This window comes from Motacilla alba, chromosome 4A (assembly GCF_015832195.1).
Source record: "Motacilla alba alba isolate MOTALB_02 chromosome 4A, Motacilla_alba_V1.0_pri, whole genome shotgun sequence".
In the NCBI taxonomy this organism is placed as follows: Eukaryota; Metazoa; Chordata; class Aves; order Passeriformes; family Motacillidae; genus Motacilla; species Motacilla alba.
In genome coordinates, this window is record NC_052045.1 from 1,472,652 (window position 1) to 1,544,740 (window position 72,089).

The window sequence follows — 72,089 nt, forward strand, 5'->3', positions numbered from 1 at the left end:
CCCTGGATTTTTTCTGCTTTTACATGTTTGTGGTCTTGGGCATTCCTTTAATCTATCATCACAAGAGAATCTGTCAATAGACAGAGTTGTGAAAATAAGATAGGATTGAAGAAAAAAAATATAGATTTTTTACTTTGGGTGATTAAATTCTCGCTGACATTAACATATGACAACCTGTTAGAATGATTTGTAAGTCTTCACAGTTTTATAAATAACTTTATCTCTCCATTCCACACGAGGAAAAAGAGAAATATTATTTATTGTACCTTTCTACCTCCACAGCACGGAATATTTCAAAGGCTCATTTTAAGTTTTGTGCAAGTCTCTTGATATTAAAGGGCTGCAGATAGAAGATGATGAAACCTTCTTTCTGTCTGCTGGCCCCCCGCTGGTCCTCAGTGTTCTGGGAGAGCTGCCTCTAATCCTCACAAAGGAACATTTCCCTTTCACTGGGGAGCAGTTGGAAAGCCAAAGCAAGCCATCCCCATCCCATGAAATCCTGCTGAACTCCTCAGAAATGCTGAGGACGACTGGAAATATGCAATATTTGCTTTACAGATGGACTGAATATTTATAATATTTAGTTTACATGGGGGTTTTTTTTCCTCTTAGAAAATGAAATATTTGGTTTTGTTCTCTTAGTGGAGCACAAGGCAAATTATATTAATTAGTCTATTTACATGATTTCCTAACTTGGAGCAGTGAAAGTTGCCTTTAGCTAGCAAATAATTGAAATTACAATTGCTGAAGATATCACAAGTTTTTTTTTTTAATTATATCAAGCCCTATCAAGCTCTGATAGGACATTAATAGCTACTTCCCTTCCCTGCTGTTGTTTTTTCTCCCCACTAAGCCATTCCAGTGTACTCAGCACCATAAAACAGAAATACATGACAGGAAACAGCAATCTTCCAATTTTATTCCCCAGACTTCAGGTTTACTGGCACATCCCTTTGGGAACATAATGACAGAGCTTTGCTTTCATAAAGACACTGGAAATTGATTGCAGTCTGAAAGTTATCATGAGATTTTGGGGAAGCAACCAGTTCTGTTAGGAACAAAAGAGAAGCACAAAAAACAATACAGAAAAGCCAACACAGCACAAATGTATTTTAGTACTGTAGCAAATTCTTGCCAACATGAATATTGTTCTTTGCTTTGCTTTTGGAAATCAGAGGGGAGGAAGAAGCTCATTAATTCCACATTTGATTTCTGAAAAAGAGGGAAAACTCAGTCAAACCAAAGAGTTTCCATGATAAGGGAATTGTAGACCATCTCTTATCAGGCAGATGCAATCTCGGCTTCTATCAGGCTGCATTTTAATTAAGTAATAGGCATTACAGATGTTTAATCAAGCTGTGAATATCATTTCTTCCCCCCAGTCCAGCAGTGTTACTCCAAGAACCTCAGGCAAAGGACTCAGGAGCACCTTGCAGGGCTTTGGAGGCAGAACATGAGCCTGGTCCAAAGGGAGCTTCATCTTCTCCCTTCAGGCTTAGCACACGAGGCCCTGCCTCGACCCTGTGGTTTGCACTGACTGTCTGATGGCACGTTTGGGGTCACCATTTGATGCCGTGGGTCTTCAGGGCAGTCAGGACTTGGTGAAGGGAAGGAGAGATCTTGACTCCATTTCAGAAGGCTGGTTTATTATATTATGATATCTATTATATTAAAAAGGACCACACTATAATTATACTACAAAGAACAGAGGGAAAGAATCATCAGAAGGCGAGACAGGAATAGAAAGGAATGGATAACAAAGTGCTGTGACTCCCAGAGAGTTTGAGAGCTGCTGCCTCCTGGATGGGTCAGTAAATAGAAACATCCCACACTGACCAATCGAGGAAGCACCTGCTGCATCCCACAGCAGCAGATCACAAATTATTTATACTCGAAGCTGAGGCCCTTCAGCTTCTCAGGAGAAGAAAATCCTAGCAAAGGGATTTTCATAAAATATCACAACTACATCTGTAGATGAGGAGAGAGCACAGAAAAATAGCTGGGATGTCCTGATGTAAAAAACAAGCAGAGTTCATAATTTTTTTCAGAGTGGATTGTTTTTTTTCAACAAAATATTGTCTAGAAACTTCCAAAAACAACATTCAGCGGGTGTCTGTGAACAATCCTTGAAACTCACTAGATCCTGATGAATGCAGGGTTCCTGCTGGATGCTCAGACGTTTCCTATCTCTCAGATGCCTGGCAGCTGTTTAGAACTTGACATCGGGCTGAACTATTGCAGAAAATCCATGAAACATGAGAAAATCTGAGCAAAACTCCAGTAAACACTTTAAGGACTTCTGTTTGGTGAACTGAAAATTCAGCTAACCTCTCAGGAGTTAGCGTGCCAAATTTGGAGACTGAAGTCAGTTATTGAGCGGAATGGGTGTTTTTATTTCTGCTCCCAGTGCAAGCTGCAGCACACCGGTGAAAATGAAGCTGTTTCCAAAGCCCCCATTCCAGTTTCAAGGGGAGAAATGATGGCTGAGCTTTTGTGTGCTTGCTGCCCATGAATAATGCCAGTGGCTCAGAAGGAGGTGACAGAACAGCGACCTGGGCAAGGCGCAGGTCACCAAGGAAGAGCAGACACAGAGCCAGACGTGCGAATGCACAGCAGCAAAACTCATTTTAGCCTCTCAAGCCCGCAGTAAATCCATACCTGTCCATTTAGAGACAATAAATCCCTTCTAAAGAGCAGGGCTGCATTTTCAACAACAGGCTGTACAAACGGGAGTGTTCCAAACAGACGCTGGGAGTGACTTTTTTTTCTGCTGCAGGAACACCCATGCTCTTTTTTCTCCCTGTGCTTTGACTTGTCCGCTCTGTGTCTCTGTCACTGGGCTCAGGAAAAGCTCTGCAATAGAGACACTAAAAGGGAGTCTTGGAAGGCAGCTGACAACATCATCCTGAGCTGCAGAAAGGCTGCTGAGTGTGAGGGTAAATGCACCACTGAAGTTCCAGAAGGTCATTCCGTGGAGAGAACAGGCTCTTAACTGCAGGCACTTTGCTGTAGACACCAGACATTTCTTATCATTTTGAGCTCATCAGCAATTTCTTTGTTTTTAGGGATTGCAGACACTGATTAACACAAACCTCTGGGTTTTCTCCAGCAGTCTGCCTCCAGAGCCACGAGAGCATTAGCACAGAAATATTTCGGAGACAGCACTGTCCCACAAGTGCAGCCTCACCAAGATGTGTGCCCAGTTTTCCACAAGTGTGGAAGCATAAAATGCAGGATATTCCAAAGGCTGAGCAGAGGAAAATGAGGCCTGAGCTCCCTGTTTCCAGCTCAAAAAAGGATTATACACTGCTGCTTACCTCTTAATCAGAAATTCTTTTTAAAGATATTTTACATTATTGTGTTATTTTATATTCTTTCGACTGGGAAATCAAAACTGAAAATGATACTTCCTCACTCATCTGCATGTTTCACCCTCATTAAGTGAACTCTGCTGTATTTTATGCATTAATCTTGCATAAATTAGAATGTGAGGAGCTATGACCTTTGTTTCCCTTATCCTTGGGAAGAAAATCAATGTGCTTTCTGCCTTCATGCACACATGCATACATGCAAAGAAGTTCAGCACTGGGCATTCTGATGCAGTCATTCCACTAGGAGCTGAAAGGCTCGAATCAAGAGACCATTAATTTTGATAAATAAAATTGAGTGAAGAAATTTTTATAGAAAAACCACATTCAGTAAACAATTCAACACCCATTGTAGGATCCCAGTGATCTAAACTCGCAGAAGTCAGCAAAACACTCAAGCATTTTTGTGAGGGTGACATTCCAGTTTGAAATTTTTACCCTGAACAAGCTGACTTAACAGCATGAAAAATTTAGAGAAATGTAGCAGTAAACCTTTTGGACTCATTTCAGTAAAAACACCATCAACAAAGAACTGAGCCTCAGGTAAGGGAATAACCAAGAACTGTGTTTGAATCACACTGGCAGAAAATAGAAAGTGTTTCAGTGGGGGCAGCTGGAAAAAAACAGAGTTTAGTAACCAGGATATGAGCCAGGCTCCAGGAGGGAGAAATACCTGAAACCTTCCCAATTTTACTGGAGAGTCTGCAGAAACTTGCAGGCACCACGTTTCCCTGTGCCCCAAACACATCTGGAAAACAAACACAGCCACAAGAGGCTGTTGGGAACAGGTGAGGAGTAAATGGTTGCAGCTTTAGGGAGACAGAAGAATAAGGAATGGACATGCCAAGAGAGGAAAAAAAAACCCTAAAATTCTGACTAGAAGTCTTAAGTATAACAATTTATAGCATGAGTAGGCAATAAAACAGAGGAAAGGAATATATTAAATGAGGAGAGAAAGTTTATTTTGACTGGCACGTTCCTCTGCTGTAAGAAATAAATCTGGTTTTGTGAGGACTAATCCTGCTATACTGTATTTTTTACCTCTACTGCCAGCCTGATGTTCTTTCCCTGATATAATTAAAGAGGTGTCACAGGACCTGCTTGCTTTCATACTGGGAATAAGGAATAAGTGCTGATACAAGCTAACAGCTGGAAGCATGTAAAATAAACATAAGCTAAGCTGCTGAAATCACGGATCCTTTTCAAGAAAAATATCTGTCTGCCAATCACAATTTAAACTCACATGCCACACGGCCCTAAAATAGCACTTAGGAGGAATAATCAGGGCTCTCTGTTATTTTGGGAAGGTAATGGATTAGAAAGATGCATTGTTTTAAATCAGTCATCAGCTGAAGGAGTGGCAAATCTTTAATAACGCCAAGATTGGTTTTGTAAGTGAATAAACCAGCAAAAAGCTGGCTGGGTGCTAGTAATCTTCAAAGCTTGATTGCTTTTTCTGATAGCTTTAGAAAATTAGTGGATGAAAGCATGTGTAATATATCTGGTCTGAGTAAAACACTTGATGTAGTGTCTTACAAAATCTCTACTCGCAAAATTAATTCAAATTGGCTTGGACATGGAGGACTGTCACTTGGATTTAAAAATGGCTGGCTGAGTGCAAATAAAGGGTAATGAAAAATGGCAATGCATCAAGCTGGTGGGAGGTGTCTGCTGGAGCTCTGCAGGGATCACTGTTTGGTCCTGTTTATTTAACATCTTCATTAACAGTCTGGAAGAGGGAGTGAAACAGCATGTTAATTAAACTGACACATAATAATAAATCAGGAATTGCTCCTAATGCCAGCGCTGATACTTCTCAAAAATGCAGAGCACTGCCGGGGTTTCTGCAGAGGTGAAACGTGGCACTACAAAGGCTCGGCTAGGATGCTCTAATTGCATTCTACCTTTTAAAGGGAGTCGTCCAAAACACACACTAAGTGGAGTCACAAGCCTGCTGGCAACCCAGTAATTTAGAGCATGATTGCCCAGTGAATACAAACTGAAGTAACTGGAAACTTCCATGGAGAGACACGGCTCCCTCTTCCCCCGACACCTGCAGCACAGTCAGCGTGGGAGATTTAACCAGTTCTGTTCACTCAGCTGATGGAAAACCAGCACTGGGGGAGGTTTAAAATCAGTTTCCAGTCATTTCTATTTCATATTTTGCATGAGTGCTAAATATAATGTAACGGAGGAAAGAGAGGGACAGGAGGGATGCGTGGCAGCACTGCACATTTTTGTGTCTGTTAGATTGGACCACTGAGAACATAAACCACTCCTTTATGCACAAATTTACAGTTCCATAAGACAAAATTCAGAATTTTAAAGCAGTTTTTTCCACAATGGCAGGACACTAGTCTATTGCTACAACATACTAGATTTACTTTAATTATAAATACTTTTAAAAAACCTCAGATAAGTAAATATGAACACTGGTAAAAATTGTTCAACACTGGTTAAAATTGTTCAAAAATTGTTCAAAAATTGTTCAAAAATTGTTCATTGTTCCCTGAACACTGGTAAAAATTGATCAAAGACTACATAAGTCACAGAAAAGACTTCCCAAAACGGGCTGGGATGTTGGTACTCAGTCAGAGACACCTCTTTGTGTTTATAAACATACATCATATAAACCTGGCTCTTAAATAGGAGCGTTATTATCTCCCTGCTTTGAGTGATTCATAGCAGCAAATCTGGGCTGGCCCTCGGGCTGCTGCACAGCCCAGAATCACCGACGCAGACTCATTTTGAAAGGACACTTTGATGCTGCTTCCTAAAAGGTAAGAAGGAAAAGGAAGAGAACTTTTAAGGCCTCGAGTTTAAATTGCTCTGGGAACTTGTGAAGTCCCCAGGAAACACAGCAGCAGTTTACAGCTGTGGGACTCTCCCAGCCACAGAGAGACGTCCTGCATGAGCAGGAAGGGCTGTGAGGCAGTGAAGGGAAGGGAGGGAAGCTCTGCAGTCCCCACAGTAAGTGCCTTGTCCCTCAGCCTGTTGGGGCAGTGTGGGTTTTGTAGGGGCTTTAGGATGAGGGAAGAGACAAGAAATTTGATTTTATGTATCAGAAGGTTGATTTATTGTATTATCATATACATTACATTAAAATACTTTATTAAAACTATACTAAAAGAACAGAGAGAAAGGATTCATCAGAAGGCTGGGCAGGAATAGAATGGAATTAATAACAAAGTTTTGTGACTTTCCAGAGAGTCTGAGCCAGCTGCCTCCTTGATTGGTCATTAATCAGAAACACCTCCCATGGACCAACCAAGGCAGCACCTGTGGCACTCCACAGCAGCAGAGAGTTCTTGGTTACATTTCTTTCCTGAGGCTCCTCAGCTTCTCAGGAGAAGGAAATCCTGGCAAAGGCTTTTTCAGACAACACCATGGTGACCGTGCAGCAGAGGAGCCCTGCAGCCAGGCAGGGATGGATGGAACCCAGCCTCCCCTGTGCCACGGAGCCCTGCTGCAGAGGGAAGCTCCTGGAATTCACTGACTCGGATCAGGCTTTTCCCTTAGAACCAGCACAAACAAAGCTTTGGGGGGAACCGGAGCTGCTGCAGTTTTGGTGCCATATTCTTTGGGTGACCCCAGTTCATGAACTGAGCCCTGCCCCTGGTCCGTGCAGAGGGCAAGGCCTGAGCTGGCTGCAGCCACCTCTGGAGCACAAATCCATTGCTCAGGAGAGAACCAAAATAATGCACAGCTAAAGGCAGTCAGGACACGGGAGCTCTCCTGGCAGCTGCTGTGTAACATCCCCAAACCCTCTGGTGAAAAACCACAGGAACATTAAGGGTTCTTTAGGTGTCAGCTATTGGATTACACTTTTCTCCACTGATTTGACCTGATGGCACTAGGCTTGTTTAGTTTTATTTTTAATCCTCTCTTTTAAAAATCTCTTTTCTCTTGTTGTTTGGTTGGATTTTTTTTTTTAATTATTCCCTTATTTTTTGAACTCCAGTGATTTGTGAAGCAGCTGCATTGGTCATGAACTGCTTGCATTTTATTACACCTACAATGACTTTTAAACAGAGAGAGTCTGCTCATGGGAACACTAATCCTTCCATTATGGAAATAATTAAGCTCTTTTATTTGCAAGATGAAAATCTTTAGGGAACATATGAAAACTAGCAAAGAGCAATTTTATTTTTTTTTTAAGAGAAAAAAATGATGATATAAACAGACCTGCCAGTGTCTGTTCAACTGTGGCATATGGAAAGGCACACAAACTCTTAGAGAAATCTTTCTCAGTAATTCTTCCACTTGGCTCAGGAATAAAGGATATTCTACAGAACTTTCTGTACCAAACCACTACAGCACATTTTCACGAGATGTTTTCCAAGGCTTTTCAATGGTAATCTGCCCCTGTTCCTTTATGGTAAATGTTAACCTAAATATTGTTATCCTTACTTTTCTATAATTATCTTTGGACTGTTCTTGTTTGCAAAACATACTCTTCCTAAGCAAACAAAGCTACTTTTATTAGATTTTTTTTTAAGGTTTTTTGCAGGGGTGCATGTGACAGGGGGCAGTTCCTGTTCCAGCCCTCCTGTATTATTTGCTATATCCTGCATTTACACATTCAGGATCTAGCACATTGCCACTCGAATATTTCTGCAAACTTTCTGACGTAGAACTGGGGTCCAGTCAGCAGATTTTGGCTCAGAGAAGGAGACAAACACTGAAGCAAGTCCAGATAAGATGATCAGAGAAGAAGATCTTGTGATTAATAACACCATGGCAAAGGGCTTTGAAAAGATCCCTAGCTAAAGGTTTCTAAATGAAGTTGTTTGGGGGTCTTGGTTAACTGTTCCTGTGGAGGTTTGTACTGGGGCCTACGCTCAGAAAAAAATTGAAATAAAACTTTACTGAGTTACCAAGTTTTCTGTTTCTCATCTAATGATATTAATAAAATGGGATTTTATTGCAAGTTTGAGAAAGTGGCAGTAAAATGTCAGCTGAAATGTGATGTTGACAGACATAAAAACAATGCACAATGAGGGGAAAAAAATCTTAATTTGCATCCACAATGTTGGGCTCTGACCAAGCTGCAGAGAAATAAGTTGCTGGAATTAGGATAGACAATTCCACAAAAACATCAGCTCAAAGGCAAACAGAAAGCAATTGAAGTTTTAGAAAATGGAAAGAGAACAAAATCGAAAACATCATTATTTTAGGACAGAAATCCATTCTGAGCTTCTGAATCCTTTGTGCATTACAGGTTATTCATCTAGGAAAAGTGAAATAGTAAAAGAGAACAAGTGACAGCAGCACAGAAAAGTCAAAACGTGTGGAGTTATTTCCTTCCAGCTAAACTTGAGAAGTTTTTCTTTCTGGTGGGCACGGAATGCAGCAGGTTTTTATCAAAGCCTGTAGGTCAGGAGTGGCTCCATGAATAGGGAGTGACAAAACCAGACAATTCCTCATTTGGCACCGAGCCCTAAATGAAACACAAACTTTAACCATGAAACTTGTTGCTCCCAGACTCAGGGAGTGCTAAGACAAGGGGAGTTTTAGCACAGATTAGAGGAACAAGTCAATAAAAAATCCACCAGCACAGCGACAATGAGCCCTTCCTTTGGTGAGAAAATGGAAGAGCATCACTGCACTACCAATAAATATATTTCTCCTCATACTGGCCTCAAAGCTAACAGCCCCTTGTTCTCAGGTGGGTTACAGAGCCCTAATTCCTCTTGTTTCTGTTTTTACAGAAGAAGGAGAGAAAATTGGCATCCTTTGTTTTGGGGTTTTTTTAAAGATAGAATGTGATGTAATAAATTTCTTGTAATGAAATATTAATCTGTGTGTGCTTCACTGGGGAAGTATTTTAAGCTGTTAAACACCTAAAATGCAAAAAGGAAAAAATTCTTCGGTAAACAAGAGCAACAGCACTGGGAAGTTCATTGACAGCATTTGCTGACAGCACAGCTGATGCATTTTCTGGTCGTGGTTAAAAACCAGAGAAGAGCAAAGATTAATTAAAGGAATACAAGAGTTTTAAAAAGCTCTGCTTAATTTGGGCTTACCTTTTTCCTGGAGGAGGTGAGTGGCAGAGTTGCAGATGGGAGGGTGCTGGTCGTGGCAGCTAATGCTGAATTCTGCCACTGTCCTCTCAAGGGTTTGTTTGTGCTCTCTCCCGAGCCTCCACCATCTCGTTTCACACGTGCTTATTAAACGTAATTATCTTCTGTCTGTTTAAGTCAGGCTTGCGTTCAGATGTCGATCTGGTCGCTAGAAATCAGGTTGAACTTCAGCATGCAGCTGAGTTATCAGCTGGGGGTAAATGGGGTGAGACCCACAGAGAGTGACCCAACAGCTTTCAATGCCTACCCAGAGAGTCCCTGCTTCTGCTGGCTGCGAGCTGCTGCATCCTGCCCTTGCAATTCCATCCACAGGCTGAAAAGAAAGTAAAAAAGGGAAAAAACCCCCAAGAACAAAACCAAAAAAACCCCAACAACAACAGCAACAAAAACCAACAATAACAATAACAAAACCCGCAAAAAACCCCCAAAAAACCCCAAAAACCCCACAAAAAAAACCAAAAAACAAACCAAACAAAAACCCAAAAACCCCAAACCCTAAAAAAGCCCTTTGTGAAATCCCTCTGAGAGTATCATTCAAACAGCCCATGGGTCAAACGAGTCTTTGATGGCCCATGCAGAGGTTCCAGCCAGCCTTGGGGGTGCAGGGCTTCCATCCCTCCCTCTGGGTGCCCAGGGAGGATAAATTGATGTCATAAGGACCCTACTGGAGCTGGCAGGGACCTGAGGAGCAGCAGGGGCACAGAGCAGGGCCAGGGGCTGTGCTCTCAGGTGGCTCCATCCCACCTGGGCTCCCGGGGCTCTGCAGGGCTCTTTCCTCACGCAGGTTTGGCATTTTTGGGGTTTTTTTTGTGAGCACCATCACGGGTGAGGAGCACAGGACAGGATCTGCAGCTTAGTCTGGGATGGCTCTGGGCTCACAGAGCTCAGGGTTTCTGATTGCTGGGGCTGGCAGAGCAGCTCCCAGTGAACAATCAGGGATCAGAGCAGATCAGCGAGTTTGCAGCAGGGTTTGCTGTGCCCTTGTGACTTCCAGGGCACAGAGATGATTTTATCAGACTTGAAATGCAGATGAGACTTTCAAAGGGATCTCCAGGATCTCTGTATTTCCATCAGGAGCCCAACACTGCCCTGTCAGAAAGAGCTCTGCCACATCCTGACACAACTCAAGAAGCAGAGACAAAAAATCCTGGAATTCCTTCCTCTTTCCTTCAGTATCCATTGATCACCCTGCAGCTCTTGAGAAGAATAAACGGAGGAAATTAAAAATAATGACAATAATGGAACTGTTTGGAAGGTCTGCACTTTCTATGTGGGGATCACTGCGTGATCCTCAAGTATTTCTCCCGATTCTTAAACAAAACTTGAATTCTAAAGGTTTTGTGGGTATCTGCAGTTGTTAATCACATGCTGGTGTTTTCTTAATGAGCACCTATTGTCCAACAGCCTCTCTCCTACTCCAGGGCCTTTTTATTCCATCCCTTGCTCAGAAATGCCAGATTAGCATGCATTTCCTAACATTTGGAGGAGCAGCACAATTTATCTTTTAACTTTTGTGCCCTGCAAACTCCCAAGATAATGTTTTTAAATGATTGCAAGGCTGAGCAGCTATTTCAGGAAACAGAGGAGACAGTATTTCCACACCACTTTGTGAGAGAAAGGTATTAAAGCCCTTTTAATCTTGCCATAAAAAAGGTCTAAAGTAATATCAGTGTCACAATTTTAAGGATTATACATTGCTATCATGGGCCTGTCTGGAAATTCTGGAATTGCTTCTTTTAGCTAAATAACTGTGATGGAATTACAATAGAAGTTCAGCTCAACTATTGAGTTTTTAAATGGCTGAGAGCTACTCTGAAAAAAAAAAAATGCATCTGCAACTGCCTTGGCTGCTCAACAATCTGTGAATTTATTACTTTGGGCTAGGAAATATTGCAGACCTCTTGGACAAATTAATCATTCCATAATTAAAGAAAAGACAAAAATACTCCCTAACCTTTATAAATATGATTTAAGGAGAAAAATAGCAAATGAAAGCACAGAATTTATTTTTTCCCTCTTAAAATCATCAATTGAAATATTTTTCCAGAAGAATTCTGCATTTGGACTCATAATGATGCTTTTCCAACATAACTATGGCAAATGCTCTTAAATAGCAGTTAAAAAATAACAATCAGATTGAAATTGTGATTTCGGTTGTGTTTAAGGGGAATTGATAAACTGTTCAATTCCTGAGAGGGAAGAAATCATTGGCTTGAAATTCCCATCTCCTTTGCTTTTTGCTTCTCTGAACCTTGCACTGGAATACCTTTTAAAAGTATTGAGCTGCCTTTTTAGCAAAGTCTCTGGAAAGTCACTATATTTACTCTCTGATATAATTCAAAACAGGAGGCTAAATTTTCAAAAATGATATGTTTGAGTCTTATTTTCTTTTTTCCCCCCAGCTTGTTTTAATCAGTTTTAATATATTTGATTGATAGAATTCCTTACGGTTTAAGAAGGAATTCAGCCTCTTAGTCTTTTTTTAATAAGAAAATTTATCATCTGTAGAATCAGAAAGTATTTTAATTCTTATCAAGGAAATGAAGTGGAGTGGGAAAAAAAAAAAATCCAGGTAACTAAAGGCCTGAGGTTCAATAAAATTAGTATTTTTGAAACAGCCACAAAATCAGAAAAGGCAGATTCTGTGTTTATGGATTCAATTAAAATGAGATATTTACACAAGCAGGAAGATGGAATGGGGAATGACAGCATTCCAGAGATCCAGAGGGATGCGACGAGCAGGAATAACTCTCATTTATTCTGCAAGTCTCTGGCAGTGGGAAAGGGCCACTTTTCTGCTTGAACCTGTGCACTTGGAGATTGCTTCATTTTGTGTGAAGGGATAAAGTTAAGGAGCTGAGGATGTGAAAATGTAACCTTCCAAAATTTTATTTTGATAAACACCTCAGTTTATCTTTCTATGGCAGACTGATAAGGAAAATTAGCATAGTTCAGCAGAGTGCAGGTCAGTGAATGTGTCCACGCAGTGAAAAATGAAACATTTCCCCACAAAGTCTCTGCTTTCCCCAGGCCAAGTGGCAAGAATAAAAATAATAATAAATTCTTCAGGCTGAGAGTTTCATTAGGGAAAAAGGTTACATTTATCTGAAAAGTACCTAGGACAAGAAAAAGCATAAAAACTTCTGCATTAATAGCAAATGAACAGGGGGGAATCGTGGCCAGCAGAATATGCAACAGTGGCTTGGATTTAGGATGGAGAGTTTCCAGAAGGAAGTTAATAATTGCATTAATATTGGAACAGTAAATTCAATTTCAGGCATTCTGAAGCAGCAATGAATTTATGTTACATTTAATATTAATAAAAGCAATAGGCAAGGAAAAGGACAAATACAACTACAAAAGAAAATACTGAGACTATTTTAGCTCCACAGCTGAAAGTGGCAGACATTGGGTCACAAAGGCAGAGTCTGTGCAATGACATCATAGCTAGAGAAATATGGCAATTCAGGTGATTTTCCAGACAAAAAAACTGCATTACTCCCAGCAGAGAGATAATTTCATTTGTTTAGTTGCAGCAGGAAATGTTCAATGGCAATGGAAGTCTGTTATGTTTGTAAAAAAACCAAATTCAGCCACGCAGCCAAACCCAACTGGGCTCCACGTCTCTGAGGAAATTCTGAATTCCACAGCATAGCTTCAGTTTCTCTCCTGATTTTTCTGTCCTCACACACAAAGGAGGAAGATCAAATATTGCATTTCTTTTAATCAGGACTGGAGTAGCTTTTCAGATCCATTTTCAGGAATTTAAATAGTTCTGAGGGAAGATATACTGCATTTCCCAATTAAAAATAATGGACAAATCCTGCTGGCTGGTGGAATTCCTTTGGAATTCCTTCTGCTTCTGGATCTCACCTAGATTTTCTGTCTAGAAGCTGAGATTTTGACCAAACCATGCACAGCAGTCACAAAAAAAACCCCCTTGCAAGTCTCTCTTCAACTTCTGCACCGCTGAGGAGCCCAAACAAACAAAAACCCACAAACACCCCCTCCAGAAGAGAAAAAAAACAACAAAAGAAAAGGAACCCCAAGCAAACCCAGCCCCCTGAAGTGTCTGTACCTGCAGCTGTGTTTGAGCTGGGGAATTTCTGTAAATGACACAGACAGAGGATTAAAAAATGCAATTAATGACATGAAGGAGCACTAACATCTCAGCTGACAGTTCATACATCATTTATGCTTTGCCTGCTACTCAGATGATGGATCAGTCAAACTATCTTAGCCTGAAGCAGCAAAAAGTGAGAATGCTGTATGTCCTCTGGCTTAGAGCTTCCCCCGGGGTGACTCTGAAAGTGTTCTCTGCACTTGGAAAAAAAAAGTAAAAAGTGGGGGGAAAAGTAGCTTATATAAAGACAGATAAAAAAAAAACAACAAACCAAAAAACCAAACAAAAAACCAAAAAAAAAAACCGCAAACCAAACCAAATCAAACCAACAAAAAACCCAAAAATAAAAAAAAAAAACAACCAAAACCCACAAAGCAGGAGCATTTTATTTTTTGTAAATGTTGTGTAAACTTATTGAAAATATAATGTTTGAAATAAAGGCCCTGAACTCAGTCGAGCTAGGCAGCAGTTTTGTCCCTAAACATGAACACAAGTCTGTCATGGCAGGACTGCTTCAATGCCACGGGTTTGATCTTGTCTAACTATTTTTCAGACTTTAGGGTATTGATTTGAAAACAGAAGAAAAACCAGCTTATCTTTGGTAGGGAAATGTATTGATCAAAGTCTGAGACCAGCAAACCTCAGCTTGACCTGCTGAAATTGCCAAAAAGAGAAAGGAATTGGAAAAAAAGGAAAAAAAAAAAAACAAACAGGATGCAGAGAGAAAGATGGGATAAAAAGACTTTTTTTTTTTCTGGTCCTTCTGGGAATAAAGTTTTCTAAACTTCCACAGAGCAAGGCAGCAGTGATGCCAGGGGAGGGCATTTTTTGGGGTTGGAGGAGACAAAGCTTTCATCCTCCCAAGGCACTGCCCCCAGCAGAGCCTGCAGTGAAAAGCCCTGCGAGCTCCAGGTAAAAAGAAAAACTCACTGGACTGAGGAGGCTTCTACCAAAACTCATGCAAGCCAAAACTCTGACTTATTAAACCAAGAGAGTGGGAAATATCTGCATTTATTGCTGGAAGGGATGCTGGGAGGAGCTCTTCTGCACGTCCAGCAGCTAGCAAAGCTCCAGGGAGAAGATCTGGTTGAGCCAGAAACTTCTCCCAGTTAGATCAAAGCTAAAAACAGCAGAAAAAATAGGGGGAAAGGAAAAAAAATGGTTTTGGGGTTTTTTGGTGTGTTTGGTTTAGTTTGCTGTTGTTGTTTGTTAGAGTTTTTTTTCCATTTCAGCTTAGAAAGAAAATAGAGGTGAGTAAGCACATTGCCATCAAAGGAAGCCACGTGTTAGCCTCCATTACAACCAGCACAAAGGGCTCTTGACCCTAATTCATAGAGAAATTAGGAAAGAAAAAGGGGAAAAAAATAGATTTACTCTATTTCTCTGCATTCCTACAGATATTTATGTCACCAATGAAGACAAATTCACAGCAGGCAACTGGGCAGAAAATAATGATCACTGGAATATCAACTGCTCACTTGGCTCGTGCAGATCCTGTTATTTCACATCAGCTGAGCAGTTTTGCTCATAATTTGCATTTGTGCAAACAGGCAAGGCATTTCCTCCCAAGCCATGCACCAAGTGCAAGACAATGACAAAAGGAAGGATTTAATGGAGTGTTTCAAGGAAAACCTGACTGCTCTGTTAGTTGTGTAAGCACAGCGTTGCTCTCAGGATTATCTGAGATCTGGGCAAATACGACACAAGAAGCTCTGCAATCCTTTCTCTCCAGCACTGTTTGCCCAGTCTCAGGCTCAGTTTGGCTCGTTTGGCTGAGCAGCTTCTGTGGAGCAGCCACATCCTTGGAACGACTGCACCCTCCTCTCTCCAGAAGGCACCAGCTCTCCAACAAGCTGCATTAATAAATTATACAGGTCCTGAATAGCAATTCCCAATCAAAGCCCATTGATCTGAGCCATCCCCGTGGTGACTTCAGCAAAGGAATTTCCTTTGCAGCCACGGGCAAGGTGTTCCGTGCCAGGGCTGTGGAGAATCATCCCTTGCTGATGGCTTTCCTTGGCAGCCTGCTGCAGTGAAAACAGGTTGGGAAAGCAGCACAAGGATGGGTTTGGTTTGGTTTTCTTTTTTTGTAAATATATTATTTACAAAAATATATTATATAATATATATATTATATATATTATATATTATAATATATATTATAATATTTTTTTTGTAAATATAAATGCTGGAATTATTCCAAAATACCTAGCTGGAGAAATCTCACCAAAAGGAATGCCTGGGAGATGGGCCTGCTTGTCCCATTTCCCCCTGTATATTCATATAGTGGTGAAATTTTGAACTCTGATTTGCAAATTTGGGGATTTTCCCTTCATGTGTAAAGCAGAACAGGCTCTCCTCTGGTCTGAAGACAATCTCGTGTTTTACAAAACCACTTTTAGCCCAATCCCCATATCAAGTGTTAGGATCTGTAAAAACAAGAATACCTCCTTACCTTTGGAAGAGTTTAATTAGGAGGAAATGTTACATTTAAAAAAGATAATGTATAATTAATAACTTCAGCAAAGGTGGACAAAGAAGAAAGAGATTGCAGGCTTTTTACATCCTTAAAGGCATTTAATTCTCTATTCATCTAAAATGAACAATCAAACTGTGTAGCAGAAAAGAGTTAGAAAAGCTCAAATCATATCACTGACTGTATTTTTGTTCTCTCATTCTTCAATGAAAAAATTGTTCCACTGGCTGTCTCTGGCTTCTTGCTGCCTGAATTATATTTTTAATTAAGAGCTGCACTGTCATGCCTAAGAAGTTCGTTTGTCAAGGATTCTTTTCTAAGCATGTTGACAAAGAACAAGTTATTAATACATCCAAGATTTATAAATCTGAGATTTGGGAAAGTATTCAGAGGGAAAAAAAATGTGAACAAAGAATTGTTTTCCCTCTCACAAACATCCCAAAAGTTCCGATTGCAGACCTAGAAAAGATTCTGTAGAACCACAAGGGGTCTTTTGGGCTCCCAAGAGGCGACAGAGGAGGATTCACAGCCCAGGAGGACAAAACCCAGGCATTGTGGTGATTTCTCAGCCTTCCTGTGTAGCAGACCTTGCATCTAATTGTGGCAATGTCTCAGCAACAATCCTCTTGGTTTGTGAGCTAATTTGCTGGAGGAATAAATATACAAGCAGAGTTTCCTCACTCTGTTCTGAGCAAAGAGCCTGAAGGTGTTTGTTCTCGGCACGGATTGAGTGAATCCAAGCAGCAAAAAGAAATGAAACAGAGAAATTATGGTTGAGCCCGGTGCTTAAAGTGACATCCAGGTTGTGCAGGGTTGAAAGAGCGAGTCTGCTTCTCTCACGTGTGATCCAAGGCTGGAGAGGACAGAGGGATCATCTGGAACAGAGCCTGTGTCTGAGGCACTGCCACGCAGCCAGCCCGAAATCACGTGAGCTCCTCCTGGCTCCTTATGGAGGCCAAGCTGGCAAACTTAGCCAAAAATTTATGATTTGATAAGTTTAAAAAAGATTGGATTTTTGGAGAGTTTTTAAAGCAACCTTCCTCACAGGAAATCTATGGTGATGGGTTTTCCCCTCAACGCCTGGGGCAGGTTGGTTTAAACACAAAAAAATTCAAGTTTTCTGAAATTAGCAAAAGTTTTTTGTCCTCGGTGTCTTTGGTTTTCACTTTCTTATCTGTGGAATGGAAATAGTGGCCCTCCACCTCCAAGGAGCAGCCAGAGAGGGTATAAATCAAACGAATGTTTGAGACACCCCTGCATTGTGTTGAGGAGAGCCACTCACAGACAATGCAGTGATGAACAGCTCCTTCCCCAGACCAAAGCCCTGGGGGACCCAGCAAGCCAGGCAGACAAACAGCAATTAACAGTAAGAATTAAATGAAATATTGAACCTCTGCTCACTGGGTGAATTACATTATCCTGGTGTCCAAGACAAAGCCCAGGTTCTGAGTTAAAAATGGCAGGCGTGTGTGTAATGCACGGGGGAGGAACCCACCAACACAAGGGAGCCCAAACAAGGCTGCACTGGAAACGTTCATTTTGCTGGCTAATAACTTTTGAGTGTATGCCTTTGCCACCTTTAATTATATATTTAATTTAATTATATAGTGCTCTTTTCTTTTCTTTTTTTTTTCCTGGGCATATTTAATCCAGAGTAACAATTACCTTCAGTGATCACACATAATTTTTGGACTGGAATTTAAGCAGCACCGGGTGCTGCTCAACAAGAGAGGCTTCCACACAAACCCAGCCAAAGCAAAGCTCCTGGCCCTGCTGGGCCCAGAGGGCAGCCCGGGACAGAGGCAGGAGCTGCACGGAGGAGGTGTGGAAGTGACTGCTGCATGCACAGGGCCACTGTCATCCAGGAGCAGCTGCTGGAAATACAAATGAGGAACATTTCAGCGCAGCAGCAAAGTCAGATATTGATCCTGCTTAGTCAGCACGACAATTTAAATATTCACCAATAAAACAACAGGGGTATAAATAAAACAGAGTCTAAAGCTGGAAGGGAATTTTGCATTAAGGAAAAAGATCCAAACAGTATCCTTGGGAGGGGTGAAATTTACCTGACAGGAAACAGATGTATCAGTGCAGGAGTTTGGTTTTTAATTATAAAACATATAATGGCATGTTTCAGAAACTTCAAATAATTATTGAGATTTCACACCTTTGTGAAAACCTGCTGGTTTTTTTAGTATTTGAAATTTATACACTGAAATATGTGCAAATTGCTACCCTCAGTAATTCTTATTGCAACTCACCAAGTAATCTGCTGCTGACCAAAGGCAGTTTAATCTATGCATGGATAATGTGTGGAGTTTCTGTGAAAGGGAGGAGCCACGAGAGGCCCAGGTGAGCTCCTGGACATGAGAAGGAGCAAAGGTGGCACTGACAGCGAGTGCAGCAGTGATCCTCAGCCACAACCTGGAAGGGGAAAAGAAGATTAACTTCTGCAGAGCCAAGTTGATGGATCGTAGATCTGGAAAGTGAAGACATTCCTCTGTAAAATTTGAAGATGGTTTGCTGTCACGAATTTAAGTAGTGTGGCTTGATGGTGTAAATTAGTTAAAATCCGTGTCCTGAAAATGTCAGATTATATACACTCTACACCCAGCAAATCTTGTCACTGCCTGCTTTGCCTCCATCTGATGCAAAGCCTTAAAAATATGGATATGCTGAAATGCACAGACACATCTTAAAACCTACACAGAACTTCCTACCAAACAGGGGTCACAGAGTCTGGAAGGAAAAAAACCGTGGCAGGTTTTCTTAATCAGTTTTGATGTTTCTGTATCAACCCAATTAATTCACAAAGGAAGGGCTCCCACAGCACACGTGAGCAACCTGCTCTCGAAACATCTCCCCCAGAAGGAGCTGCCTCAGAACTGCTTTGGAAGCAGCAATTTTAAGACACTTTGTTGTTTTTTGTTTTTTGTTAAATTGTATAAGAACACGGGACCATAAACAATCTCTAGTAAATACTAGTTGGAGATTTATTAAATATCATGAATAAGCTGCTTAAGAATTATGTTTTGTCTCCCAGCTGAGTTGAAATGTAGTGATTCTTTCTGACTTCTGCTTTCCTGTGAAGAGCAGCAAAGCAAAGAGGAGCAATTAATACTGTGAGGAGCAGAACTAACAAAAGCTGGCCTTTTGTCAGTTTGTGCCTCACTCCTGATTCATTCTGCTCCCTCACATCTACAACCCATCCCTTTTTAATTCCTCAATCTCCAGCTGCCTCGTTCCCCCTCTCTTCTTTTTCCTGAACTCCCATCCCGTTCCACGAGTACAAACAATTTCTTTTCAGCCTGCTGAGTGGCATCTGCTCTGTTTAGTTTGCAGCTTCACTCACAGGGAGTGTTCAGCTGCTCTGTGGCTCAGGATGGCCAGGAACACAAACAGCCTGGGGCTGTGCCTGGCCCAGGCACCCCAACCTCCACAGCACCCCCCGACCTGTATCTCACCAAATCTGGCTGAAATTGGCCAACAAACATCAAAGGTCGTGGATTAAAAGGGATGGGGAACCAATACCAGCGATGAGGAAGCTCTGGAAAAGGTTGTAGTGTATGTAGAGAAATCAAGGGAAAACCGCTGGTTCTCTTTTAGACAGCACACCTGTAGTGGCTGATGCACAGCAGCACAAACCCACTCAGGCACTCTTGGTAAAAGAGAATGAAAAGAAAAGCACTTCTTGGTGTTTGTTTTCCTGTATTCATTTTGCCCATGATTCTCCACACTTCCAAGTCACTGAATGGAAAGGAAGCTCCCCCTCCTGCTTCCATCTCAAGGCTGCTTTCAGACAAGTCTTTGAATTTAACCTTAACTCCCTTCCACTGTGATCCTCACTTGAGTCACACAAGGAGGACTCGAGTACTCACTGAAAAGTACATTTCTAAGTAAAATATGGTGTTCTCTAAGTCAGGATGACATTTTCAGTGGTTTCCTGGGTTGATGCTTTGGTCAGAGAGTAGAAACCTTGAAGCCCAATAAAATAAAATATCAGCCCTGAAATAAAAGTAATGAGGTATTTGAAACCTGCAGAACATTTTCCATTGGCTTGTAGGTAGCTCAATGTTTACAAATTCACACTGAGTTGTGTTTTCAGAGAGAATTATAGAGATAATCCATTTTTCTTCATGCTTATATTCTCGATAAGGGTTTTCAACTGAAGTTACAATCAAATCCAATAGACTACCTACCTTATAAAAGCCACTTATTTTCCACATTTTCAGAACTAGGAATTCTGTCTGAATACCAGATGCAAAATCAGTAGAAATGCCTCTTTAATGATTGCCAATTGAGATGTGTTCAAAGCGGTTTCAATCTCTCATCTGCAGCCTGGCTGCTCATCCTGTTTGATACTAGCACTGCATGACTGAAATTTACAGCAGGCTGCTATTCAGTGGAATTCTAGCAGCATTTTACTGCTCTGGAACTCCATCAGAATTAACACCCACTTGTGCTACTAAACTTCAGGGATAGAAACATTATCCTGCCTTAAAGTCAGCGAGAATTAAATAATACACAAACAAACAACCTGCCATTTGAATACTGGAATAACATTTGAAGATTTTCTTGCTGGTGAGCCGAGCTAGGACTGTGCCCGGGTTAAAAGCGTTTTGGTCCATGCAGGGGGTGACAAGGACTCATTTTTCGCAAGTCCTGTCTCTCTGACTGAGGGCAGGACAGAGAGGTGGAAATCCAGGCTGCCCCTGGGTCCCTGGCAGTGCCCCAGGCCAGGCTGGACAGGGCTTGGAGCAGCCTGGGACAGTGGAAGGTGTCCCTGCCTGGCAGGGATGGCACTGGATGGGCTTTAAGGTCCCTCCCAACCCAAACCATTCCAGGATTCTATGAAATTTGATTTTTCCTTAATACAAGACACACTCTCCCATTCCCCCCAGGGGCAGAGCAGCCAAAATCAGGAGCCAACTGTGCCAGGCAAACCCCCCAGAGCAGCAGGACCTTCCCAGCAGGGCAGGAATCTCCCAGCAGCACATTTGCAGATTTCTCCCTCCTGCTTTGGTTTCCTGTTGGAACCCAGGACATCCCTCTGGCTGCCCTGGATGGCTCCAGACCCTGGCAGGAGCTCAGAGACCTTGGCACGGGGTCAAAGACACCTGTGCCTTTGATTTTAACCCATGGAGAAAATGACCAGCCTTGCGTGAGGATTTACAAGCCACAAGAGTTTGAGTGGAGTGATAGTCAATTTGTCACAGGGTGAAAAAGTGGAATTTTGGGAGTTTTTAGAGTGAGGGTTCAAGAGGCAAGATGGAGGAACCTGGGAATCCTGTCCTTCTCCTCCTTCTTGCCCTCCATCTTCTGCTGGGATGGGGACACTTTTGGATTGGTGTAGGGCAGAGACAGACTAACATAGGTGATAGGCATGGGGAAATTATTGTAAACAAAGTGCACGTAGTTCTTAGTATAAAAACTAACATTGCCCCAAGGGCAGTCAGGGTGCCACGGCCAGAGCTCAGTGGGTCAGAGACAGAATGCATTAGGGAACAGAAAATAAACAACCTTGAGAAGCAGAACAGAAGAGTCTTGGCTTCTTTGGTCCCAGGGCTGGGAGAAAAGGACTTCCAACATTTCAGGAGTCACCACAAGCAATAAACTCCCAGGGCTGGGAGAAAAGGACTTTCCAACATTTCAGGAGTCATCACAAGCAAAAAACTCCCAGGGCTGGGAGAAAAGGACTTTCCAACATTTCAGGAGTCACCACAAGCAAAAAACTCCCAGGGCTGGGAGAAAAGGACTTTCCAACATTTCAGGAGTCACCACAAGCAAAAAACTCCCAGGGCTGGGAGAAAAGGACTTTCCAACATTTCAGGAGTCATCACAAGCAAAAAATCTCCCGACAGTTTCCCACGCCCACCTCATCTGCCCAGGGATATCACAACAGAAGCAATCACATATGTGCTCCTCCAAACTGATTTTTGAAAGAGGCTCACTGCAGATAAACCAAATGAGAACCAAGGCCTCCTGTCCCTTGCATCTGTTATCTGTAATGGGAGGAAAGGCTCCTCTAAAGATTAACAAATGCTTTCAAACAATAAGGTTCCAAAATACTTATATGAGCAGTTTTATCACATATTTTACAAATGGGAAAACTGTAAGACATCATTTCACAAGACGGTTTAAATGTAGCAATCTTTGTTGAACATTTACCCTAAAGTGCCTCTGCTGAGGGTGTACAGCAAGCAAGAACGAAGAATAAAATGAAGCAGAAAATCCGTCAGTCCAAAATAACCACATCAAAGAAAAAATTTATATTAGTCCCCACCAAATTGCAATTTCTGGAAAAACTGGAAGCATCAAGCTGCAATGATTGATGTTGGTTCAAAAAGATTACTGGGAGGAAAAGCAACAACAACAACAAAAAAGTGGTTTAGAACTGCTCAAGCATCCAAATTATCTGGGTGCTTTTCCTGTTAGGAAACCTTAAAAGTCCTGTTAATTTTCTTTAATTGGTAGTGTCCTCCAAAGTACACCATAACTGATATTCTAAAATTGTAGAACCTAAATTCCAAAACCTGTGGAGGGAAGGCATATGCAGAATATTACCATGGAGTCCACTGGGACCTGTGCTCTGTGAACAAACAGCCAGCAAATCTTTTCTAAATTATTTCCAGCTCCAGTGGAAGGCTGTTTCCTAAACCACCTTTCCTCATTTCACTGCATTCAAGTGACAATGCCAGAATTCTCCTTTTCTGAAGCAAAAACTACTCCCTTCAAAGGAATGGAGGAGGAGAAGCAGCAAAGATTTCCTTCGGCAGAAATTTTTAATGCAAGTGCTACAAAACATGACCTGTACATCAACACTTCAGCATTAATAGTGGAAACAGTTTCTTAATCTGACCTTGACAATACTCCATTTCTTCAAAGTTAATAAGAAGCAAATGATATTTTGGGAGTTTCTGTAACTCATGAAAGTTTTTATACTCAGCACTTTAAGTAAAATTAAAAAAAATAAAGACACAGTAACAGAAAAAAACACCTGAAAATATCTCTCAGAGCTTTGCTAATTACTGTTCTACAGTAAATTCACTGACTTTTTTCCTATGTATTTACCAGCTTCTAATTCAGTCTGTATCAGTTTCCCCTGTTCTCCAAAGGCAGAGTGCTGGGTGGTGTGGAAGGGAGTTAATTAGCTATAAATACCCAACAGCCCCAAATAAAAAGGATCATTGTTAACCCCAGTGATCAGCTGGGCCATTTGAGAATTGGTTTTGTTTCCAACAGGGCTCCCTCCATTCCCAGGCTGGAGAAGGCTTTTCTCTTTACTGCCCCTGTGAGATCTGAACCTGTTCCACACACGAGGGGCCAGCAAGGGCCAAGGAGGAAATGAGCTGGATTTTTGTGAGGGTGGATAAAGTTTGTGTTTGATTGCATCAATAATAATTTATTCACTAACAACATCACAAGTGCTAACAGAGATGAAAGAATTAGTGTAGGAATCACTAGGTTGTGATGGGGCTAAAAGTTGTGGTTTTTTACTCATCATTACCTTTATTTTTTGTACAGTTTTTTACTCATCAGTACCATCACAATTTTAAAAACATGAATTTGTTTACCTTAGTGACTAAATTTAGATCTATAGAAAAATAGTAGAGAAGTGTCTGCAGAGAGCAAAGCTGTCATTCTTCTGTTGAGGTGTGGTAATCTTGAAGTAGAAGAGATTGTATGAAAAAGCAATGCTTGAGAATTAAGTTTTCCAAGAACACCACACGCCAGTCTACCCTTCATTTTCACAAGTGATTGATCATGTAGAAATCTGATGCTAAGCTAAAATTATTAAAAACCAAACTGTCCTATCAATAAAAAGTGGAAGCTTAAATCAACATAAAAGAAGTTATCAGAGTTTTGATTTCCTATCTCACTGATACCCTTCGTGGATGTTTTCTGAACGAGATCCAGCACACACCACTGAAATTGCACTCCAGATCCAGATGTGGAATAAGAAATCACATTAGAAGTTATTTTAAATACACAGAAGTCATAGATCCAATTAACTGCCAGATGTTCTGAGCCATCACCTTATTAAGAACTTATTAAAGATTAATTAAATTCCTAGTTGATAAACGGTTGGAAGACTGGGTTCTCGTGGCTTGGGCATCAAACATTCTGAGGGGGGGATTTCAGATCATCTCACCAAACCAGGAGCAGGTTTTCAGTTTTCCAGCTGCAGCTCCTGGCCTGAGCTGTGAAGCTGAGCTGCAGGAACCTCTCTGCTCTGCAGCCAAATTTCCACGACACCCAGTCATAATGTTTGCTGTCTCCAGTGCCAAGTTGACTTTGTGCATTTGGCAGAGGGAGTTCTGAATAAAGGGTTGTTAACTTAATTCCAAGCTACGATTTCAGCAGAGAATATAATGATCTACCTGGATTACTCAGTGAATATGAGCAATTTGGTCACACAGTGCAATCACCTCACACAGAATCACTGATGTGCAAAGCAAAGCTTCCCAAATTCCCAGGGAAGAAGATCCTGCAAGGCTGTTGCCAGGTGGGGTTAAACCACAACAAAAATTCAAGCAAAATAAAAAGTCACCATATTCCCTTGGACTTCAGCTGTCACAACACTTCCTAAATTTGGAATTTATTCATATGGAACTTTTCTGTGTCTTTTGTAACAGACTGAGCATTTTCAAGTTACAGGAATTCTTTTCAGACACAGAAAGCCTTTGTTGCTGGATTCGTTCTCAGCAAAATTTGGCTTTAGAAAGTGTCCTCCATTCATATAAATACAAAGGTGAAAAGTAGAACCTCTTAATGCCTTGTGCCCCTCTGGTATTTGTGATACACATGGGTGTGAACATGAGGAGAGAATTTCAGTGTAATAGAGATCTCACTCATCAGGGAAACACCAAATACAAGGAATTGTCACAAGGAGACTTTGACAGAGTTTCTGTTGGCAAAGATCCCAGCATTCCATTGGTATTCCCAATTCATGCCCACAGCTCTCCCCTGTGCCACTGAAGGAATTCACCCTGGGAAAAGACAAGGTCAAGGTTAACACAGCCCTAAGTGGGGATTTGTTGTGATATCCCTAGAAAAACACCCCGTGCAGGTCACAGCAACCAACCAGGACCTGTGAGACAGCACCTTGAGTTCCCCCCCAGCTATTGCCTTTCCTGCAAAAAAATCCCATACAGGTACTGGGGGGAAGAAAAGAGGGGAAAATATCCCCAAACAATCAGTTTTAAGGAACCACATCAAATTTTCAGACCCTTACGCTGTGCCACTGTAGAGTCAAACACACTGCAGCAATCCAGAGGATATCATATTTTCAAAATGCTCTCTTCTTTTTGGTGCCCTCAAGATTTTCATAATGAAGATGCAATTTTCATCCCATAGTGTTCCCATTACTATATCTTATATGGATGAACAATTACAATTGTAGGACATGGCATTTATTTCCCTTTATCACCATAAACATTTTTCTAGACACTCCAACCTGCAGTGAATGCCCATGGAGAGGACTAAGTGTGACTGCACTCACTCCTGAAATCATTTCACATCCAGCTGGAAATGGCAGTTTTCATTCCAGAAGTGAGCTATAAAATGATCCTTTTCTTAGGCTGGTATTTGATTTTTGAAACCTAACAGAGGAAAAAAGAGCTTGCTAATAAATGACCTTTCCTTTTCAAACAATCTGCAAAACCTGAACAGACTCAGCCCACTGTGTGAGGTTCACCTTTTAATTCACATGTTTAATTACTGATTATATTATTACTCAACTTTCAGAGCTGTGGACTTGAAATATAATCCTGCAGAGGTTTAATCAAGCTGTAGGCCTTTCCTTGCAGCTCCAGTGAAAGGCGCTGGAGTTTGGATTTGGGAATGATTTCAGGATCTCAGTCCCTGGCCCAAGCTGCTCTGGGTGGGCTGACAGGGGAATCAGGACATCAGGAGTCACTGGGAAAGCCCCAAACAGCTTTGGGGTGCTTTTGGGGGAGCTTTAATTCCATGACCCCCCAACTCACTTTATTCCCTGGAGTTTTGTTAGCACCTTGTATTAACCAGAAACTAAGGAGAAGAAATTTTTGCCCGGGGCAAAAGGAATTTGAAAGCTCAGAAAGCAATAGGAAAATCAACATTTTTCTGCCTCCCTAGTCACAATTATTGAAATGCAGAGGTGGGTGACAACAGGAATAAAATGTGTCTGCTGGTGGGGCACAGCACCAAAATCCATCCTGTTTCCTCCATGTCACAGACAGCAGCAGCTTGGACTCAGTTTTCTGTCCAACCCACTCTCCTGATACATCAACAGTAACTCTGGCATTTCAGAATAAACCAATCTACTCTGAAGTCTACAGCTAAACAAATACACTTAGAGTGGTTATACTCAGTTAATTGTGAAAGAAAATCTGCACACCCCACATCTATTCCCTTCCCATATATTCCCTTTACATCTTTACATCTGTTTACATCTTTACATCTGTTTACACCATGACATCTATTTACACCTTGGCATCTCCTCCCTTTTTGAACCCCACTGACTGCTGCTCAGAATTTGTGCTGTCTGAAACGTGTTCTCTCTGAACACAGAGTGGGGCCAGAGCAAAACTCCTGCAGAAATACAAAAGTCCCCAAAGAAGAAACAAACACAAAGCACAGGAACATCTGAAAATTGGTGCTCCTTCCTCCACAGCCTTTGCAGCACCGAAGGGAACACTTTTATGGCATCTTCTTGCCAGTCTCTTTATTTTTCCCTCCCTAATTCAGTGATTAATTTGAATCCATTAGCTCATTATATGTTTTATGTTGCAGCAGCCCCTTGCAGACTCTGCACAATCGTGTTTTGTTCTGTGTCATTATAAAAATGTCTATACAATTATCAATAACTTAGCAGCAAATGGCACGTCAAGTCTTTAATAGATAAAGAGGCACTTAGATAGGAAAGCAAGCACAAAAATCTATTGCATTTATTTGCTTAAAAAATGCCACCTTGAAGTGGAAGCTCCATCTTTCTATGAAATTAAAGTTATTTATTATGTCTAAATGTGTAAATGTTCAGACATTACAGTAGTAAATGCATTAAGAAAAATAGAAGGAAAATATATTTGATGTTGCCATTATCTGTTCTTCAGTTGGTACAGAGGGAATTTGGAGAATAATTTTTAAAAGTCTACTCCATTTGCATTATGGTTCATTATTAGCAGCTAAAATTGTTACATAGCCTTTTAATTGACACAGAACAATGTTTTATTTACTATTTCTTTATCATAATAATGTCCAATTTCCCTGATTTTCCAACTCTAAATTAAGTAATATATCAAAAACTATTTCAATTAATCCCTAATTTGAAGTCTCCAGGTAGCACTATTACGAGATTAATGTGATTAATCTAAATTTCCCTCTTGCCAAAAATCATCTTTTCCACAAGAAACAAAAGATTTTGTGTTTCTCCTCGTGGACTCTGCGGTGCAGGTTTGGGCTGTTCCTGAGACCTCTGGGGATTCCTTCTCACCCAAATTCTCCTCTGGTTTCATGTTAAATGGGACAACGAGAGGTGTCTGGGAAAATGCATCTATTAAATATAGATATTTATACATATATAGATATATATTTTTATATATATACACATATATATGTATATATAAAAATATACATCTGAATTATATATATATGAATTTTATATATATATATTAAATTCATATATATATATATATATATATATATATATCTCTAAAATTTAGAGTCAGCAAATAGAAGATGCAAGGAGAAATGGGAACACGAGCAGGGCTGGAATTCAGACAGGAGGAAAGCCCAAAGAGTGAAGTGTGTGAGAATGGTAGAATTATGAGGTGACACAAACTCAAATTGCTCACATTTCTATAAAGCTCTGTGTGCATTTTGCAAATCTGACATTTACAAAGTGGTAAGGAACTGGAGGCAGCCTAAACTAAATTACAGAAAGAAATGTCAGAGCTTGGAAAAGGAAACCCCCAAAGAATCCAGCTAGCTGTGCCCTGAGGGTGAGTTGGTGAGGGAGCTGAGGAAGGGTTAAATTGGCAGCGTTGGGTGGCAAGAATGAATAATTCTCTCTTACTGGAATGACAGAAGGCTGACCATTTAATAACACTCTGTGAAACAAAAGGGATATCGAATTGATAGCAATGTGAGGGAAATTCCCCTGTTCATGGAGGCTTGTGTTCATTCCTTTTGAGTGCCACAAGAACGAGGGAAATTCAGGTGGATCTCAAAAGCCACTTCAGAGAAAACGTTCAGGTTCTGCTGGAAATATAAACCATGCTCAGAATGCAATGTCATGCAGGAGAAATGCATTAGAAAATACATTAGAAAATCTGTAATGATGAAACAAATAAGAGGAAAATACAGGTTATCACCAGAAGAGATGCTTTGATATTCCCCTTCAAAGAACCAGCATTTCTTTTTGGAACATTATTAGACTTCTTCAAACTTTTGCTCTTTCAAGGGTTTCCTTCTGGATTTTTTTAACATTAGTACTATTTTTTACTAAAATATTTCTTTTTTGCATCCTAATAAAACCTTTAAAACTGGTGCTTGAGTAGATTTTTGTTCCACGTGGAATATCCTGAAATTCTTTAAAATAACTTTACAGCTTAAGAAAGTGATGGTGTATATGTCATTTTTTTCATAAAATAATGCTTTTAGGAAAAAAAATGGAATTGCACAGACAAAAAATAAGGGCATCCTCAAGTGAAATGAAAAAACAATAAATTTAAATCTCTTTACAAGTCATTCTCTTCATATTTTATTTCTCATTCAGTAAATCAGCAACCCATGGATTTTCACCTGTAAAATACTGCTGCAGGAAATTGCTCAATATGAATTATAAAGAGAACAGTTTAGTTAATTAAAAGTTTGAGTAAGTAACAAGTTACTTAGACAACTAAATCCCAATTTGAAGATAATTTATCCACTTTGCCTGTCTCATGAAAAATAAATGGAAAAAGACTCATACAGACTTTAAATCACCTCTGCAGATATGGCTTGGGTGGGTTTAAATGTGCTTTACCAAAACCCATTTTTAAAACTGAATAATGCTGTACCCAAGTGCTTTTTTTGATGTCACCGTATTCTGAACTGCTGCATTTCTGCTGTCAGACTGGCAAGAGGCAGCAGCCTAATGACAGCAGCTAATTACTGCTGGAGTGCCCAGAACCCTGTCAAACAGCAGCACGAGCCTGCATTTCTGGTAGTACGTATTTAATTACAATTATCTGTTTCGTAACAATTACCTATTTAGTAACAATTATCTTTTCCTGACAATTCCCTATTTAATAACAGTTCCCTTTCCATGACAATTCCCTATTTAATAACAATTCTCTTTCCATGACAATTCCCTATTTAATAACAATTCCCTTTCCAGAACAATTCCCTATTTCATTTCCAGCAGCAGTTTCTCTCTGAGCTCTGGTGTAGCTGGACCCTGGCAGAGCAGGTGCCAGCCAGGACAAGATGACAGCATGGCACAGACCCTTTGAAATGCCAAAAAAAAATCCAATAATCAGATAAATAAGACCCAGGGTGCTGCTGTGGAAGGAGAACAGCTCCACCCCTTCTCTAGGAGGGGATTTTGCAGCCCAGGTTGGCTTCTCTCTGCACAGAATCTGCTGGGCAAGGTCTGAGAACTCCAGGATTTCCCCTGGCATCTCCCCAGGAGTCAATCCCAGTGGCACAGGAATGTCCTCTCATAAATAATACTATATAATTATGTAATATATAATATTATTATATATTCATTATATAATATTATTATATATAATTATATATTGTGTAATATATAATATTATTATATATAATATTATAATATATAATATATAATATTATTATATATATAATATAAATATTATATAATATTGTACAATATGTAATTTTATATATATATAATTTTTGTATATGTATATATATACATATATATATATACACACACACATATATATATGTGTGTATATAATATATATACATATATATATAATATAATATATAATATATAATATATTATATAATAATATATAATATATATATAATTCATAATTATATGATTATATAATTGGTATTATTCTCCCCTGGAGCTGTGCCAGGCTCGGGCTCAACAGGTTTGAAGTTCCCCGCTGTTTTGAAGTTGTCCCTCTTGTTTTTCTCCTGAGTGAGGTGTTTCTGCCAGCTCGTTTCTCTGCCCTGCTCGACACTCGAGGTTCCCTAAGCAGCAGCAGCAGCAGCAGCAGCATTGCTGGCTCGCTCCCCTTGGCTGAACTGCAAACTGAGAGCAGAGCTGGGAGGCAGCACTTGGCTGCTGGAAGGCACCCACGGCTCGGAGTGGAACGCCGTGCAAACCTTCTCCAGCTGTTCTGCACAGCTCCTGGAAGGCTCCTGCTCTGCTCCTCACTCCAAGTGTGTTCTATCCTCTGCTCTGGCACCGGGGAGCTTTCAGCTGGCTTGTGGAGTTATCACAAAGAAAACCTCCCCCAACGGGAAAATTCAGGCTGTCCGTGCAGCAGGAACAGGGCAAAGAGAACAAATATTATCTGAAAACTCTCAGCGCTGGTAATTTGTGAATATTTGTAAAACAGACCCAGAGCCAAGGGAATTGTCATCTGTACAGAACTGATTGGAACAAATTGGTTTTCTAAAATTAACTTTTAAAGAGCTTCCGTTATGACCTGACAAAGTGTGGGGTTTTTCTGAAGCACTCATTGGGAGGGTACTGGAAATTCCAATTGCATTATTACAGAGACAGGGCAAAAAGAGAAGCCAGAAAAATAGGACAGAAAGATGAAAAAGACATAAAATTAAGCCAGAGGAAATAACAAAATGCTATGGAATCTATAAAAATATGCAATGGATGTGTTCAATTCCTCCAGTAGGAGGGTTGTTTTTTGGGGTTTTTTTGTTTTTTTGGTGACATTCAGGGAAATTTAGCATTTTGTTATGTGAAAAAATAAAGCTTAAACTATTGAGCTGTTCCATATCTGGGCAACGGTACCATAAAAAGAAATTATCTCCATGGTGTCCCAGTTTAACTCATTTGTAGCAACCTGAGCTGCACCAGGTTTCATGAGGAGAGCACTAAAATGAGGAAAAACAGCACAAATGTTTTGGAAACAAAAACAAACCCAGATTTTACTGTGACTCCACACGACCCTGGGCTGTGGTGAGACTCAAACAGAACCAGGGCTCCCAAAGGTGGGGTACAAAGGAGCAAATGTCCAGGAATTCTCCAAGGAAATTCCGAGGCTTTTAGTATTTTTTCCTTAGAAGTCTAAAATATAAAGAAGCCATTTCTGCATAGGAAACCTCTCCAAGCAGGAAAAACTTCACAGTTAGGTCAACCCTGAAACCGTGAGGAGCTCGTGGAGGGAACAGGAGAAGCAATCCCAGCACCAAAAACCCAAATTAAAATGAAATCCCCTCACTCGTAACTCCTCACTCCACCCTTTATGAAATCCTCCATGCCAAAAATACAATTAAACTCAGATTCCATCCCTTGGTTGTCTCCTGACTATTTAAAAGCCGATTATTGTCATTGTCTGTGAGAAATCAATCATCCACTCGAGCTGGCTCTTTGCTGAAAGCCTGTTTGGTTTTCTTTGCCCTGCACTGAAATCAATGGAAGTGTGCCAAGAATCATCAAAACAAGTTTCTGTGACTGCTGGCATAAACTGAGATGAAATCCCTTTGTTTCAGGAATGTCCTGGATATAATAAAAGCATTTGTGCTACAACTGCCGTTCAGAAGGATGTAAATAATATCTCAGCCACAACTAGCTGTTCACCTTTATTTTCCACGGGTGAAAGGCACTGGCATGAACCCTGCCTTCCTGCCCCAGTTCTGTGTGTTAAAATATCCTGAAAGCAGAGAACAGTGGAAAGGCCCCTGTCATCCCCCAGTGCTACAGATGATCACGGAGAAGAACAGAAATCCAAACCCCCCTCATTTTCCACTCTGTGCACTGACAGCAACAGAAACCCAACATGCTGATCAAGACACAAGACTGCTAGCAGGGCACAATCTTCTCTGCCAAATTAGACTCCAAATATGAAAGTTAAAAACTAGAGAGTCAGAAATAACCAAATATCCAAATACACTGCTAAAAATATGATTAATATTCCTTGTACAAAGTTATTTATTTAAATGTATTTATTTAAAATATTTAACCAGGAAATTACCATCAAGATTAAAAGAATTACACTTAGCCTACAGCAACAATATGCTAACGTTGCCAGCTCTTAAAGGCTAATAATTTACATGAGGGACATATCTAAGCACAGCAGATATTAGCAAGGATGTAATTAGGGATGTTAGCAGGAGAATTCACCCACGGGTGATGGAAGTGGGCAAAGAGGACAATTCACCTGCAGGAGCAAAGGCACTGGTGGGGAACTCTCCAAAGCCACCAGGATGCACTGCCCGTGGCAGGGGCTGGCACTGGGGGAGGTTCCAGCCTGGGATTCTGGAATTCTGGGATTCCATGAATGCAAATCCTTCTGGGGAGTGCCAAATGTCTCTGGAGGGGAAGGTGCCACAGGGAGCAGCATTCTGGCTGGGCATGTGGGACTTCATCCAACTCCCTCTTGGGAAAAGGGTAATTCCCTCTTGGAAAAAGGGTAATTCCATCAGTGAAGAGCTTTTCCTCGCGGCAGCGTGTGCCCTCTGGCAGCCTCCAGGCTGGTGCCAGCGGGCAGGGGAGCTGGCAAAGCCCTGGAGAGGCAGGGCAAAGCTGGCAGGAGCTGCTGGTCCCCCTGCAAGGGCAGTGGGGCTCAGCCTGCGCTCAGTGCTCAGGGGAGAGCCGGGGCTCTGGCTGCTCTCTGCAGGAACCCTTCACTCCTGCCCTGGCTGAAGGGTGAATCCATCACCTCCCGCTCCTGACTCACCCACTCTCAGTGCTCTAAGGGTTTGCTGACTTCTCACTGAGGAGGAGATGAGGAACAATTCAGTGTAGGTGCTCTTACATCAAGAGAAAGAAAGTCAATAGCCTTTTGCTAAGGCCCTGAATTAATTCTCTCCAGACACTTCTGCACCTGTCTGTCCCTGGCCTTGCAGACACATCCTGAATCAGCCAGGAATTCCCTCCTCTTTTCCATACCCTGGGAACGGCACCCTTCCCTTCCCAGGCACTGGAGTGCGGACTGTGCTATTAGACAAAACACGTTTTAAATAAAAACATGGAGACGTTCTCATCACACGCCCTCAGTTCACCTCGGCTCTTAAACTAATCTCCTGTTGAGCTATAACATTCTGCAATTTCATGTACACTCTGTGTCCTGTGGAAGATGAAATGTGGGCTCTGTCATTGAATGCACCTGGAAAATCCTTCGGTGACAATTAATATCAAAACAGTTTCCATTCAGGGAAGCAAATATTTAAATTTAAACTTAATTTTTTTCATCCAGAAATTTAGAAAAGCTCAGCTCTGGCTCAGGAAATGCCTCAAGAACTGAAGGCTGGAGATTAGGAAAATGCTCACAGGGACCCCACTGGTTGTGGTCCTGTCATTGTCCCCGTGTTTTCACTGCTGTCCCTGCAGCAGTGTCCTCTACACCATAATATACAACACTACAGCCTCAAGAAATGGTGAAGTTTTTTATAAGAAATAGCTCAGACTCAGTTGTATCTCCATGGCATTCATATTTTGAAATGATGTTTTTTTTTCCAAGTGGGAATTGTAGTCAATGAGAAGAGGGTGAAGGTTGTGTGAGGCAGAGGAGAGACAGGAATCCATTAATTTGTGTTACCAAATGCAAGAGTGTGATTTATGGACAGCAGGAAATGAAGGACTCTGAAGTCCTGTGAGCAAGAGAGTACTGCTAACTGAAAAGTTAAAAGATACAATTCCCCTGGGATATTCCCTGTAAACACTTCCATTTTCATCGAAGCAATGAATGTTCCTGTAGCAAACACGTTTTGCTGCCAGTCTGATGTTGGCACCTGGCTTTCCAGCCACCACCCAAGGTTTTACTTCTCCGAGTGCAAATGGGATTCTCAGAATAGAGAGGTGGAACCTGGACTCTTCCTGAACTTTTTTCCTTTAAAAATCACTTCAGGAGAAGGTAATAAATGTGACTTACCTCACTGCTGAGAAGATCTGTGCTCCATTAAAGTTAAGCTGTGGAAGTGCCATTCGGCAGAGTTTTTCATAACCTCAATTGTGCCCTGAGTCATTCCATCCCTCCCACCCCGGGGCGCGATGAGCACCCAACACAGAGACAAATCCCAGCCTAAACAGAGAGAAATTATCAAATAGCATTTCTACAGGAGAGCATCCTCTGAGAGTGCTTCCAAATGATATAAATCACCCATTCTAACAGCACGTTCCCCCTGCCAGTTCTGGTTCCTCTGCATGTGTTCATATGGCCGTGGCACAACACTGCATTCAGATAGGTTCAAAAATCCCATTTTTCAGCTCCTACAACAGGTAACACTAATTATGAAAAGAATTGATTTGGCATCTACATTTAACACATCTCCAAGCATAAAACTTAATTATCTTATCTGAGGATACTTGGCATTTATTAATAAATGCAATACAATTTATAATACATCATTCTGGACATGTTTCAGTCTACCTCTAAGAAAAATTTACCTATTTCAATCTTGTAAATTCTGCTTTATCTCCCAATGTCACCCAGCAGAATTGAGAGAGTAGTCAGAAATGGAGTAGGGAGCTCATAAGAACAAATTGGATTTCTAATTTAAAACTGGAATCAAACCCATTATTCAGTGCTATATTATTTTATTCTTTTGGAGAAGGGCAAAACCTTTCAGCTCCTCAGTTATATATAGTTTTCTACTTCCCCTCCCTAGTGACAAATAGATTAGTTGAGGCAATTTCTCTCCATTAAAGGTTTTGCAGCTGACACTGTAATGCAGCCACTGCTCGAGTTACCCTTCAGGGGAGCCCTTTCTAATGCAAGGTAACAGAAGGATTTGCATTTGTCACTTCAGCTGAGCACGGCCCTCATTGCTCCCTCCCCTTGTCCCACCTGATCCTGCTCAGCCAAGGAAACAAAACATCGGGGGGGATTTTTCTTTTTGTTAGTAAAAGTTAATTTACAAATTTATGCAAAAAAAACCAAACACCAAAACAAACCAAAAAAAAAAAAAACAAAACAAAAAAACCCAAAACCCGAGAGCTTTTGAGGTAAAAATAAAAATGAAGAAAAATAAATTAAATTTATTTTGAGGACAAATTAAGAAAAATGCAAGTTATATCATAATGACAGACTAAGGGGCATGAAATATGGACAGCTGAGCAGGAAAGAGGGACAGGAGACTTCCTAAGACGAGGGGAGAAATTTGATTTTTCCTAAGAGCTGCCCAAGTTCAGATTGGAGCTGTGAGAGCCAAGCCCACAATATATTATGTAACACAGTGAGCCTGGAAAGAGTTGCCCTTAGAATGACTTATTTTAAAAAAACCCAGGTTTTAAAATAAAAACCTGAAGCAGAGAGAAAGAGTGTGATTAACATAGAGAGATTCTAAAGATGCATCTGTTCTTCATGTGAGTATTGACACCAAGGCTGGTATTTTCCCTCAGGGCATTTTGGATGCCCCAGTGTGCCAGCCCAGGCCACTGTCCCACTTGCTTGCCTCCAAAAAAAGATTCTTATTAAGACTTCACCAGGAAGGCATGACATGAATGTTCCCTGCCAAAACCTCATTTCCTCAAAATTGTTTTCACTCTGACTCAGAGTAGACATTTCTTTTCTGCTTGCTATCAGCCACAGAAGCCAAATTTTGGTTAGTGTCAGCTAGGAGCAAATAGTGGATTAATCATGATGGAAAATGGGTTTTTTTCTTTAGGATGCACTTTGCAAGGTTTCTTTAAAATCAAACAAAAAGAAAACACAATTGTTTACTGAACCTTACATCAGAAAGAAGAAACATAATGATTTTACCTGTGATTAATTCCATTACTGGTGGTTAAATAAACAGAAATGAGCATTTACCCACAGAAATCTTGTGTCAATAGAGACTTCAGCGGGGAGAACCCCCTGGGCCAGTGAAATCCCTGCAGTAAATCTGCAGGCAGAAAATGTTCCCTGCTCCCCACTGGCCACTTGAGCCATCAGGCAGCTGCTGATCCCCAAGCTGAGCGACTCTGGACACTGCTCAGCTCTCCCTTCCCTGCCCAGCAGCTGCCCCAGGCTCAGACACAGAACACACAGCGGGGAGAAATTCCCAACGGTTTCACTACAAACTGGGAATTCATGATCTTCATCATTTCATGGCTCCCACTCATTGGGCAGTAGGGATAAAACCTTTTCTTTGCCTCCTATCTATGCCATAATTATCTCTAGCACGTATGAATTAATGCAGTTATTACTCCAAACCCCCATTCATAGAAACAGAGATCACAGAAGCCCTTGGCAGTTTCCCTGGGAGTCACAGGACAATTGTGGCATTTCCTGGTTGCAATCCGTTCACTTTGCCCCAGGAGATCTGACTAAACCTTTTCTAGTTTCTCCACAAAGAGACCTTTCCAAAGGCTCTCCAGATTCTTCCAAAGGGCAGGCCACGTTAAGAGGTGAAAAATGCTTTTGTCTCCCCCTGAAATTCTCACAAATTCTCACTGCCCACAGAGCTGCCTCCTGGTTTCATCTCAGGCAAATCTCATTCCACTTGACATGGAGGTATATATTCAATAACCATGTCAACTTTGAATTCTACCTTTGCATCAAATTTGATTTGGTGTGATATTTATTAAATCACTGGATAAATTGCCCACACAGTACAATAACCAGGATTATGCCCTTCGTCTCTCAAAGAAAACAGATTACAGTATTGATTCAGATGAAGTAATAAGGGGAACAAGTTTTGCACACCCCAAAATGACTTGTGTGGGAGTGCAGTTATTGTAGGAGATGTCACACCTGTCCCACACTGCTCTGTAGCCTACCAGGGCTACTGTGAGATAAGTAAAAGCAGGTATAAAAGGCATTGTAGGAGAAAAAAAAATGCAAATCTGTTACAGTAATCTCATCTCTGTGTCAGAAAGAAAATACACATTTAAAACACTTGAAGCTTCTCTGGTATGTGCAAGGAACTGGGACGTGAACAAGAAAATTTCTTAGAAGAAAATTGCATCCTCACTTATTTCCTAATCATATTAATAGCTCTTCTTTGTACCTATTGCAGCTTGAAGTGGTTTCTTTTAAAAGATCACAATCAGGATGGTGAATAAAAGTTCAGCTGAGTTCATCACAGTGTGGATAATAAATTTACAGTGGCAGAATTATCCTGGTACCAAACACATCGTGGTATTTAATGCCGAGTTGGAAAATATCAACTTTTTTGACAATGAAGGCACAGGACGACCAAATGGCAGCTAAAGGGCACAAACACTGCAATTATTCACTGCTGCATCCCCAGCTTTCAGTGCAGTGCCTGGGAACTGGAGCCCTGGGCAGGGCTGAGGTGTGCACAGCCCTTCACAGGGCACAAGGCTCCCCTCAGAGCAGGAGCAATTAATTCATTCATTCATTCATTAATCCTCAGAGCAGGATTAAAAACGCCCAGCACTGGCTGGGACCCACAGGTGGATCAGCCCCAGGAGATGGAGCCTCAGGTCCTGCCCCTGGGCACGAGGAAGGAATGCACAATTGTGCCAGAGAGGAGCTCTGGAGAAATGAGCTGACGGGACACAGACCCAGGGAAATGCTGGCAGAAGCTGTGCAGCTGTGGGGGTCAGAGACAGTTTGAAACACCCACAGGCCTAATTTTGAGCTCTGCCTTACTGAAAAAGGTCCAAACCTTTACATCCCACCTCCCAGGAGAGGCCACTCTCTCCCTCTCACTGACACAAAGCAAATAGGAGATACGTTTAGACCCAAAAAAAAAATAAAATACAGCAGCAGGGGAATTTAAGCTCTGCACCCCATGAACTCCAGATTTAATTCTTTGCTACCAAGACTTGGATCTTTGAAATGCCAAGGTGCAGTCCAAACCCTGTATTCTCATCCTCCTGTGTTGGGAATCAGCTGCAAAGTGGGTCCAACCCAGTGGAAGTCCTGGGTCAGGGAGACTTAATTCTTACCTATTAACTGACAGCATCACAGCTGAGTAAGAAGGGATTTCCAAGTGCTTTGAGTCAATGAGTTCTCTTTAGTCAATGAAACTTTAAATGCTAAATATTAATAGTAGGAGGAATTTCCTTTTTTTAAAATAATAGAATGTAAAATGGAAGTTACAGGCACCTTGGACTTCTGAAATAAGATTTGCAGCCTCAAGAAGAAGAGCAAAACAGGAGAGTTCCAGTGAGTTATTAGTGATTAGATCTTTCTTTAAAAGGCACTTCTAGCAGGGAACAATCCATGGAAATAGCCCAGCCAAAGGGCAGCTGGACCCTCTGTGCTGAGAGACACCCATACTGTGATGGGATAACTGCAGTCTTTCATTATGGAACATTCATTCAGCCTTGCTCCCAAACCTCTCCCGGTTTAAATTATCCCAATGTGAAAAGAAAATCTTTTATATCAATAGCAAGAAGCCACAAGTCTTGATAATGATGACAGTCAGACAGACATCGAGCCATAAATACTGAAAACAGCGAAACATTTTGGGACCAGAAGAGAAAACAAACAAGCCCAAAAGCCCAGATTTTTCCAGGAACTGACCCAGAATCTCCAGGCAATCAACAGCAGTGCCAGGGCTGACCCCAGCCCTGTGACAAAACCCCTGGGACCTCATTTTAAGCAAATTGAGCAAAATTAAATATTACCACCAAACACTAATAGATAACTCTACGAGTCAATTAAAAAAGAAACACCTCCAAGGAAATTTCATCCATAAAGATTTCTGAGGAACAAATACGATCATTTCCAAGTGATAAACTTCACTGTTGTTACATTCTTTTGCTAATTGCTTTTGCTTTCTTGTAAATTGTTTTGATTTTTCAATTTCAATTAGTAGCCTCAGCAAGGTGTGAACTCAGACAACCTTGCTATTCCGTTATTCTACTCCAACAAGAACTCTTCTGCATATTTATTTTGAGAATGCTACTCAGATTAATTACTGGATTATTTATCTGGAAGGCTGATGGAAGTGATATTTTTCCCCCATATTGACACTGTGAAGTGGTGTAAGCCCATTGAAATGGAAGGAGTGGAGCCTCTTTCTACCAACTGAGAATCCATCCGTGTGAAGCAAAGCAAAATTTTCCCTCTGGGCTCTATCTTTATTGGTAACTCAAACTAGTATCTAAAATCTATACTGTAAGAGAAATATTCCCTGGGAATTTTTCATTGGGAAGATCTGTTCCTTCTGCTCAAAGATCCTTCTCCTTATGCCCATCCCAGTTAATGCCAACAAACCACACTCAGCTCGATCAGTCTCAGAAAATAAATGTAGCATATCTCGGCATTAATGGTATGGATCAATAGAAGAAGCACATTATAAATCCAAGAAGAAAATAGAAATAAAGCTTAAATACCATTAAAATCCATAATGCCTTTCTTTTACAAGCCATTTATCAGGAACAGCGGGTGTTGTAGCCCACATGTGCAATTCTGCATGGGGAATTTTACAACACCGTGTGCACAACTTCAGGAAATCAAAGAAAAAAATGAAAAAATAAGTTTAAACAACTAGAATTTGAATTATTTAAACTAGAATTTTAATTAATTATCACTGTTTAATCTATGAAGATTTGAACACAAGTTAAATGGATTTGGAGAGGCAGAAATATTAACAACTCCTGAATTCTCCTGCTGAAAGACATGACAACTGTGAGAGCAAATTCTCAACCTTTATCTTCAATGAACTGCCTTTAATGGTATCAGGTAATTTCAACTTTGATCAAAAAAATCAAACCCCTGTGCTGACAAGAACAATTTTGAGCTGTAACAGTGACGAGGGCAGAGCAGAGCTCTTGGTTTTCAGATGAGTTAAACCACGACTGAGCACAAGCCTTGCAGCAATCCAGCTTCTGCTCGCCTTCCAGGTTTACCTCAAATCCTTTCCACCCCCAAATGAGCAGGTATTCCTTCCACCTTTCTGTGTAAATGCAGGAGAGGACAGTGCTCTGTTCTGAACGATCCCTCCTAAGCCCTTTTTGATTTTGATACACTGATTTATATTCTAAAAACTGCTGTCACACGGGGTTGGTCTCAGGTATCGAGTAGCAATTTCTGAAACGCATTCAAAAGTAAACAATCCACTTTTCACATCCAGACATTTCATCCTGTAAACAAGAGAAGACACTTGCACCAAAATAATCTGCAATTTGCACCGAGAACACACCAGATCAAAAGGGTACTTACATGAGATTGTGCTGAGGCCAAGGCAAGGGAGAGCGAGTTCCTCCAGTCAAACTGCACTTCTTGATTTATCCAGAAACCTCTGGCCTGGAAGTTGAGGACAAGATGGAACAATTTTAGTTCTGATAACATTCTTCCTGTGACCTGTAGCTTCAGCTAAGTAATTACAGTGGCCTTGGCAAATATGAGTTAAGCAGTGTTGCCATGCCAACACACGTCCTTCTCCTTTCAAATATTTCACTGCTCCAGACACTCTGAGCTTGGAACACACTTCCCACCAGTCAGACTCCTATGGGAGTCTCTTTTGGACTTCTTCTATTATAGATTTCTATTACATTAATTAATTAATTCTCTTAATAGAATAGAAATCTATAATAGAAGTCCAATATAGACTCCTATAGAATAGAAACCCATAATATTCTATTATAGATTTCTACTCTATCAATCTTCTATTATAGATTTCTATTCTATTAATTAATTAATTCTATTAATAGAATAGAAATCTATAATAGAAGAAGTCCAGTATAGACTCCTATAGAATACAAATCCATAATATTCTATTATAGATTTCTACTCTATCAATCTTCTATTATAGATTTCTTTCTACAGAAGAAATTCTGACCTCAAAATGATGTTAAATGCTATGGATTTCACTTCACAGGATCAAGTACAAGCATTAATCAGCAACATATTTCCACTTCTCATACAATTTTTTTCTGAGGAGGAATAGCAGGGAGTGGTAATTGTGATCAGCATTGCTGGAATTCAGCAATATAAAATATCCTTGTGTGCTGAGATTCCAGCTGGAGAAAGGGCTTTCATTTTTCTGGTCAAAACATATCAATGTTGCATAACTGATACAACAGGAGTTTGCACCCAGATATCTTTTTCCAAAAAATGAAAAAACTTGTGGAGGTTTTAAATTCTGGATGAAATTTTGCCAGAGTAGCCTTGCAGCCAGTTTTAGGAATAAGAGAGAGGAGAACAGCAGGAGTCCAATGCATGTAACCCAAACCTCGTGCAGCAATTTTGGATGTAAAGTGGAATTCCAAAGAAGAAACATCAAGTTTTAGAGCATTATAATAAATATATGGGAAATGAACCAATGCAGAATTTTCCATACCAAAGAGGAAAGTATCAATATCCAATTTTCCCAGGACACATTTATTTTCTGTGCCCTGTGCTCCTGCCACAAGTGAAGCTGTTGACCTCAGGACCCAGAGGTAAAGTGGCAGGTACTGGACTGTTTGTACTTATTTTAACAGCATACAATCTGCACAATCATCACAAAACAATAAATGATATTTTTAGAGAGTTAAGACTTCAATTGAGATAATAATAAAATTTCAGCTTCAAGCATGAATTGTGTTTCCTTTTTTTTTTCCATTAGAGGATTCTGCCTGTGAAATTGATGGAGGATTCCTGCAACACATTCCATAACTTGGATGCAACAAATTGATAGCACCAGCAAAGGCTATTGATTACTAAAAACCCTCTTGGATAAGCAGAAACTTCAAGCACATATTTTACACAATATGTAGTATAATGTGAGCCTGATCTGCATTTTTAGTCCTTTCCTGGTTTTTTATTTATTTATTTATAAAGTATCAGCAGGATAGAATTACAGCAGCATAACCAGCATGAGCTGTTGTTTTGGGAAAATGTTACTTCCTGCAGCTGCATTTGCAGAGCTTTTACCAGCACCACCAATCAGGAAAGGACAACTTTGAAAACAGTTTTTTGCAGCCTAAAAATAGATCCTTCTGGATTAGTATTCACCTATACATGTAAATAAGTCAGTCTGATTTTCAGGCAGGCTTTAAGGGAAATGAGATTAACATAATATGAAAATAATTCAATTATTCACAAGAAGATGCAATTATCATACAATCAGTGTTCGGGAATCCAAATAAATCAGCATCTTCATATTTATATTTAAACAAAGAAATCCATCTGCCGATGATGGAAGATTCAAAGACAATTAATTTATTATAGAACAAAAGACGTTGTTCCGAGGGTTTGAGAATCAGGTACAAGGAAAGCAACAGAACTGATAATGACTCTAATGCATGCTTTGATTGCTGGAGATGGAAATTGCAGCGCAGGAGCCAAACAGAGCTAAGTGACAGGTTGTTCTACACGCCGGGAGCCAGGCTTGTGTCTGCTGGGATTGATTGATCTCTGGTGGGTTCTGAATTAACCCTTTCTGCACAGCGCAGGGCTGCAGCTCTGGCAGCTCTCGGCAGCCTTGTCCTGTGGAGATCCTCTGCCTGAAAGCACAGATTTCTGTCCCCTGCAGGGAACACAGCATCTCTGTCCTCTGCCCAGCTGCTGCTCAGGAAACCTGCAGGAATCTGACAGACTTGAGGGTGTCGGCACTTTTGAGGTTCCTCTGTGGACTAAAATGTGAGGGGTGGTTGCAGAAACACACACAGCTGCCACAAAAACCCCAAAACCAACCAACCAACCAACCAAGGAACCAACCAACCAATAACCAAGGAATCAACCAACCAACCAACCAAGGAACCAACCAGCTAACTAAGAAATCAACCAGCTAACCAACAAAGCAACCATTCAACCAACTAACCAACCAAACAACCATTCAACCAACTAACCAACCAACCAACCAACCAAGGAATCAACCAGCTAACCAACCAAGCAACCATTCAACCAACCAATCAACTAACCAACCAAGCAACCATTCAACCAACTAACCAACCAACCAAGGAATCAACCAACTAACCAATAACCAACCATTCAACCAACTAACCAACCAACCAAGGAATCAACCAACTAACCAACCAAGCAACCATTCAACCAACCAACCAATCAACTAACCAACCAAGCAACCATTCAACCAACTAACCAAGCAATCAACCAACCAAGGAACCATTCAACCAACTAACCAACCAACCAACCAAGGAACCAACCAACCAGCCAACCAACCAACCAGCCAACCAAGTAACCAACCAAGGAACCATTCAACCAACTAAGCAACTAACCAACCAAGGAACCAACCAACCAACCAACTAACCAGCCAACCAACCAAGGAACCATTCAACCAACCAACCAACCAACCAACCAACCAACCAACCAACCAACCAACCTAGTCAAACATATTTTTGGTGGAATAACTAGGTTAAAGTATGCAGTTACGGGTTTTGGTCGTATGAATTAGATTTGGTAACTGTGAATAAGACAGCATTTGTTCTCCAAGCCTATCCGTAGACACTGAATATTTATGAATTATTGGAAGGCAGATTAAGGCATCACAAGAGTGACAGTTTGGGGCCTGGAGGTTTTGCAGCCAGCCAAGTATGTAATGTACATTATTGCATTGTGAAGTATGGCCAGTGCCATCTCCACATCACTGAGCTAAAGGGATTAACACCCCGACACTCACAAACCATGATTGTTAGAGGTAATTCTCACCACCTAGAAAACCTGCACATCTACCAGTCAAAACAGTAGATCAAGTTAATCCAATTAAAAAAAATAAACTAGATTAGTCCAACAGGTTTTTCTCTGATTTTTTGAATTAGACTTTCTCTTAGCTTTCAGCAGTACCAGTCACCAACAAAAAGTTTAAACCTTGTGCACATATTTGCAAGACCAGGCCCCACAGAAGCTATCTAGCAGTCAGACAGGCCAAGTTTTTCCCTTCTTATTTTAAATTTGAACTGCTACTGTTAATTTTTAGTCCATATTTTCTGTATCGTTTCAATGAAAGCTTAAAACATTTGTTGTTCCAATAATAAAATAGAAATTATGGCAACTACTGTAGTTTTTCATGGTGTTCTTTAGCTTTTTTTGGTCTTCTGTCTGATATTTCCAATGGCAATTTTCCTGACATCTCTGTGTTTCTTTGGGACTGACGTTTGCCCTGAATATTCTTAAAACACTTATTAATCAATCCGAAATGCTGAACTAATTCCAGTTAGTGCAAGACAGATGAAAAAAGGCATTTTGCAGGCAACTGGGAGACAACTCTGGGCACGCAGCTTTTTTCAGCCAGCTGAGTCTGACACCAGGGTATTTCACTGGATTCTCCTGAGAGAAAGAGCCCCAGCTGTGCTTCTCCTCCTGCACGTTCTGCCAGATGATCCAAAGGCCTGGCAATTCCAGGGAGACTGGAGCCTTCCCTTTTCCCTGGCTTTGGAGCGCTAAAATGATGCCAAGCTTGTTCCAGCACAAGGTGTATCTTGTTATTGCCACTTATTTGTTATTTATTATTAGGAAATAATTGAAAAGCAATTAGGAATCAGAACATCCCCATGATTTTGTTTGGTTTTCTCTTCTTTCCTCTATTCTACATGGTGATTGGAAATGAAAAAGAGGCAGGGAGTTCTACTGGCTTCACCACCACAGCACTGCTGAGCTGAAGGAACAGACTCCATTCTTCCTACCTAAAATTTTTCTTATTAAAACCACCAGACACAAAGAACATAGATTCTTTGGTAATCAGGGCAATACCCATCCAAATTTTCAGCCTTCACTTGCTGTCCTAAAAATAGGTGAGCTTGAGGGCATTCTTTCCAAAGGGTAAACTGATTTTATGCTCCTATTTCACAGATAAACCGGAGGGGCAACAAATGTTCAGATAAAGTCAAATAAGGAAAAGAATCCTGTCAAAGGAGAATTTTAAATGAAAAGAAATTAAGTCAGTCCGAACTTGCCATCAGAACCTAAATGAAAAACCAGCTTTGGAGCACCTGTTTGAAAGGAAATCCCAGTTTGTTATCACATGTTGATCAGAGTGCTGTTGGTGGCAGGGCTTTCCTGTGCCCTCAGCCCAGAGGGTGACCCTGCACAGTGAGGGGAGCAGGCTGTGCCTGCGCTGACCTGAGCTCACATCTACTCACATTTACTGTTGCTGCACAGGCTGCCCTAGGTGGGCCATTGATGCATGCTTTCCTTATCACCCTGTACCGAGTTATTCCACCCTGCAGGGATCTTTAAGGCCTGGAGAAGAGACTGAGAGCTCCCTGCCCCATCTTCCTAGGTGAGTTACCAACTTAGTGACTTATTCCCTCTCTGGCTTGGAGATTATTTAAATATTTTATACAAATGTAATTGCTGGCTCCAGCTATAAAAATTCAGAAAAATCTATTTGAAATTACAACTTCTTTAAGTGGGTAGTTGGAATATACACCTAAAAATCCACTCTGCAGCTGGTTCAAAGAGGGGAATTGGTCAAGGATTTTGACAGACAGTGACTGTATCCTCCTGAGAACTGGGCTTGGGTCTCTCACATCTTGGTGAGAGCTGCTGGTCTCCCAGGGAAATCCTAATAATGCTGTGTCTAAAACAAAAAGGAGCCTTCAGAAAGCTGCTTTTCTGGACTGTTTCAGAAACTGTTCGGTGATTTTGGCCCAGATGGTTTTGAGGCAATGGAAGGTTAGACCCAAATTGGAAATGTTTCTTCTGAGTTTTAGAAAAAAGGAAAGATCTTTGAGTTAGTTTGTCACTCTAAAGAATCACAGGTTATTATAAGATAGAGAACTGGGCAACTTTCTCTGATTTCCTTGTGTTCTGTTTGCAGCTGGATCCAGGCACCTGATTCATTCCCTTTCTACCCTTACACCTCAGCCCTGACACCAAAGACTGTGTAAAAGGAAAAAACTCCTGGAAAATTAACCTGGTGATACCTATCAACAAACCAGGCAATTAAAACCAGATGGCAAAGCTAAGCACCAAATTTTCAGCAGAGCCCAAGCATGTTCCAGAGGAATAACAAAAATAAACAGCTGAATGTAAAACTGTGAAACATATGTTCACATTAATATTAAAGGAGCACCAGTGGTGTGTATGTGTATTTATATAAACACATGAGAGCGGGGGTACTTCTGATATCCTGGTTTCTGTGGTGACTGTATGAATGGACTTGCAGGCTATTCTGATGTTGGGAAGTCAAACATTCCCTTACCTGCTCTGGCTTTAGGAGCCATATGTTCTCATTTCCAGCCCACTGAGAACCTCCGAGTTCCATATGCACGACGTAAATGTGAATTTACATTTGTAAATTGAGTAAGCACACACTTGTGCAACTTAAAGCAACATATCAGAAGCCTAGAATTTCATTACTCAGAGCAGAACTGCAGGAGCCACAGCCAGGAAGGGAAGGTCTGGTCTCAGTCTGTGGTCACAGGTAGAGGTGGGACAGCTGCAGAGCCTCCAGTGTGTTTGTGGCCAGAATTACGGTGTGTCTCACAAGGAACAGAGACTCAAATGGCATCTCCAGCCAGCTCTGGGCACTGACAAGGGGGTTTGCTTGTTCCAAGGAGATCTTTTGCTAAGATCATGATGTTTTCTCTCTCAATTCCCTTCAGCTCCCTGTGAAAGCAAGATCCAACATATGCTGTGTGCATCCTGTGCCCGCCTGCACACCCCTGCGTGTCACTTTGAGTTATCCCAGAGCCTCCTGAGCACTGGGGGAGCAGAGCTTCATTGGGCTGGAAATTCATGCTTCAGCAAATGCATTGTCAATTTGGTGACCATCTGTAATTCACAGGAATCTTGTTTTATGCTGTGGCAATGAATAAGGCAGGGTTTAGACTTCAGAGCAGACCCAGGGATGTCCTGGAAGCCCTACAGCTCATGGGTTCATAGAGCCCAAGGATGAAGAGCTGGATGAGATCTCTCACTTCAGGTGAGCACATCCCAACACAGCTCCCACACCAGAGGCATTTACACCTGCAGGTGAACATTGCAGACCAGCACAAGGAAGAAGAGAAAGCAAACTTCTAGGAGTTCCAGGATGAAGCACTGTTCGCCTCCATATTGCTCTGGAGAAAACCAAATTTTCAACACAATTTGCCTGGGTTGTTTCCTCTGAGTGCAGATGAAATGTGCTCATGTTACCTGAGCAATATACACAACAAACAATTCATTATGTCATAAGGATTTCCAGCTTTACAAGTAAAACTTTCAAAGAGGGGTTAGGGATGAGTGAAAATGGTATTTTTCAGTTGAAAAGCATTTCCAGAGTTATTTATAGCTTTCCTATCCAGCATTCAGGATATGAGCACCCCTGAGCAGCCACCACTGCTGGTGGCTTACTGCAAACACAGAAAACTCAGGCAAGCATGACCACTTCATCAGGGGCAATTTAGGAACTGAATTGCTGGCCACTGTTTCCTTTATTAACAGCAGCAGCCGTCCTCATTGTCTCATTGAAACTGAATTTACAAGGAGACAAAAAGGTGTAGTTCACCTAAGCCCTTCCTAAAACAGCTCCACAACAGTTTTCTTCCTTCCTCTTCCCTCTAATCCCCGATGAGGAGATGGTGCAATATTGGTGAATTACATTCATTATTCACCTGTCATCCTGATAAATGATTTTTCAATAGGGGAACCCATATAATACATCTTTACTAGAGTGAATTAGGGAAACCCAGCACAAAGCAGTGTCTCCTTGGCTGCATTTGCATAACCCGGGGAAATATCTTCTCCTAAATCGTTTCTGTTCCCTTTCTTGTTTGTTTTCTTAGAGCAGGATTTGAACACTGGCATTTGGCAGGGATGCTAATGAATTCCCACAGGATTAAAATAAAGCCACGGTAAATAGAGTTGCCTTTCAGTCACCTCTCTAATGCTTACATCTGTGTGCAGAGAGGACCTGAATGGAAATCATTTCCCTCCTCCTCCACAGGTTACTGTGCTGATTTTGGAGGGTTTACACTGATCTCACTGTAGAGGTACTGGCAAAACACAAAACAAACCTAGAGAAATTCCAGAAGCACTTGGGGAAAATCCCATGTTGGAATCAAACAGCAGTTTGTCTTCTGCCATTTAGAACCACAGAATGGTTTGGGTTGGAAGGGACCTTAAAGATCCTCTCATTCCACCTGCCCTGCCATGGCAGGGACACCTCCCACTGTCCCAGGCTGCTCCCAGCCCCATCCCAGCCTGGCCTTGGGCACTGCCAGGGATCCAGGGGCAGCCCCAGCTGCTCTGGGCACCCTGTGCCAGGGCTGCCCACCCTCCCAGGGAAGAATTCCTTCCTGATATTTAATCTAAACAGAATCACACAATCACAGAATTTCTAGGTTGGAAGAGACCTTTAAGATCATCGAATCCAACCCATGTTCCAACACCTCAACGAGATCATGGCACCCAGTGCCACATCCAGCCTGTTTTTAAACACATCCAGGGACGGTGACTCCACCACCTCCCTGGGCAGATGATTCCAGTATTTGACCACTCTTTCTGTGAAAACTTCCTCCTCAATTCCAGCCTGGATCTCCCTTGGCGCAGCCTGAGACTGCGTCCTCTTGTTCTGTCAGTGCTGCCTGGAGAAAGAGACCGACCCCAGCTGAGCACAGCCACCCTTCAGGAAGCTGCAGAGAGTGACAAGGTCACCTCTGAGTCTCCTTTTCTCCAGGCTGAACACCCCCAGCTCCCTCAGTCATTCTTCACACAGCTTGTGTTCCAAAACCTGTCAGTTTGAAGCCATCCCCTGTGTCCTGTCCCTCCATCCTTGTCCCCAGTCCCCCTGCAGCTCTCCTGGAGCCCCTTCAGCCCCTGGCAGGTCTCTGAGCTCTCTCTGGAGCCTTCTCTTCCCCAGGTGAACATTCCCAGCTCTCCCAGCCTTGCTGAACTTCCCGAGGTTTCCACATCCCCCTGTCCAGCCTGTCCTGGCAGCACTGCCATGAGAACAAGCCATTGTGGGCTGCTCACAGCTCCTCAGTGGGACAAAACGTTCTGCTCTGAAAATTAAACTTCAAAAACACATTCCTCTTTGAAATCTGCTTCTGCTCCCGGAGAGGGGGCTCTGTTTTTTGGTTTCAGGTTTCCTAGCATTGGTTATCTGAGGAGAAGACATCACCTTAGAGTACTCCTATTAATCCTCATGTCCTAAGCACAGGCACAGAAAACCCCCCATTCAGAGGGGTGGAGGGACAGTGGAACACTTCCAAGGAAATTCAAGGAAATGCTTATTTTGTAACCTGTTTAGCTGAGATGGGAACAGAGCTCTGTGTCTGGATCAGTGCCATGCTACCCAAATTTACAGCATTATACATATCTACATTATATAATTGCTTTTAGCTGGTTTGCAGCACACTGCTTAGAAACTTGGAAATTTTGGCTGTCATTTGCTGCAGCAGGGCAATCTTATAAACCTTATCAGTCTGTAGATAGGATCTGTGAAAATTTGCCACATCTTCTGCTGTTTGTACAGCATTTTAAAACTTTTTATTCAAAAAGACCTATTTTACTGAAGCAGGCTTAAAACTTTCTTAATCAGGTTTGAAACTTTCTTAATCAGGTTTTCTAACCTTTTTTTTTCTTTAATTTTTTTTTCAAACTTTAAAGTGCTTAGGCTCAGTCACACTTAATTCAGTCAGGAGCTTGCTCTGGCTAACCACTGTTACCAGAAAATACTTTGTCCACAAAAAAGTCATTTGTAAGATCCTAAACTGGACTTAAACAGTTTTCTTTTCTGTTGTGGAGACCTGCACTGTGATATTTGGTTCTGCCTGAAAGAGCTGGAAATTAATTTTAAATTATTCTCACACTCCCCGGATTTAAAAACTTCAACCAGACTGGCATTAGGCTCAAGTACAGCTAAATAGCCTAATAAATTCGACATTTGCTGATATTAGTAGATGGCAGAGGGCTCTGCAGCCTGCTCAGTCCTAAGCACTGTGATGCCACACACACTAGAGGCCTGACAAATATTCAGTGCCACTCATTCAAAGGGTAAAACTTTGATTTGGATGCAAACTTAATGTTTGTAAGCGTTGATATTTATTACAGAACTCTTCTATTCACTTAAAGGACATTTTTTCACTGTTTCTTCAGGGTGCACAGAAGGTCCAGTTCCCTTTATTCAAGTGGAAACTCCATTAAAATGAAAAAACCCTGTCACTTGTAGAAGGTACAAATCGGGTTCAGCAGTTGCCGAAATTAAGCAAATACCTGACTTGAAAGCTCTCCTCAGTTGTGTCAGTGTAATTACTCAGCCCATAAGTAGGCCAGGTGCACCATATTAACATATATGTGAACATTTGCATAAGGAAATTCGGCTGTGGCACAAAGTCCAGGCAGATTTTGAAGTGCTAACAAGAAGCCTGAATTCCCTGGATTTTATTGCAAGGCTGCCTTAGTGTTCCTGAGCTCCACTTCTGAATGGGCACTTCCACGAGCAGTGGAAAATGCTGCTTTCTCTAGTTTATCCCTTACTGTTGCCACTGATTTCTGTAAAGTCTTACATTTCTTAGCTGCCTTGAATTTGTTCCTTTTTAAATTTTTTTTCTACAAGAAATTGCCACAGCTGTGCAGAAAGAAAAACAAAATCTCAGCAGGTTGATGGAACCACCAATCTTTTACACATAAACATATGTGTGCACATATACTCACACATATCACAGAAAAACTGGTGAACTGTTATAAGCAACAGCAGAAATCCTAATTGAGTTCTATACTAATAATGAGCATTAATATTGCTACTTAACTAATCAAAGAATTAACAGTGCTGGGCAAACTACACCAGTATAACATTCAGATTGTTGAACAGGAATTGGAGAGTGCTGGGAGGATGCTGAGGAAAGGGAACAAACCTGATTTATTCTGCTTTAGCTACAGCAATTAATAAAAAAATTGCTGTACAGCTCTATTTTTAAAAGCTAACATCAATGCTGTTATTTCTACTGACACTAACAGTGAGAAGTCCTTGAGCAAATGAAAAAAGCATTTTCAAACATTTTCTCCTCCCCAACTCTTGTTTATATAATGCAAGAGAAACAAGTGAAAGGGAAGGAGATAAAGCAGATGCATCTTTCTACACCACATTTTGGAGCTGAACTTGTAGGATTGTGCCACACAAACCATTTCCAGCAGCACTCCATCCCTGTGATAAATGCTGCCATTCCATCTCTCCCGGCTTTGACACACAAAAATCAGCTCTGAGCTCCACTCCCTGGGAAGGTGAGGTTGGTGTGAGAGCAGAGCAAAATCAAAGCTACAGAGCAGCACATTCCTGCACAGGAATTAGCATTTCTTCCTGGCATTGGCAGCACTGCTGAGACTTGTAAATTATTCAACATCTACAATCAACATGCCAAATTTCAGTGGAAACCTTGGTGCTTCTGTAAGCAAATTTTTATCTTACCTGATCATGTTTGATGTGTGATTGACTGAGGTGTTTCACAAAGGCATCTCTGCAGCTTGATTGGGAACGCTGCACTTCTGCTTCCTCAAGGAAAAATTAGCTACTTGCATTTGAAATTCATGTCATAAATTGCTCAGTATTCAGGTTTACCACCTCTCTCACAGCCTCATTCTATCTCTAGAATCTTTGGCTTTGATGAAGACAGGAGCAACTGCAAGGAACTACCAGCAGATCTGAAAGGACCATCCATTTATTAACTTTAATAAAAGTTATCTTGATCCACAAGGCTCAGACATTTAATTAAAGTAAATGGAAAAGATGCAGAAAAAAAAAAATCAGAGTAAAGTTTAATATTAGATCAGCCTAAGGAAATTCAAGAGAAAACAGAGGGGACTGATAGAATACCTGATGGATGGGGAAGGATGTGATAGTTCAAGGAGAGGGGGTGTCAGGCAGTATTGTCCCAGCTGGAGTGAAGGCAGAGCCCACAGCTGCTGGGGAACTCATTTACATGCACAGTGCTGCCTGGAGTGCCACAATGCTCCAGAAGAAAAAGCCTGAGATAAATTATTGAAGGGCTGGAGATGCTGCTCACACTTCCCCTGCTCTGACTCTGGGTTTGCACTCATCCATCCTCCCACCAGTTTAATCCAGCAGCTCAGGAAGGAGCACCGTGCAATGACGCCTTAGGATTGGAACTTTATGTTTTTTATGTATTTATAGTCCTGCAGTCCATTAGGGTGTAACTCTAAACTCAATATACAGTGGGAGCTGCTGCTGTCCCATTTGGGGCACACACAGCAATTCCTCTCCAGGCCTGGAACCAAGGACACCTCACTGCCTCAGGGCCCAGAGATGGAAACAAAAGTGAGTTGGGGGAGCAAACTTGGGGCGAATGACTTCATTAGCTGGAGCTGTAATTGGAATTAATTAACCCCCAATATGCAAATGGACCAAACTTACAAAAGTGTGCAAACCCTGACCCATCATCCATTTTTGGGTGTAGCCCCTGGGGGCTTTGTCTGCCCCAAATGTACCTGAAGGCCCTTCAATAAATAGAGCTGCTTTTTATTCTCTCAATTCTGTCTGGCCTCTGTTTTTAGGCAGCCCCAAAAGGCACCAGCAACACCAAGTTCCTGCAGACTGCAGCTCTCAGCCAGGGATAAGCAGCTGGGGGCAGGAGTTTCAGGATTTTTGGGATTTTTTACCCCTTCAGCACAAATTGCACACAGGTGGCTCCAAAAGCACTCAGCAGTGTCTCTCTCCCCCTGCGAGGCTGGCTGTTATTCCACTGAGACATTCTCATTGTTGTGATTGGCTTGTCAAGCCTTCACATTCCTAATTTCTCAGTTTTGATGACTAGATCTTTGCTATAATACTAAGAACAGTGCAGGAAGTGAGTGAAGGACTGACAGTCTTTCATTTTTTGAGACACAAAATAAGACTTTCCTGTCTACAAGTCAATCCTGTTTTATTCTTAGCTTCTCTGGAGCACACTTCCTCAGACAAGAACCAAACTCTTTTGTCAAAGACATAAATACTGTAGCAACACTGTTCAAACCCTTCCTTCTCGGCTTGTGGCAGCAGATTGCAATTTGCCTGGTGGCATTAAAGTTCTAAAAGTTTTTGTTTAAGAAGTTGCCATCGAGTAAAAAAAAATTAAAAATCTATAATTTAAATTACATAGAATTCCTGATATTCTCCTGAGGCAATTAGTAATCCAAACATAAGCAACAGCTACTATGTAACATTTTCAGTCAACATCAAGCGAGATTAAGAAGATATTTCTTAAAACAGTGAAACAGAAAATTACATTTTACACTGGAGTTTGATTGATGATAAAGAAGAAATATTTTCTATTCCTTGCACAAAACAGGCTGAAACACAAATATTAATACTATCTAAGACTTCAGTGGGGCTAAATAATTCATAAAAGTTAATTGAATTTTGTTGGTTGGAAAGGGGATGAGATTGATTCAGCAGCGAGACAGATGAGATAATCCCCCTCAGCCTCTGATATGAGGATTGCCCTTTTCCAGGACCTCCTCCAATTTGTTCCCTAATTACCCAGGGAGCAGTCAGCAAACAGCCCAGGGGGACTCCTAAGAGCTGCTGACCCCAGAATTCCCCGAGTCTGCCACAGGGGAGAGGGGAGTCAGCACCACTTGCAATGGTTAATTGGTACATCTTTAGTGAGAGGCACTTCTTCTCAGGTAAACATTTTCCTGACCCCTCCAACCACCAAGAGCTGTTTAAAATGTTCTTTATGTTTTGCATACTCCAGTTATTTTGCATTGTCCACTTGCATGCTAATCTGTAATTCACTTTACCCTGCAGTACAGCACTCCAGAAACACAAACGCAGGAAATTTAAAGGAATCTGATGAACAGATCAAATAATGCTCAGCGAGCTGAGGGAAATCAAAACTCCCCCCAGTCTAAAAACCTAAGAAGAAAGAAAATTTGTGTCACTGATGTGAAGAATTTACCCCCGTGCTGGTGTCAGTACCTCCCACCACTCAGACTATGACGGAGGTATAAAAGCAACTTAACTTTCATGCACAATTTCAATGCTATTGATTAAATAAAAGCTCTGATTTGCAGGAAGAAACTGTAGCAGTGAGAATTGTTGAGGAAGAACAGAAAATTACAGTCTGGAAACCATGATTATTTCAACTATCTCATCTACAGATTAAGGAAATTTATTTTGGTCCTCTCCTACCTAAATCCCCAGTTCAAATCCTGAACTGTAGGCACTCATTCACTTGGTGGAATACTGCAGCCTGGTGAACACTCTAAACCCAGAGTATTAAAAAAGGTCAAAATAATATTAAATGTGGGGCTTTGCAAAATTAAAGACGAGTCTTTCCAAGCAGTGCCTGGGCTGAGCTCCCAGAGCAAGGCAGAGGAATTCCTGCTGGGGATGCTTTGCCCTCAGCAGGATTGTGCTCCAGGGGAGAGCTGGCACCACGACTTGTGATGAAATTTAGTGAGAAGAGAAGCAGCTAAATATTCATTAACAGCAGTAATGATTACAGAAGCAAAACGAAAGGGAGAGCACGGTGCAGCAATCCTCCCTCTGTGCAGCTGATCAGGAGGAAAAGAGGAGAGTGTTAATATAATATTTTTGTGAAAATCCTTTTGTTAGGATTTTCTTCTCCTGAGAAGCTGAGGAGCCTCAGGAACAAAATGTAAACAACAACACTCTGCTGCTGTGGAATGCAACAGGTGTTTTCTTGATGAGTTCATGTTAAGTGTTTTTACTTAATAACTAATCAAAAATGCAACTAAATCAAACTCTAAAAATCACAAGCCTTTGTTATTCATTCCATTCTATTCTCGTTTAACCTTCTAATGCATATTTCTCTCTATTCTTTTAATATAATTTTAATGTAACATTTTAAATGTATTATATATCATAGTATATGATACATAATATATAATACATAATATATAATACATATATTTATATAATATATATTATATTATAATATCTAATTATATATTATATTATATATAATATAATATATTATTATATATAACTATATATAATATTATATATAATATTATATATAATATACAATATAAATATTATATTATATATAATATATAATGTTATGTTGTATATTATATATAATATACAATATAAATATAATATAATATATATAATATAATATAATATAATATATATTATATCTAAAATGTAAAACAAAATTTCGCATCACTTCCCTCATCCTACATGCCCAACAAAACCACAGGAGAGCACAAAGGAGGCGTGCTGGGGTCCCCCAGGTCCCTCAGGGGTGTGCCAGGGCTCCTGGCCCATGCCTCAGGGACAGCTCCCAGGCCCCCAGCTGCCCAGGAGTGGGTTATTTTGGGTTATTTCGGGTTATTTCGGGTTATTCTCCCAGCCCTTCTCCAGCAGGCGGGCACACAAACACAAGCATGCAGCTTGGCACAGGCTGCTTGGGTGATTTTGAGCCTCCTCTTGCAGCTCTGAGCCAGCAGCACCACACCAGGGCAGCTTTAGGAGAGCCAGATATCACAGATATTTTCAGCAAATAGGCTGAAACAAACAGGTAAACGTGCTTCTTCACCCAAAATGTCTGAAATATGAACACACTGAGCCTAACCTGTTTATTTTATTATCTGTTCAAAAGGCCTCTGAAAGGACAGAAGAACAAATTTACTGGTATGAGGATGGAAGCTGATAGAGTGACAGGGACTCTGCTCGTTCACAGGAGAGGCTTTTCTATTTCAAAAACTCTGGCCATAAACAAGCAAATGATATATAGCTATTATAGATTATTATACCATTAATAACCATTATATATAAGATAATTAACACATTATTTATATTATATATGAAATTAGATATAATTAATCATATGGATATCATGAATATATATCTGATTACATGTTCTTACCATGGAAGAGTTAAATCTTATTAGATCTGTGTCCCACTCATCCTCTGCTTTTAAATCACAGCAGAGCAGCCACACAAAACAAAGACTTCAGGCTGTTTCCAAGGTGATAAATCAAGAGGCAGTATTACATGTGGCAATAAGTTCACATTGCAGTTATTCAAGCATTAAAATCTTCTTTGCTGGAGGATCTGCAAACCCCTTCCCTCTCATGCCCCCCTACCTTTCTGGTTTTTTTCAGATGAAGGATTATGCAAGGTAAGAAAACACAGGTAGGTGTTTGTACTGGCAGGAGTAGAAGAGGCACCTAAATGCACAGACAAACCCCTTTTTTCTTTTTTTTTTTTATCAAAAGTACTTTTTATACTGCTTTATTTATTTATTTTTTCTTTTCTGGCTGCTTATGTCCTGAGCAATTGCTTTTATGAGCACAAAGTGCTGTTTTTAGTGGAAGTCTGGAGGGGCCTGCACAAGAACATTAAGCAGGGTTGTGACCCAAGAGACTGGAGCTTTGATCCAGTAATGAGATCATCAGAAATACTCCCAGCCGTGCTGCAGATGTGCTGCACAATAAAACAGAACTAACTACAGCATCGAGAAATGCAGATCTAGAACAGCCACGCACACAAAGTAGCTGGGGAACAGAAGGGTGAGGAAATAAAGGCTGCAAAACGACTTTCACTCCAAGGACTGAATGATTATTGCAATTTCAGCTCCAAAAATACAAACTGCATCAGTCATTTGCATTACAAATATTATCTTGATATCAGCAGTACAAAACCCAGATCAGAAGGAAAAATGGAGCTTTCAAAATCCAGGAAGATTAGATGGGATCTAATCACCTATGAAATACTTCACTGAACTACACCATGAGGGAAACACAGGTCTAGTTTTTACCAGAGAACATATTAGTTTCACTCTTAGTTAAGAAAGTCATCAGGCAGCAGGTGAATTCTGCTACACTTCTTGTCTCCACAGTAGGAGGATTTTCAGGCTCTAAACTGTGTGAAGGATGGAGAAGGGGCTGTCAATACAGGGACTGCTTCCACTGGGACAATGGGAACTGCATTGATCTGTGCAGCAATTCCTTAGGGACAGCTCCCATGGCCAGCCACAGCTGCTGATCTCTTATTGGAACCCTCTTTGGGGGGAACCCATCACTTACTGGAACCCTGTTTGGGGGGAACCCATCACTTACTGGAACCCTGATTATCCCAAGCTGCACCTCGCCCAAGAGAGCCTCCTCATCCGTGTCCCCTCATCAATTATCACTTAATAAGAAGTGTTACTCATCTTTAAATGTTCAGCACTGGACAGAGACAAACTCTGACATTAGCATAATGAAGTCTAATGTCTCAATAAAGGGCAGGAGTCAATAACTGCCATGAGCCATGTCCTGTATGCAGCCAGTCCTCTCTAATTCCCAGGGGAGACACAATCAAAGGATTACAGGGCTCAGAGGTGTTTAAAAGGTGTTTCAATTAAAATCTGCAAGTGAAACAGAGTCATTTAGGTTGCTTTGAAGCCAGGATCTGAATATTGTTTTCTGCCAATTGCTGGTCAGCAGTTCTGCTTCTGATTTTATCTGAAAACTATGAAGAGAAAGGATTTCAATGCTCAGTCACTCAGAGCTGCTCCCCCTGCTCTGTGTGCCAGACAAGCCTGCTCAGACAGACTTGTGTTTCACTAGGGTACAGCATCATCTGCTCTATCCTTAGCCCAGATTTTTAAAGCCACTTTAATTAGTGGAGTTTAAGGAAGGTTCATCTGTTCTAAAATTTATACCTGAGCTGCTTGCATCGCAGGCTGTCCGTAATTATTGAGGCTTTTTTAAAGAGCTGTAGCTTCTGTTTCCTATTGTCTGAATTCAAAAGAACAAATGTTATGTCAGAAACACTAATATTTATGATCACAGAAGTTTGATGCACATAATAAAAAGTAGTATTGCATGAAATACCAGCAGTTAATGCAGATTGCTTCTTTTTAGGGGTGAAAAAATAAGGAAGTCACATGCAGACATGCATTCAGCAACACTCCAGAAAAGTTCAGTGTCTCTGCTGCTCTGCACAGTAAAAGATCACTCACCAAGCACAGGGAAAGGGGAAGAATGAAATGTGGCCTGGCCACAAAACTGTGCCTAAAGCAGCTTGGACACACTCCAGTGTCCAGGACCCAGGCTGAAACTGCTCCAGCCCTGAAATCCTGACCACTCAACAGAGAAACAGATTCAATTAGCAAATAATGCTTCTCTTCCTCATTTCCCAGCTCGTGTCTGGAGAACACAGCCAGGAGCTGCTGCAGGAGAGCCTGTGCAGGGACAGGAGCTCACAGCACTCCCTGGGGTCTGGAACACCCAGCAGTGAGCCAGCCTGGTAACTCAGGAATAAACAAAGCTTTCGAGCCATCCTTTCCCAAAAGCTAACACCACTAACACCAGGTGAGTGGTTTGTAGACCAGAATTAAATGGCTCATATCTGCTAGCACCCACATTCATCCCAGGTCTCTGCACACAGCAGTAAATGAACATGGAAAGCTTTGTTAAAATTATTTCAGCCAACACCTCAAGGGGAGGCAATGAGAAAACAATGGTGTGTGACTGCAAGTCCTGTTTTACTCAGTGTGATCAGACCACTCTTGCCTGGCATATCCAGGGCCTAGATTTAATTCTTCCAGTAAAAACATTTCAGTTTGGCCCTTCTCCCTCCCAGGAAACTCAAATCACCCCTTTCAGCCTGCACTTTGGTGTTTCCAGTCTAGGAAGTGGAGGAGGAGCTGAAAGACACCAGAACTCTTTTCTCCAGCATGACTGTTTTAGCTGTGGAACCATCACATCATTTATTCATTTTGTCTTTTTAAGCATTTTGCACAAAAACTGAACAGCCCAGCTGAAGGCACTGCAATATTTCCTTCCCTACACATGTGTACAGGAAAACTTCCTTTTCCAAAACTGCCTTCTAATTCAGCAGAATTGTCTGGAATCCATAAACACAAACGTAGAGATAGATACAACAGTGCTCCCCACCACCTGTACCTGGAGTTTGATTTCAGCTTTAATGTTCCAGTCATGTAGGTGTCTGCCTTCAGCAGTCAAAGTCTAAAGCTTTTATCAAGATAACCAACCCGTGAGTTTTGCACTGTGACATCTGAGAAAAACATTATGTCTCATACTTCCTGGAAGAAAAATGATTTCCATTAAGTCAGGTGTACAATAGTTATAAAAGCACAGTCTAATACTGTTAAAGAAATACTTTGACATCCTGCTGATAAGATCATTCTACCCTTGCAGAATGTCAACAGCTAATCATATTCTTTATCTGCACAGATATTATACTGAGAAATTGACTTTGCCATCTGGCTCTCCAGAATTTTTATCAGGTCTTTTTAATTAGGTTCAAATCATTGATTTCCATTGTTCCCCTGCTCCCGTGTTCCTCAGACTGAATCCATTTGCAGTGCACTGCAGCGTTCTCGAGTGGAACCTAAAATGAATGGGATTTTCCCACAGGTTTTCACACTTTACATCTGCTAGCAAAAGTCCTGTCATGCTTGCTTAGTGGTGCATATAATTCAATTTTTGTTTTATTAAGATATGAGGATGACCAATCTAATAGCAACAGAAAATAAAATTAAAAAGTCAAATCAAACAACCTTAAAAACTCCGTGTGAGAAATGGGCCCAAGGCTCACAAATTAAAGACATCTGCAAGGAGTCTGGGAGGTTGGGTTGCTCTAATTGTGATGAACATAATGAAATCAGAGTTGTAAAGACTTTCATAGGACACATTTCTGTGTTAGATTGGGTTTTCTGGTCTGCTGCAATGCTGAAGCCATTCGTGTGGCATTGCAAGGTGAGAATAACTTTATAATGTTTTACATTGCTGTACACCTGACATGCAGATGCTGCAAATTTCAGTTCTCAGAGCAGAAGCTCCTGCAAGACTATTGATTTGAAACCCTACACAAAACAGTAATTAAACTCTAAAGTAACTTTGGTCATGCTAATCTATGAGGAAGACACTCTTCTGGGTAAGAAATGTCTTTAGGAATTTGCATTCAGAAGGAAAATTGAAGACAAGTCCCTAAATAATTGAAGACTAATTTGATTTTCAAAGTATGCAAAAATCCAGATCTGAAATTCCCTCAGAATTTAATGGATGGACGGGCTTGGATAGAGACCATAACCTTCGTTTTGGTTAAAAAAACAACCAAACAAAGCCAAACCATCACAAGAAAGCAAGCAAACACACACCCACCACACCTTGGTGATACAATTTAAAAGCTGAACAGCGAGGTTAACATCTTCTGCTCATTTCCTTCATTAATCATTTAAAAATTTATGTGTTCCAGACATAAAATACAGCAAGTCCTTTGGGAAGGAGATCAAAGCACTAATTCGGGGTCCACACAACAAGGCTGTCAAAGGTTGAATCTAAAATGACAAGACACAGCAAAACTCCTCCAAATGTCACTCCCAGGCACTGAACTCACATTTAAAGTTCAGATATTTCCCAGACTCTCTGGGCTTTCTCACTGCCAACCAGAGAAACTTCGGGTGGGAGCCTGCCAGGCTGTGTCTGCTCAGGGCCACAGCTGAAACTGGAAGGATTTAGCACTGGAACAACATTATTTCCCTTTTCCCCCCTAAAAGAGAGGGCAAAATATACACCAGGGATAGCAGGATGTGTCTTTCTCTTGATGCAAACAGAACTTTCATTATGGGCACAGAAGTCAGCTCAGGTACTGGAGAGTACTTGGAAATTCAGCCTGCAAAGTATTTCTCTGCAGAGCGCCTGGAATCAAACGGGAGCTGCCTTCTGCTGAGGAAATTACAACCCTTGGAAAAATCTTACTCTGAGGCTGTGCTAACCCCACACCCTCTCAATAATGTATCAATAGCAGAGTTTACTTCAAAACAAATCACAGGACCTGCCGAGCAGCAAACCCCAGGCATGGGGATGAAAATATGGTGATGTTCTGCAATTAAAGCCAACCAGCACACGGGGCTGGCCATGGGCTTGGAAGGGGAAGCAGAAGGTGCAGGAACACTTTCCCCAGGTTTTAATTATCTTCCACTGATTGGAGTTGTACGTCTGGGCACTTTCATTGAGGCATTTGCTTGGAGATCAGAGTAAGAAATGTAGAAAGAAAAAGCAGGAGGATGTTTGGTTGGCTGTTTTCCCCCAAAATTAAGCTGCCTCACCTGTAATTCTCCTGCTCTTACACTTAAAAGAAACAAAACACAAAAATCCCAGATACCACTCTCAGTCTTTTGGGGGTTTTTGTTTGTTTTTCTCATTTCAAGAGATACTCCTGTAAAATTCAAATATAAATTAGAATTTATAAAATGTGAATTATTCCCTCAAGTCTCTGAACAGCAATTACATCATAAGCTTGACACCATGCTGAAACCTCCAGTTCCTGTCTCTCATTGTAAATATTTCTCACTTGCTTTCTTATGTTTTTCATGGGGATCCAGACACAGCAGATACTTCATAGGGTAATATTATTCTTCTACTGGTTCCTCTTATGACATTGTTATGAATAAAGTTCTCTCATTTATAATCCCTGTTCACTCGGTTCTTTTCACAGCTACAAGTGTTATTTCTTACTCTGGAGGTTACTCAGCCACTCTGAAATACTTCAGTGATTTTTTTTTTAATTGATCAGAGAGGTTTTGATGATTTGTTGTTAAATGACTCTGACTCTGCCTCCTGCTGTGGCTGTACATTTGGGTATCTGGCATTTTCTGTGCTGTGAGGAGCTCCCTTGCAGGGGCTGGCCCTCAGAGCAGTACTCACATCTGTGGTGTTCAGGGCAGCCAGGATAAGGGTGAGAGATGGAGAAATCTTGACTCCATCTTTCAGAAGGCTGGTTTATTATACTATGATATATATTATACTAAAAAAAAAAAAAATTCACACTAAAACTATACCAAAAAACCAGAGAGAAAAATACATCAAGAGACAAGACAAGAATAAAAAAAAAATGTATAATAAAAGCTTGTGACTCCCAGAGAGTCTGACCCAGCTGCCTCCTTGAGTGGTCATTGAGTGAAACCACCTCACACTGACCAATCGAGGAAGCACCCGCTGCATTCCACACTACAGATAATAATTATTTACATCGTGAAGCTGAGACCTCCCAGCTTCTCAAGAGAAGAAAACCCTGACAAAAGGCTTTCCATAAAATACCATACCTCCACACGTCCCCGAGGTGCAGCAAGCTCAGGAGGGCTGGGGATTGATGAACTCGGGGTGCAAATGCTGTGGCAGGTTTGTGCTTTAACACGGAGCTCCGAGAGCCCTGGAGGAGCCTGCGGAGCATTCCTGGCTCAGTTCAGCCTCTCCCGGGCTGGCCAAAGCAGGGCCACCTCAGCACAGCTCCCCTCCTCAGCTTCCTCAGCCATCTCCCCCTTCCTCCCCAGTCTGCCTGTGTTGGAGTCAGTGAAACCCAGCCCCACAAAGCCCTGGAGGATTTGTGCCCAGCGGAGAGCAAGAGCCAAGTGCTCTCCTGCAGCCACTTCTCCTCAAGGTGGGAGGAGGAAGAGCCAGGCTCTCATCTGCTACAGAGCTTTCTCTGCTGGGAGGAAATCAATCCCAGGGGTGATGGCTTCTCAATTACCCCTTCAATGCATTTTCAGTTTTCCTGCTTTTCCCACAGTTTACCTCCTCCCTCATGGCTAAGCCACTGCCCAGACACTCACAGGAGGGAGAAACCTTTCCACGGGGTATTTGGAGCAACCCAAACAGTTTCATTTTAGTCTGAAGAGGTTGTGAACTAGTAATAATTATCATAAATTATCATTTAAGAACTATACCATGAAAGAACTATATAGATATAAAAATATAAAAATAAATATAAAATTATATAAATATATATATAAAACTATATATTTGTATGTAAATATATAAATAAATATAAAAATAAAAATAAAAATAAATAAATAAATAAATATAAAAGGACACAACTGTTACCTCTCCCGTGGTTCTTTTCTCTCCCCTGTGATGAAAACTCTGCTGCTGATGAAGAGATGAAGCCACAAACGAGGGGGATGACTGACAGAGCCCTTTCTTCTGCAGCCCCCCAGTGAGGAGCCGTGTGCCAGGCCAGGCTGAGCCCCCACACCTGGGCACAGGTACAGCTGGCACCTCCGAGCCCCCCTGGGAGCCACAGCTCACTGTTCCAGACCCCACCAGCACAGCAGAGCTACTGTTCTGTGCCAATATACTGAATATTGATCATGAAAAAAATCATTTAAAAATCATTTTTAAAATCCCTTCTGCACAGAAGCCAAACAATGAATTCTTCAGTGGCCAGCTGCAGAGTTCTCTAAAGATATCCAGTGCTTTCTTGGTGATTTTGCTGAAACTTTTCCTGTTTGTATTTTTCTTTTTAACCAGCAGTTCTCACTCCCAGAAGCCCCAAAGCTCAGTAACTCCCATTTGCTGCCTCTGAGCTCCACATGCAGCCCCTTGCTGGCCGAGTCCGCACTGCCAAGGAAGAAAAACCAGGAATACTTGAGAGGAATGGCAGATTGGTCTTTCCAAACCAGCTGTGGGCCTGCTGGCAGATAAAGCCAGCACTGGGAGATAAAAGAAACAATGGAACAATGGGAAGGATTCCACTGACTGGTGAATGGAAAAAGAGATTTGCCTTTACAAATAAACTGCAGGTTTGCTGATAAATGAAATTAGACATTGGAAGGTGAAAGAAACACTGGGGAAGAAAAACGCCTACATTCCAGAAGAATTAAAAATTAAAAGGTGGGAGGTTTAGAGGGAAATCTTTGGTATCAGGAGTTCTGGGAAGTCTGAACCTCTCGAGTACCTCAGAAATGGGGGAAAACCCCTAAATTCCATAAGAATTAAAACCAATTATTATCTGCTGCTGTGAAATGCAACAGGCGCATCTTTGATTGGTTATTCAGTAAAAACACTTAACAAGGACCAATCAAAGATGCAGCTGGTCTTGGACTCTCTGGGAGTCACAAAATTTTGATATTCATTTTATTCTATTTTTGTTTAACTTTCTGATATTTTTTCTTTTTATTTTTTTAGTATAGTTTTAGTTTAACATTTTTAATATCATATATATGATAATATAATAAATCAACCTTCTGAAAAATGAAGCCAAGGTTCTCGTCTCTTCCCTCATCCTGACTGCCCTGCAAAAACCAGAAAGGGCTGCTGATGTAATTATCCATCAGTGCCTTTAATCACACTTTGCTTGTTTTCAGAACAGCCCATGGTGATTTTTTCTTTTTTATTTTTAAAGCAGAACATAAAATAAACTGCCCTGTAAACACAGAACAGACTGATAAACACAAATAGGCCCAGGCAGTGTTGTGCTTTCTTGCCCTGTGAAAACTCCATGTGAAGATTAATCTGTTTAAATTTATCAAAAACTTATTGTAAATATAGGTGAACTTAAGCTGTGTCAAAGGTTCCTCCTCAAGTGAGAGCAACGTTTTAATCACCTGTTTCCAGGGTCCATAAATTATGTGCTGTGTAAAAAATTATATTACAAAAAAAAAAATCTTCCTGCTTAGAAAATGCAATTTAAATAAAATGTATCATTTTCTGCTTTGGGAAATAATAGATGTATTTCCATAAAAACCTTATGGATGAAAAATTACCTCTGCCTTTATGTAGTTAGGATATTAGTTTGGTAAACTCTCTGAGGATATTACAGTGAAAGCCATTTCATTTTTATTTTAATTACAGTGAATTACTTGTTAAATGAAAAATAAATTCTTGCACAGATAACAGCCTCACACACCAAACTTTCTTCTTCCAGGAACAGCTGAGAGCCAATCCAGTTTTATTAAGTCCAAGCCATTTTATGAGCCTGTGCAGCCAATTCCCTCAGTCAGGTGTGCACTTTCTAGACACAAAGTGACTTTTTTCTCACTGCTCCCACGTTTTGTGCAGGTAAAAACAGCATCACAAACCTCTAATTTCATTTTTTGTATTATTTGAATACCACAAACGGATATTTTTAAGACAGCACCTGTTTTTTTCTAACAAAGGCACTCTGGAATAAGCTGCAAATTGAAGCATAAGAAGGGTGCTGAAAATGCACACATCCTGGGGAAGATTTATATGCATGAATAAATCATCTGGATGAACCTGGAACTGTAAAGCATTTTATTTTTATCTGCAAGAAAAAGTTATGTTTGCTGTAATAATTTTCTTTATTGTACAATAGTTTAATTCTTCTAAATAAGGGTTTCTGTTTTTAGAGAAGGAAAGTCTCCAAGGACTCCTTGCCCCAACAAACTCTTGAAAACTGTCTGTGTTTTAAGAGCAAGGTTTACCTGTGCAAGGTGAACACTGACAAAAAGCAGTCATCTTGGGCTCTCTAGCATTGTCTTTCCCTGGAATGCCACTGAGGTGGGGAACTCAGGCAGCTCTGCTGAGCATCAGCTGCATTTATCTGCCTAAAACCACTGACACCAACCTCAAAACCAAAATGAACAGCGAATAAAAACTGCTTTTCATGTCTTTTTCCACGTCACAGTCATCCCCCAAAAGCCTTTGTTCCAAAAATGAACTTTCTTGTGTGTGTTTTTTTTAAAATCAAGAATTCAAATGGTGTTTTGTTATTGTTCATCCTCAATAAAGGCAATAAAGCTGCAAGGGAGGAGGAAGGGGAGTAAGGAAAGAGAAAGGAAGAAACTGGTCTGTGGTGTTCCTCCTGAATTATTTGGGATAATATGCTTTTCATGAATTTTTCCATGTCACAGTCACCCCCCAAAAGCCTTTGTTCCAAAAAATGAACTTTCTTCTGCGTTTTTTTGGGTTTTTTTTAAACCAAGAATTCAAATGAAGAATTCAAAGGAAGAAACTGCTCTGTGGTGTTCCTCCTGAATTATTTGGGATGTCAGGGTTCAGGAAGGAAGGGTACAGGCAGGAAAACCTGCAGGTATTTCGCCTCGGGGCCTACCCTTGGCGAGGCCCAGTGGAAGCAGGAGGGGAAAGTGCAGCGCAGTGGGATAGCAGAAGACACCAAAAGCACCCCAGCTTCTCTCTGCGCCCCCCAGCTTCTCTCTGTGCCCCCCAGCTGCTCTCTGAGCACCCCAGCTGCTCTCTGCACCCCCAGCTTCTCTCTGAGCACCCCCCCAGCTTCTCTCTGCACCCCCCAGCTGCTCTCTGTGCCCCCCAGCTTCTCTCTGCACCCCCAGCTGCTCTCTGAGCACCCCAGCTGCTCTCTGTGCCCCCCAGCTTCTCTCTGCACCCCCAGCTGCTCTCTGCACCCCCAGCTTCTCTCTCTGCACCCCCCAGCTGCTCTCTGTGCCCCCCCAATTGCTCTCTGCACCCCCAGCTTCTCTCTGCACCCCCCAGCTGCTCTCTGCGTCCCCCCAATTGCTCTCTGTGCCCCCCAGCTGCTCTCTGTGCCCCCCAGCTTCTCTCTGTGCCCCCCAGCTGCTCCCTGTGCCCCCCAGCTTCTCTCTGAGCACCCCAGCTGCTTTCTGTGCCCCCCAATTGCTCTCTGCACCCCCAGCTTCTCTCTGTGCACCCCAGCTGCTCTGTGCACCCCAGCTGCTCTCTGCACCCCAGCTGCTCTCTGCACCCCCAGCTGCTCTCTGTGCCCCCCAGCTGCTCTCTGCACCCCAGCTGCTCTCTGCACCCCCCAGCTGCTCTCTGTGCCCCCCAATTGCTCTCTGCACCCCCAGCTTCTCTCTGTGCACCCCAGCTTCTCTCTGCACCCCCAGCTGCTCTCTGTGCCCCCCAGCTGCTCTCTCTGCACCCCCAGCTGCTCTCTGTGCCCCCCAATTGCTCTCTGCACCCCCAGCTTCTCTCTGCACCCCCAGCTTCTCTCTGCACCCCCCCAGCTTCTCTCTGAGCCCCCCAGCTGCTCTCTGCACCCCCCAGCTGCTCTCTGCACCCCCAGCTTCTCTCTGTGCACCCCAATTGCTCTCTGCACCCCAGCTGCTCTGTGCCCCCCAGTTGCTCTCTGCACCCCCAGCTTCTCTCTGCACCCCAGCTGCTCTCTCTGCACCCCCAGCTGCTCTCTGCACCCCCAGCTTCTCTCTCTGCACCCCAGCTGCTCTCTGCGCCCCCCAATTGCTCTCTGCACCCCCAGCTTCTCTCTGCACCCCCAGCTTCTCTCTGCACCCCAGCTTCTCTCTGCCCCCCAGCCCCATGTTGGGGTGTCTGTGTCCATGGTGTGCCCCGGGCCTGTGCCGCACGGAGCAGAGCCAAGCCCGGCTCTCTCCCCACACTGCCCGTCCACCCGAGTGCGGGTGGAACCGCAGAAATAAAGAGCTGAAAATGCTTCCCAGGCGGTTTGGAGCCCTGCAGGAGCTGGCCTCCCCGGCTGAATTCATGATGTGTCACCCACTCCCAGGGCTCTTTCTGTCACGGCCCCTGAACTTTTTCTTCAATGACTGCTCGAAATCAGTTGTAATTTATTCCGATGCCTGCAGCTCGCTCCACATTTTCGAGGCGGTAGAGCTGGTCTTTGATTAGTGATTAGGGTGTATCTTTATCTATTTTAGAGGAGTATTTTAAAGGAGAGCTCTCTGATAGGCCATGGTGTCACCCGTGGAAAGGTCGCTGGCTCCCTGCTGACCCCAGACAGCAAAGGCTGAAAGTCAGAGCTGCCCAGAGGCACATTTTATCCTCTGGATGCAGGGAATTGATGGGTTTGGTCCAGAGCTTCAGTGGATAAATATCCACATCCCAAACTGTCACCAGAACTGGTGTTATAATGTCATTCTCAGCAGAAGGTCGCGGGGTGAGCTGGCAGAGAAACTGAATTGTGTTTGCAAATCGAGGAGATGAAAGATAAAAGATAAAAACAGACTGACTGGGTGGCCTGGAAAAATCCCACCCCATGCCCAGGGCTGATTCAGAGCTGCTGCTCCGAGATTCCTGACAATCCAAACTCTCGTTCCAAAAGAATTTACCACTGAGAGGATTTCTGAGACAGTGAGCTGCTGAGAAAATGCAATATTTACTGGCAGCTGTGCAACTTACAGATCCAAGCAGCAAATAAGGTTTGGACTGATCTCCTCAATCAGTCCGTACTTTGGAAAATCAGCTAATTGAAATTAGCAGATGAAACAGCTGATCTGCTCTTACCTTCCCCCAACCTGCTGCCAGCAGTTTAACCTCTGCTCAAATGCCCAAATAATGCCCAAATGATTGCCCACATTCCCACTGAATACTTTTCTTCCAGTATTTTCCCTCAGGCTTTGTTTAGATGCTTTTCTTTAGAATTAGCCAAATTTGAGCTTACAAGGTTTGCTGGGAACCATATGTAGTCACTTCTTGAACAGCTGAGATTTTCTTCTGCTCCACTTTCTGCTTTTTTTGAGTGCCGTGGGGAAGAAATTCCCTGTCTCAGACCCTTCCCAAAGTTTTGCTGGTTTCCAGGGAGCTCTGTGGTGTTTGCAGGATGCATTCTCAGACCAGGACTGCACCACAGTAGCATTAATGTACAGCAAATACTTCATGTTTAGGAGAACATTTTATTCTTCAATTTGCTCTTTGTGCACAGCTCACCCACAAGGTGCAATTTCTTCCCCCTACATGATTTTGAATGGAGTTTTTTTCTGGACAAAGGTGCAGAATTACAGTTTTATAGAGCATTCCTACCCACTTGTACAAATAATTGAAGGTTTTGGTTTTGTTTAGAACCAAACTCTAATGCTGTGGAAGCCAGGGGACAGCAGGGCAGTGAGGTTTGTGCCCCTGGGAATGAGATCCTGATGATTTTTTACATTCTGCCAACACAGGGCCCTGCTTTTAGGAGTTAATTCTGCACAAGTGAGAGCTCCTCAGTGGAGCCTCTTTGACACAGGTGGGAACTAAAGAGAATTTAATTTATTACAGTTTAATACCAGCTCTGCCCTGGGGGAATTCCTGCTCAGGGGACAGCCCAGAAAGTTGTGGCTGTCCATAATTCCTCTTTTTTTTTTGGATTATTCCTGAAACTGGGATAATCCAACACCAGGAAACAACCCTCAATTTGCTGTTCTTGCTCTCCTGAATGCAGTGAAAGGCTCCACTTAAAACAGCCCAATCTGTAGGAATTCTGTTTTAAAAAGCAGGTGGGCGGGAAAAAGTACAAACTCCTCTCCATGCCACGTGGCAAAAAGCAAAATAAACCACAAATATGTATATTTTTCAGGGGAAGGTGCTGATCTTAAAGAGAGGAGGGGTTTCCAAGAGGAGTGAGCTCCACAGGGCGAGTGAACTGAAGCAGCTCATAAATATCTTGGCAACCACAGGCATTAATATTCAGTGGAATTAATGAAATAATTGCCAAGCTCTTCCACTCGAGTCATTACAGCCAGAAGAGAGCTATTCAGGTTGGTTACTGGCTTGGACAGGAAAACAAAGATAAATAGACAAATTAACACCTATAACCAAGCTCTCTTTTGGAGGGACTGAGTTTATTTCAACAGTGTCAATAAATGTCTGCTCATATGGGTTCAGTGGTAATGAATGTTCACCAGGAGGTTCATTTTAGAAACAAGAGCCAGAGAAAACCTCTATAAACACAAATGGGAAGGTTAAATGTGGAGTGAAAATTAAATATCTGAGGAATTTCCCCTTAATTTCTATAATTTAATAATTTGGGAAAAGCACTATTTCAGTTTTGTCACAGGAAAGAAATGCAGTTTTATACAAGATTTGAAAGGTGATCAAGTCACTTACTAAAAATATAGGAAACATGAACGACAGCATTGCTGCGTGATTAAAATTTAATTTTAAAATAAAATTTACAGGACGAAAACGGCTCTTTCTTAATCATGCTCACTGCCATGGAACAGCTTTAGTAAAGTATATTATTAGGTAATTTTACTTTCCTGTTAAGAAATTAATTCTGAGTTTTAAAAATTGCTTGATACATAATACATAGATCTCATTTTATAGATGGATATATATATATTTATATATATTTATATTTTATATATAATTTTTAATATATATATATTTAATATCTTTTTTTTCCCCTTTTGAGCCTGGCCACATGCTTTAAACAGGAGGAGCAGAGGAGAAAGGGAAGCAGGGGTAAGAGATGTCAGCCCAGTGGGGGAAAGGAGCAGGGAAAAGGGAAATATGCAGATTAAGCCCTTTTCCCAGGATCCTAAAATGACATTGTTTGTTGAGGCTGATGTGGTTGGGATCTAAATCCAGAGTCCTCAAGCCCAGTTAGGTGAGGATGAATGACCCAGACCCGTTCACTGCAATCATTTCTCCTCAGCGGGGACTTTGTTCCTTCAGTCTCAATGAAAATCTGGTTTTAGCAGCAGCGCTTAATTTATTGCCAAATTAAGCAGGCAGGATTTTCAAATAAGAAAAGGACAAAAAGCATGTAATTCAAATGCAGCAGTGCTGCTCTCTTATTAAGATTGGTCTCTCTACACTTTCTAATAAAAGCCAGGGCATAGTCAGACCTGACAAGTAACATTATCTGACCTCTATTTTTGTTTATGAATATGTGACAGAGTTATTTTAAAGAGATAGGCTAAGATCTTTCAGGGAAGTCACTCTGCATCAGCTCCACGCCGTGATTAAATATTACTGATAAGTGTCAACCGGCACAGGGAGCCCACTGAGAAAAGGCAAAAAATAAATTTCTCCCTCCTAAGTGCAATAGTCCGGGCTTTTTAAAGTCTCCTGTAGAGCGCAGAGGACAAGACTCTGACAAGCAGGGGTGCCACAGGACTCTGACAACAGAATTCTGCTGCCTCCTTAATTGCCACGGGAAATGCGCCGAGGCTCCCGCGTGTGAGCACCGCTGCATCCCACGGATGCTCTCAGGAGTTCATTTCACATGCTGACTGAGGGCTGGAGAGCAGGAGTGTCCCTGAGGGAGGAGAAGAGGCTGGCTGAGCTGTGACCTGCCCCTCGGTCCGCAGCCAGATGGGACTGGGGGACTGGGGATGTGCTGGGTGTGCCACACGCTCTCGCTCGCTCTCTGCTTGGGGTGGAGCTCTTCTGCTTGCTCTTTAATTTCAGAGGGTTTATATGCAGGGAGCAGACCAGGGTGATGGGTTGTTCCTAGGAGTGTAATGCTTTATTAATATAAATATAAATAGCACTTTCATGAGGGTATTATGGCAAGGGGGTACAATTAGAGGTGGGATAATTAACGTGGAACATGCAAATCTTTACTTTCAGGGAATGCTTAATGTAGGACACTGTCGATGTTGTCTGACTATAGTAATACCTTGGTGCTCTCTTTTAATCCTCATCACTGAAAATGGAATTTATTCCTTCGGGTAATTCAAATCAAACTGCAAATACTGCAGTGAAAAAAACCCAAAAACCCACCACAAATACACAGGGACAAATACAGCAACAAAACAAGCCAACTGGCAATTTATTCCACTCCTTAAGCAGAAAAGAAAAACAAAGCTAGCTACTAATTTTCTCTTTAATAAATGAAGTCTACTGATAAACTTATTGATAGACAGATATTCTGGCAACAGATTGTCAGAAACATGTCACCAGGCCACACAAGTAACCCCCACTCACTGACAAGCTGTCTGCAAAGTTAATCTCAGAACCTGTAAAATATCCCAGGTTTGGAGTACAAATATTTCAGTGATGAAGTAAACCCAGAATAAGTTAATTGTTCTTATTTGCATATTTAAACGCATACAGTTGTTAAATATGCAAAGACCTGAATTTAACTCCAATATGAAGAGATAATTGTTATCTCTAATAACAGAAGATGTGTACTCACAGCTCCCCAGGCAGAAACCACAGAGTCACAAATCCCATAGCAAGTGCTGCCCCACGAGCTGCTTTGGGAGCAGCACTGAGCATCTGCTCCTGCACGCCAAATGTTGCAGTGCTTGGGGTGGGCTTCGTGGTTGAATTCCAGCTGGGATATTGGGGGGGAGATTTTGCACTGGTTGCTCGTCACCAGAGTTAACACGTCCCTAAATCTCTTCTGAGGACTTGCTCAGGTTCCACATTGTGCAGGCACTACACGGGATGAAGAAGTTGGTAATTATTTCAGGAGTCCAATTCTGTTTCTTCTGCTCGTCCTAAACCCCTGCTCAGTTCCAGCAGTCTTTAGGAAAAACGGGAAGGCCTTGTTAAGCAAACCATGTCCTGCTGTACCAGTAATTGCTTTTTGGTTGTAGCAGCTGTTCAGTCATGTTAACACCTCCTTAATGATTCTGGGGAGATGCTCAAACCTGAATGGACACAATCCTGAGCAACCTGCTCTGTGCAGCCCTGTTTGAGCAGGGTTTGCCCTGGGTGCTCTCAGGGGGTTCTTGAGAACGT

General features: G+C 41.6%; 1 long non-coding RNA gene across 1 annotated transcript; it reads right to left on the reverse strand.

The window, feature by feature from the left end:
- Positions 1–9,641: 9,641 nt before the first annotated feature.
- LOC119695107 lies at positions 9,642–40,379 on the reverse strand. Its single transcript, XR_005255057.1, has 4 exons — positions 40,302–40,379; positions 18,312–18,474; positions 13,530–13,557; positions 9,642–9,764 (listed from the first exon to the last, which is right to left on the reverse strand). It is a non-coding gene; the product is annotated as an uncharacterized LOC119695107 (long non-coding RNA).
- Between the last annotated feature and the right edge of the window lie 31,710 nt (positions 40,380–72,089).